We start from the raw sequence: 72,089 nt of genomic DNA on the forward strand, positions 1-72,089 counted from the left end.
CCCTGGTCCCTCCCTCCTCACACTCTCGACCCCCCGTCAACGCGATCCCTCTCCCTCACCCCAGATCCTTCCTTTTCTCTCTCTCTCTCCTTCTTGTCCCCCGAACCCACGTCGCTCCTCCCAGCGACCCCCGATCCCCGGCCACGCGATCCTTTCTCTCCCCCCCTCTTAACCCCTCCCTCACCCGATGTCCTCTTGTTTAGTCTAATTACGCGCCGGCGGAGTGAGGTGGACCCCCGTAACCTCCTCACCCTCCCCTCCCCCCTTTCGTTCTGCGACAAATCACTTTGATTGGCCGTCCCCGGCTCCTTCTTCTAACCCTCGCCAACCACTTTTATTCCATCCATCCACTCAATCGCTCACCCACTCCTCCAACTCTCTCTCTCTCTCTCTCGCTCGCTCTCATCCTCTCTCTCGTCTCCATCAGCCACCGCCGCCTCTCTCCCACCCTCCCATGGCATCCCCTCCTCAACGCTGTTGATACACTGCTGTCTCCTTCTCATGGAGTGGGACGCCGCCGCATACGACTCACCTTTTTTTGTCTAAGGCGTTAGCGAGACACGAGAGCGGTCCCTTTGGTCGCGGCCGATGATTGGAAATCACAAATTACCAGAATAGGGGGGGACGTGGGTCGGTGCTCTGGAAACGTCCCAAGAGGGACAGGGAGAGAAAATTTCGGACGATTTTACTCGTAATTCATGATGGTTCACCAATTTTTTTGATGAGGTAAAAGAGGAAAATATCTTAGTATCATTTCACGTCACTTTTTTTTACTAATGAGCAAGTACTTTGGACATTCCCATTCCCACAAAATTACTTCTCTTCCGTTGGCGTTTTACCTTTACCATGACAGCATGCGTCGAACCAAAATGTGGGATGCTTTAATTGTGAGCGATCTTTCAAACTTCTTGATGCCATTAATATATTACCTAAATCCTACAATTACCTAATTCTGCTCAAATTATTTCTCAAAATCAATGTCACATCTAATAGTTTTAATTTTTTACCTTTGTTTATCATTTGTTTTATTTTTTAGCAAATAGTTAAAAAGAAAAGTTGCACCGCTCAGAAACCTAGCCTTCCAAGAAAGAGGGTGAGCGTGGATGAAGGATTTTGGGTAACACATTTGGAAAAGAATGGAGAAAATAAGGTGGTAAGTGAGAGAAAGAAGAGCAAAAGAAGAAGATTTAGACCAGGGAAGTGATAAACTAGTCGGATAAATATGAATAGGGCAAAAAAGAAGGAAGGCGGAGATACGATGAAGATTGCCGTTGGAAGAACGGAGAAGAGGGTAAAATCTATGAGAAGCTAATAAATGTAAATTATTTTTAGCACAAAAGGTTTTAATGCTATATTCTATTCAAGTATAAGAGCCAATGGAGAATGCGAATACGAGTAAATAATTTAAGGGGTGGTCAGCGTGGAGATTCTGGACCATTTTTAATAATCAAAACCATATAAGTACTATGTTAGTTACGTAAGGATAGCTTTCAGGGGTAGCGGCATGATTCACCGACCCCACTGACTTGACCCGAAAAAGTACCAAATGAGGTGCGAGGTGGGGGTGGGATAGGAGACCTTTCCCTTGCATCCGCCCCTGGGTGACGGCGATGAGACGGCATCGGGACGTTTGCGAAAAGGCGTGCACTGCAGCCGGGAACAATCGGGTCCCTTTCATTCATCGCCCGGGCGTACCTATTTCTCGAAACACGGATGTTTAATGGGTGGCGGGGAGGTGGGGGGGGGGGCGATGGATGTCGTGGGCAGCGATGGGAGTGGAAGAGGGGGGGGGGAGGAATCAAGAGGAGTTAGTCTTTTTAGCCTTTGCTCAAGCGGAACAGTAGGGGACAAAAAAAGAGGTTTGCGATGACACAGCCCGGGATATCGGTCGTTCAGCCTCCCTTCCCTTCCTTGCCGGAAACCCTTACTGGCTCTTTCCATCCCTCGCTTATTTCGTTTTCCGTCCCTCTCTTCCCTTCACCTTTCCCGACCATCGTAATTGGTTTTATTTCACTTTTTAAAGTGTGGTGGTAACAGGAGACGGTCGTGTAGTCCTTTCTTTCCATAAAGACGTCCTGCGTAAGATGCGCACAACGCCCCCGCTCTCATCACTAACGGCCTCGAATGAATGACGTCCCATGCGTTCCTATTGGGACGAGTTCCCGAAATGACAGCCTTTAGACTAAGGCACTGCGCTGAAATAATATCACCATATAACAAATATTAAGATCTTTTATAATTTTGTCCCACAGATGTTTCTTGTGTATTTTCCCTATGTAGAATTAATGATGGTGTCATTGAAGTGACTGCCTTGATTCGCCATATTTAAATTTCCTTTTCCCAATTCTGTAAGTGCAAGTCATGTGATTCATTTTTCCAGAAGTGAATTACTGACTATTGTTTTAGATACATTTATCCCCGCTCGTTGAAGAGATAATATTATCGTGATTCCAAAAACAAGTATTATAATCTCATTTTGAAATTAAATGAAATTATTGACTTTATTATTCCACACACTTTATTTAAAACATAACCTAGGTTTTGACGTTGAACGTCATCATCAGGTAGTCCTCATAGAAGCCAACTTGGTGTGTAAACTTTCTGAGCGGGGGAGGAGGGGTTGGTTGAAGAGGGAGGGGAAGGGAGGGGTAAAAGGGTTACAATGTACATACTACCTTGATCAAAAAGTTCCCGGAATAACCACCGTGTGGCGCTCCCATCGTTCCGATTTGAGTTCTGTTTTTTTTGTTAAATTGGTACATCTGTTGTTGATATTCCCTTTAAATCTTAGTGTCATAACTCGACATTTGCAAAAGTTACGTAGCCAAGAGTACATCTATCTCTGTGTGTGTTGGCGATTTTTTACAATTTCAGAAATGGATTTAAATTTGCAACAACGAACTTGTATTAAATTTTGCGTAAAAAACGGATTTAGTGGCGCACGGACGTTGGAAATGTTGGAAAAGTGTTTCGGTAACGATTCTCTAAAAAAAACGGTCGTTTACCAGTGGCACGAGCGGTTCAGAAGTGGTCGTGAGTCAATCGAAGATGATGAACGCAGTGGCAGACCATCGACATCGAAAGTCGGTGAAAAAATTGATAAAGTAAAAGAAATGTTGGTCAATAACCGCAAATTAACCATCAGAGAAATAGCGGAGGACTTGAACATTGCCTATGGATCCGCCCAAGACATTGTGGTTAATGATTTGGGTTTCCGTCGTGTAGCAGCAAAGTTGGTGCCAAAAGACCTCAATTTCATGCAAAAAAGAGACCGTGTTGACGTCGCAAAAGACATGATTTGCGAGGCTGAATCCGATCCCACATTCATCAAAAGGATCATTACTGGAGACGAGACGTGGGTTTATGAGTACGACACGCAATCCAGACATCAGGCAAGTGAATGGCGTTCACCAAATGAGCCGAGACCAAAAAAACCACGTCGTTTTCAGTCAAAAAAGAAGGCAATGCTGACGGTTTTCATGGATTACAACGGTGTAGTGCATCATGAATTTTTGCCAGAAGGCCAGACAGTAAACAAAGAGTATTATTTGGGCGTTATGAGACGTTTGCGTGAAGCAATTCGCCGAAAGAGACCAGAAATATGGGCAGAAAACTCGTGGATTTTGCACCATGATAACGCACCGTCGCACAGTGCTATCATTATTCGTAATTTTTTGACGAAAAATGCAACAAATACCATCCAACAGCCACCGAATTCACCTGATTTGGCTCCCTGTGACTTCTTTCTGTTCAATCGAGTTAAAAAACCATTACGGGGAACGCGTTTTAGCAGCCGAGAGGAAGTAATGGAAAAATCGCAGGAAGCACTGATGGACATACCGAAAACCGAATATAAAAAATGTTTCGAGGATTGGATCAAGCGCTGGCATAAGTGTGTTGCAGTCGATGGGGATTACTTTGAAGGGGACAATATAGATTTAGATGAATAAACTTGTATTTTTAATTTTCTGAATAAATTCCGGGAAATTTTTGATCAAGGTAGTAGATGAGAGGGAAAGATAATTACAGCTTTCGGTGTCAATCGTCGACTTGAAAGAGAGGTAGGTCTAGGAGTGGGGTGTCGTTTATCAATCTCATTTGTTAGCTATATAAAATGCCCATTACGGCAAATGACCGCATCATAATCGCTAATTATATGGTCATTCGCTATCACCAACGATTAATCTAGTTTTACATAATATTTAAGGATTAGAACCTATCGCTGATCATCAGTGAAATACTAGCGGATAGTTTAGGCTTCCTTGGGACACGTCGGAGGCCAGTTTGACATCGCTGAAATCCCTTTCTCGTCGGTAACCACTTTTTGTACGAATCCAAGAAAAAGATTCCTCTGACCAAATTCACCATTTTGTTGTTGAGGGACGATGCTGCGGATGAGATGAAAGGGTGACCTCGAGGATTAGCGAAGGTTTTTTTCCACCTCGATTAATGACGAAACTACGAAGGAATTTGCGACGCACCAGGGCACGCACACGCATCGTCCAAGGAGGAGGAGGGAGAGATTTCATGGAGTTGGTCTCGTCACAAAGGGCGGAGGGAAAAAGCAACGTGGCGACTAAGGATGGTGTTGCAGTGTGGGATCGGGGGGAGGGAAGAGAGGGCGTTGCGTAATCCGCTGCTCATATAATTCCATTTACCATTCCGCCTCTAAATCTCGGTCCCGGAGAGACATTTTCAAGGAATGTAGGGAAGGGGGGGGGAGATGATTGAATTTCCGAGCGCGTAGGTGTGGAAAAATGTAGCTGTTGTTTCGACAAAAAATTCCGACGGGAAATGAATGAATCACTGATGCTAGTTTGAAATTCTTCCGACGTAGTATAGCATTCTCCTCCGTGGAGAATGGGCATTATTAAATGAAACGCGGCCTTCTCCCCCACCCCCCTGCTGGTTGTTATTTTGAAATTTTATGCTGCCTCATATTAGATGTTTACGTTCCACAGTGCAGGTGCTCGTGTTGAGTTTCCCCGTCCAAAAATCCCGATAGGTCGAATTGAAAGTGCGGATTATAGGCTAGGAAAGTGGGCTTCGGACTTCATAAGCGGGATGACCTTCGCTACGGACCACTCGGGAGGCCTCACCATGGCTAGATAACTTAAGATTGGCACCGGCTTTGAGATCGACGCGGAATGATATTCGGTGTTGGATACAACGTTTTCGGGGGTTGGGGGGATCTCGACCGTCCCCGGGAACCGCACAGCAGATTCGGGAAAATACACCTAAGAATGCAATTTGGAGCTCAAGATCTCGACAGGAGGGGTTCAGCTAAAGATCAATCAGGTGGGATCTCTGGGACTTACCACCTGCACTACTCTTAAAAATATGTAACACTAAGGAATTGAATTCAGGAATCGTTTCCGTGTGTGCTTTACGCGTGTACCTGAAATTCGAACGGCAAAAGTTTTACAAAGAATGGAAAGTGGATAGAACAATGGAATCGAGTCATTCAAAATATAAAGCTGCGACTTAAGAAAACGTTCAGTGAACAATGTAGCCCAATAACATTTTACTGAGGGAAATAAATTTACTTATTGCCGGTTTATACATTTGGTGCAGTGGATTGATTCCGAATTGTAGCGAGATGAGAATTTTAATTCCAAACAAGTCCTACTTTGTGATAGAGTATGGAAAAGCACAAAGGTGAAGATCAAATTGATGAAAAATGAAAGTACTAAAGGGACCACCCTATCTATATTACCTAAATAAATCAATCCTTAGCAACAATATTAAATCATTTGACATCGACATGCGAATATACAGAGAAATAAGGAAACTAACAGACAGTTGTTAGGCTACACTCATAAGATTACGATAAATTATGTAAGATTACTTCTGAATTTTCATAGCATGGAGATTTAAATTAAATATTAATAAAGACACTCGATACAGTATTTTTATGTTAGGAATGGGAAACACGGCACTGTATATAAAAATAAGGGATTGAATCGGATCCAATTATCATACTTCGAAGTCATTCCAAACCTCTAATCTTCCGTAGGGAACGCACGTGAGAAAAATATGCAATCTGACTACAAGCAAAGACTTACTCACTCATGCGATTAATGTAAAAGGGAGTTGTCAATTCGTCTTAGTTGGGATTCATTAAAAAAAAAACGTTTCAAGGATGTGTATTTCATCGGAGAAAGCGTTAAATTGGAATAGGGAGACAATTTTTAAAATCCAAGGTTTCTTCTAGGGCTACGTGTGCTTTATCTCTTCCAATTTACCAGTAACCGAATCGGGAAATTTCATATTTTGTATCATTACCCATTATTATTCCCGTTGAATTTTCACCGAGACGTAAACAAAGTTAGAGAAAATTGATGTTTGGGAATGAGGTGAATTCTCAAACTAAAATTCAGAACGCCGAAGAGGGCTACTTCGTGGCCGAAATACGCGTATTCGTATTCACCTCTTATTCGTAACTCACCTTTCTTATCCCTTTCCTTATTCACCCTTTACCCTATCCTTTGAGTAGTGGCGTAAGCCTACTAATCTCATTTGTACTTTGTTTTGAAAGGTAAACTGTTTACGGCTATTGGAGTTTTTTATTTATTCAATACCACAAGCCGTAAGAGCTCAATTCTATCAATATGAAGTTAATTCTGTTTGAAAAATAATGGATGAAATAAAAAGATACACTTAATCACGAATATTGCCTAAGCTAGGGAACGAAATGAAGTCACAGACTGCAAAACTCGTGTCATGGACATATGAAGGCCACGACGTACCACCCTATCCATCTCTAGAACCGTAAATTGAAGACCATGAGTTAAATAATGTTTAAATGCAAAGTATAAATAATGTGATATTACATGAAATCAACACGTACAATAATTTAGATTCGCCATCCAATAAAAAACTTGATACGCTCCACGTGATATCGCTTTCAAGAAAGTACCACTTGTGATTACAATGGTTTAGAAATATGGCGATGCAAAAAAAAGGAAACATACTATACATAGTATATATCTTTAGTTACATTGAAAGGTCATGAGAATTTAGGAAATATCTCAGAAAACATAGGTAAAGAATCAATCTAAGACTTGAACCGAGGAAAATGCCATGAGAGCAGCTCTATTCGTGAAAAACTCCATTGAAAGAACAGAGACCGTCGCAGAATTAGAGCAGGAAACCTTGGCATGGGAGCACTTGGATGTACCATATGTGGGCATATACTCCCTCTGGATTATTTACGCAGACGACACTGAATTCAAATAACTGCAAATGCATCAATCGTTTGAGTTTACTTGTGATACCGATGGAACAATCCAATCCCCCCTCCAAAATGGCAGTACAGACAATAATGACGGGATGAAGAGTTTATTTAAGGCGAATTCACTGGTTCTAGAAAGTTGACCACCTCGCGCTGTTCGCGATCGCAAAACGGAAAGGATCATTACATCATTCACTCTCCCTTTTTCAGATTTATTCCTCCTTCACCAATTTCAATGGTTGCTATCTCTACACCTCATTCGGCAGCCCGCTGGAAATTGCGAAGCTGATGTAGACGTACATATATCGCCGTGGCAGTCCAAACGCTGCTAATTTTCCCTCTCGACTCTGATGTGAGAGCACTCTCGCCTTCCGTGTCGAGTGCTCGCCGCCTTTGGGGGACGGCGTGCCTTGACCGAGCGGCCAATGGTTACCTACTATCCTAACAAGGGCACTGGAGCTGGCCAGTGTAATAGTTTCTTGCCGGAGCCCTATTATTTTTCAAACGTTTCGCTGCTCAGGCCCCGACTCCTGATATATTCGCGTCTTTTACGTTGAGGACGATTTTCCCTTAACTGGCGTCTCTCTCCTCACAGGAAGTGTGTTTGTTCAGTCCTACCTATCCCTAATCTTACCGTTACCATGATACCAAGGGGCCCATCATCTTAAGTTATCAGTCCGAGAGTTGGCTCTATAAGATGGCCAGTCACATGCCAATCTCTTTACTAGTTCTAGTTTCCAACTTAGAAGGTATCTATTGTCAACTCTTAATTTCATCCCTGTCTTTAGTTCTTAATTTCATCCCTTTTTTTATCCCTTTTAAGTTTTTCATCAAAAACTTAATTCCATCCCTCTTTACTTCTTCTACTCTCAGGTTCCTTCTGTTAAGGTCTTTGGTAAACTTCCACGCTTCAGGATAATCCAATTTTTTCCTTATCCTGTTATGGTATATTTAATGTCTTGTGTCATTTAAGCTGATAAATAAAATGAAAGGACTAATCTTCAGCCAGGAAGGAATAACTAATTGGGAATCTAATAATTGTTCTTAACTCTGTTACACAACGGCACACCATATAACTTCCCGGGACGATGGAACGAAATTCTGTATACGGCACCAAAACAAATGATCCTTCACGACAATGAACAGTGGTTCAATGTGGTATGCAGGAGCCACTTGTTTTTATGTCAGTAGATAACGTGAAAACAGAGTTAGGCTTCAGTGTGCTTTCATGCCAGCCCTTGGTTTATTGTCGGTGGCTTTTAGTTACCGGGACGGCGGTCAATTTCTTTCATTACGAATTCAAATGGAATCTGCTAAAACTTGATCGTTTGGCAATTACTCGGCTAGGAAATCACTTAGAGCCGAGCACCGAGACCCCGTCTCCGGCAACACCGTGCTCTCCCGACAACACGGCCCACGATTCAATGGTTACACGAAGGCAGTTGGTATAAGGCGGAAAGATCTATGAAAGTCTTTTTCCTCCTCCTTTGCAACGGGAGTGGGTCGCGCTAGTCCCGCTCGAACTACCCTTTCCCTCTCTCTCCCTCTCCTTGCCCCTTCTATGAGGCGACTCTACTTTCGTTCTCATCCCAGTAGGACGACCTTGAGACTATTTCATTCTGCTCCCCTCCTCGTCCCCCCCCCGGCACTCTTCCCCACCACTACCCCCCCCCCCCAACGCCCCACCACCACCACCCTCGTCCACCTCCTATATTTCATGCCTATTCTCACTGCTCGCCTAACCACCTCCTCCACACGTTGGCCTCATGCATGCGTGCTACGAGCGTACACGTAGGTATACCTTTTAAATTCTGCCCACAATTCCCTCCGCCCACCACTCCGGGGGCCTCCCTCTCTTCCTCCTTCCACCCCCTTTCCGACCTTCCACTTCCTCATTGGCTTTCCGTATGGGTGTGGGGGGAGATTCTCAATTAAATCGCCCGCTCCTCTCAACCTCCCCCCCCCCTCACAAGTGGGTTGAGAGGAGCGGGCCCCCCTCCGCGCAAGCAGTGGGGGGAGGGAGAGACCCGCTGATGGTGGTGGTAGTGGTTGTTGTTGACCGTGTTTTGTTTCTTCCGACATATTCCATCATTCCCGTGTTTTTCTCTCTCGCTATTTTCCTCCTCTCGGACGAGTGGTTTCGGGAGCTGCGAAAAGTGGCCTAGAGGAAAAACGAGGGGGAGGTTTTTCCGAATCCCCAAAGCTCTTCGTCCTTCCCTCGTCACGACTCCCCCCCCCCCGCACCCTCACGCAATATCCCCCCCCCCGACTCTCATCCCCCATGGGCGTCCGAGGAGGTGTCGGTCGCTTGGCGTACAGGTCTCGAGTTACGCGGCTCCGCGCTTTCGCCAGCGGGGACTTCCGCGTCGCAGGGCGGGCGGCCGAGGCGGTGACGGCGGCGTGGCGCGCGCGGGGAAGATGGCGGGACCCGCAGAAACCATTCCGCGAAATGTCCTCCTCGTAGAGAAAGAAATACGAGCACTTCACGGCACGCAGTGACCGTTGTTCGCATGGGCATTTCTCAAACTCTACCCGAAATTCGTGGATTTTTTGGAGGCTGCGACGTCCTGAACCCACGCGAAATTTAGTTACTTTCTTCGCTGTCAAGTCGGTCAGCGTCGGGGGAGAGAAATAAATCTCACGTCTTCGGTGACACGTGGCCACGGAAATCTTTCGCAAACGAAGGAATCGTGCACGAATCTCGTACAGTTTCGCAGATTTACCTTCAAATGACCGTGGTCTTACGTGGAGCGAGGTGAGCTACTAAATGGAATGAGCCGGAACCATGCCTGGTCGAAAATGTAACAACCTTTTAGCATTAAAATTTACACCGTGTTTACGTAAGCTCTATGGTAAGGGGCAAGATCTGGTGAAACGGTATCGTCTTTGAATGCTATAGGCATTGATACTGTGTTGAGACTACAGAATACTTCTATGACTTTGAGTTTATAGATACCAGACGTGGCGACTTGTTGCTATGTAATGAATAATTGGGCGGTACTACTTTTGCGTCGTTTTTAGAATGCTATATTTTCTTTAGGTTAGCGCTGCAGGCTCCGTCATAAATAGATAAAACTTCTGGAATCATTATCGCTAATCGAATGACCACTGCATGTGATTGGATTCACGGTCCAATTTCTGTTAGAACTATCATTTGATAAGACTTGTTGACTGAATAGTATCATCCATTTGGAATTTTCCATTCGCAGCTAACACAAAATTCATTTTTAAAACAGGAAAGAGGAAGCATTCGAAACTTAGCATATGATAAAGTTTCATGCATGTAATGATTACAATCGAACGTGGATAATAGTTATTCGAGATCTATTCTAGCGTCCATTTAATACGCATACAAATCAAAATTAGACCAACAATTGACAGGGAATACCTTCTGATCGAATATATGATGAATTATTCTCCGCTCTAAGAGAAAAATTGAGAGGAAGGAGTAACCCTTGCGCAATTTTGCCTAAGAGTTGACCAGTTACCGTTAATATATTTTTATGCCACTGAAACTATCACGCTGAATTCACGTGAACTGTGAATCACGTGTGACGAGAAAAAAATAATGAAAATTAAAAGCACATGAAAGGAACCGAAAAGTTTCGCAATCTCAAGAATGCATGGAGGAATGAGAATTGAAAATATAGTACCGTTCCAATCAACAAAATAGTGGTGTGGGTTGGATTTATCCTGCCAGTGGTCATCATTCTCTGAGCTTCCGTTCACTATTTACCGACTTGATGACGGATGGTTAGTAATACGCCAGCCGCCATCTCTTTGTCCCGCGATCACATCTCAAGTTTTAATTCCCACTATGGTCATCCTTTGACGATTGGACGTCCAGCCTTAACCGCGTTTCGTAGGTTTTTCCTCCGAGATTATCCTTGAAATATCTCATTTACTTTTCCGGTTATCGTAAATCCTTGCCACGTGTCCGAAAGACCCGAGAGTCTTCGTTGACCTCAAGCAAGTCGACTTCGTTGACCTTGTTTGGTGATGTAACGTCATCGCTTTAGTTTGGTCTGTTTCTTATAGCCTCACGACATTTGGCACGGATCTGAGGGCAGCTATGAGCTATGTGTCCTCTGGTTCCACGGCTTTGCACAAAAGAGTGGGGGAAAGCTGAAATACTAAGTCGTTAAATGATGAAAGAGAAACAAATTTACATTCGAAACGAGAAATAATATCTTTCACTGAGAATTTTTAATGTTCGAGAACGTCATGGATACCTCTTGAGACGAGAATTTTCCATTGAATGTTTTAGAATATAAACGCGAAAATATCTAAAAGATAATGAGTTTTCATCTATTGCCGTCTTTTTGAACAAGCCAAGGATTCCCTGTATAATTTCCCACTTATAAGGAAACCGTGAACGGCACAAGGATAGCGAGTTTCCAGAACTATTATTCTCTAGTGAAAATAATGGCCCTCAAAGATGGATGATATTACTGCAGGAGTAAATGTTGGCCATGGAATTTGAAATTTTTCCTTCCAATGTTAGTAAATTCTTGGGGAGAGTATCTTTTGGACGCGCTCAAGGATGCTCAGATTTCAAAATACAAGCATTTAGCAAAACGAAAGAATATTTTCTCATTTGAAAGTTCAACATCATCAACAAAAAAGCAGGTACTTGAAAAAAAACACCGGATGAAATTTTGAACGACAAGTAAGCATCAAACTTTGTATTATTTTATTCGCGAATTGTACTTTAAAACGATCCAATGTTATACTTATAAACAATCAATTTTGAAGTTATGCTGGAAGATAACCATACCGAGGATGTAATTGGCAGATATCATTTCATAAAGCCTCTGAAATTCTACATCTGATGAAGAAAAAATCCTCGCACCTCGCGTATGATGCATATGCGAGCTTATGTTTAGCTCTTGCAGTTTTCTTTAGCAAGAACCCCACACATTCTTTCAATTTCACAAAATAAGTTGCCACATTACACCAAACATCATATTCGGCAAATGAGGCTTATACCGAAACCTTCCAGGCACAACAGGAGATGGTAGTCAATAAATTTGAGATCTGTCCACCGATTTGAAATCTCATTTATCCAAGTTTTCAAAATGTCGCAACACCCGACGTCACGGACGGAGACGTAGGGAGCGCACTCGACGCCTCCATCTGTTACCCATACTCTTCGATTCCACCTCCGGGGTCGAAGAGAAACGCCACGGAAAGAATTACACGGGATTCCTTGCCTTCCAAGAAAGGAAGTGCGTTATTTATTTTTCCACAGATAGATGAAAGAACGTACTCCTTAAGCATTCCACGAGTGTCACTAATTGCAGTCCTAAGTCACCGAACGCCGAGCACGGAGCGTACGGTACTTGCAAGTTTCAACCCCGAAGAAAGAAAAACAAAACACGAAATATATAGATATTTTTTTTCAATTCGACGGGCGAAAGGACGGACGTACGTGTGCGGCACGATCCCGCGTTTCGTCGAGGCTATTGCGGTGGGGGATGGGCGGGGGGGCGGGTGGGAGGAGGGAGCATCTCAAGCGGCTCCTTCAAGACGCCACGGGTCGCGGAGGAAAGTATACGGTAATGCCGCTGCATTCAGGGGTGGGAGGTGGAGGAAAGAGGAGAGAGAGAGAGAGAGAGAGAGAAGGAATGGAGGAAACGCGATATACCATTGTATCTTTTTTCCCTCCCTCCTCCACACGCTCTCAAATCCGCATATTTTCGCTAGCGGATCCCGCGCTCGGCCACGCCACCGTCGAACGGCATCATCCACGCGTTCCGTCCGCGCACCGCCCGGCCCTCCCGCCGCGCAAGCGGACGGACGCCTGACGGCTTCCCCTATCGGCTAGGGAAGCTAGCGACGCCGGCCACAATTCGAGTCCCGCACTGCGGTCAGTCGAGCTCGGCGTTTGGGTGAAACGCTAACCCGTCGACACCGCACACTCCTCTCAAGGATGACTAGGTTTTGCGGGGACGTGGGGGAAATCTGAAAATCACTGGGCCCGAAGAGGGTAGTAGGTATCAGGATCAATCAGTCGGCGAATCGGAGGTGTCACCTACGTTTGCGTATACGCATATCTTTTTTTCGTTACGTCTATCGAATCCGCCAGACAAATCAGCGGCACGTTACCGTCGTGACCAGGGGGTGATGAATGTGTATGTCTCGGCGCAAGGTACACATATGCCATTGCGCTTGCGACTAAGGGTCCAGACCCTGAGGACCCTTTCACGTGCGCAAGGGTTTCTGAAGGGTGACGAAAAGAACGCCCTTGAACGAAGGACCCCAGTCGTTTAAGACCAGCTAAGGGAAGGAGAGCTTAGATGAAATCAAAACTTATCTACAATTGAGATTGTTTTAATTTTATTTTAACTAGATAGCATAAATATCATAATGGAAGGTTGAAAAATTTATGCCAGGCCCGTAGATGTAGATGCCGATGTGTAATGAGGAAATGAGTAGGTGCAGTGATTTCTGAATTTGATTTATACCAGGTCCACTTTCATTGCGACGTTGTCCCCAGATTTATGATATAATTAAGTTGTTTTCTTTATAAGCACTATTTCTTTTTTTCAGGATAATTTACTTTAGCTGAAGTAGTAAATTACAAATGGATGAAAATCTTCACTCAAACATGCTAAAGTTTTTTCGAGGATTCTACCATCTACTCGATGTCACTAAAATTATTGAAGAAATCAGGATGTTCATACTAACGCCGTATCACTCCACGGTTTTAGCAGGTTCATGTCTACACTTTACAATACGGAATACACTCATTCCATTCAATTCAACATGGAATATTAATTGATGTAGAACGTTATTAATTGAATCATACTATTATTACAGTCGAATATATTACATGGACATTGATTAATTCATTGCATAGACTACTATTGCATTACATAGCTACGTAGCTAAGGTTGAAAAAAATTCTAGCCCTCAAAATTGTTTACATTTTTCCGATGAATGCTAAAATAGACGAAATGCATTTACAAACTATTTGAAAATCAGGTGTTCAGAATAATTATTACAATGCATATTCCTTAAAACCCTGTATTATAATATCTGACAAAGTTACTGCGATGGAATATATTAAATGAAAATTCAAAATCAATTATTTATAGGTTAAAGTTTATTAGCATACACATCGTGTAAATAATAACAAATAAGAAAATCATAATTGTGCTTGTATATTACAGGCGATGGCTATAATTTCGCCTTAGAGTATATTCAGAACTACACATACACTATCAGTCAGCGAACCACATGATTGAGGGGGTTCCGAAGTGAATCAATTATCAGGTGAGGATCTCCTTGCAAAACAACAGGTAAAAGACCAAATCTTTTAAGAATAGAAACGAAATATTCCAAATGTAAGTCGAGGTTTGGTTAATTTTTCTTTCAATCTGAGAGATAAGAATATTCAAATAAATACTGGATGAATTTGAATGAAATTAGACCCTCAAAGAAATCCACCGATTATAATTACAAACACTCTGGATGATACTTGAAGACAACATTTAAATATCTACCTACCATTTTCCTGGGATGACGGCGGTCGCATTAGATCCAAAGTAAAAATACTATCAAGGAAAATGTTTCCATTGAGTAAAGACAAACAAAATTCGCAATAAAAAAATGGAATTATCTAAAGTTTTTCAACACTGCAAATTTGTGTAAATTTAGAATTTTCTCAACGCATATTTCTCGCAGAAAATTGTGTGGATTCGGATAGCAGTTAATTGATACATGAAATAATTATAATTTTGTAAATTTATCAATAAATTAATTAACTCGCAGCTGTTACATAGAATTTCTAGTAATTTTGACATGTAGCTGTGTTGCGAAGCAATAAAATTATGATAGATAATCTCAAATATGAGGCCACGTTTACCTATTTTTGAAATTAAACAACAAAATATTTGCCAATATGTGAATAGGTATAGTGATTTTCATTTTGACAAGAACTGTTGAAAAAATATGAGCATTTCCAATATCTCCGCGATTGGGGATATTTCATTCGATTTAACGCTCAAAATACAATTCCAACATTAGCAGTTTTTCGAGTATCCAACTCCCTTTTGCTCGTCAATACTCCCCGTTGAGATCCTTTTTCCTGAAACAATACAAATATTCGTAGTGGTTGTTTTCGTGTCATGTTTGCGTAAGAGTAGGTACATGTATATCAGCTTCTTTATGCGTTGAAAACGTTTGGATCCAGTTCCTTCCCAGTGCCGCCTATGGTTTCCTTGGAAGATCTGGTACCCAAAAAAATCACAAAGCTGTGGTAAAGTTAAGGGTACCCAGAGGCGTACCCGGAAATCGAACCCAAGCCATCCGCTCAATAGCCCAACGTTCTAACCAAAACCCTAAATGTCTCCTAAAACCTATAATTGAAGAAGTTACCGAGATATCGTGAGGCTAAGTACCCTTTTATGAACAAGAAAGTAATAATAGCGATAACTTCAATTTAGTGAAATTACAATCTAGGTGAAGTATATGTGATGATATATAACTAGCAACAGATAGAATAATGCTCTTTCCCTACTCTGTTCCAATTTCGCCTTCCCCTTTCCATTTTCATTGAAAATTCAAATGAACACTCCATGATACAATCCAAGTTATTTGTTTAGCATTCCTTATTATTTTCTGTGTTTATGATCCGCACAGAATATCTTAATGTTGCTCACTTCCCGTCCTCTACCCTGAGAGAGCCATGCTCGTTTGAGAATCACTTCATCTTGCGTAGGGTTGGATTTTACCTTTGCGGATGCCAACGCATTTAAAATCACCTAAGATGTGAATGAATTGGCTGCTGACTTGTCTTCAATCTAGAGTTTTGAGAGACTCTGATCAGCGAATGATTTTTATTGTCAAAGTAAGTGAAGTTTTTCGAGCTTTTCCGGAAGAAAAATACCTTCTGTTTCGTAGTGCATAAGGATGTTTCCATCCGAACCTTGTTTGCCAGATCAAAAATCAGTACTGCCTCTTTAGACTCACTGGCTAATACCTAGTGATAGATCATTACTCTAATGCCAACAATTCCTTTACTCAAGACTACTTGCCCTTGATGCTTCTTGGCAAAGCGTGGCCTACTCATGCGAAACTATTTGGTGTGAAAATTATTTTAAATACTTGATTAAATATGAAAAAACCTCAGCTTTGAAAAATAAAGTTTCATTTAGAAAATTTCATAGCTATGAAATTATATATATCTGCTAGGTTACATTTCTGAAATGGCATGGGCATGCTTAGTTTTTCCTGTGAAGGTTTGCAATACCTTTCTATGTCAACTTGTTCTGACGAAGCCTTATCGGCCCGCGCGAAAGGGTTAAAACCAAGTTCAAATAAGCGAAAAAAGAACACCAATCAGCGAGCTCTTGCAAATTATTCTTGACATGGATATACAATAATATTTGAATATATCCTAAAATAATAGCTTTTATTTACCGTTCACGTACTTAGTCATTCCATTTGAAAAATACGTCTTCCAAGTCTCCACTGCTGCCATTTATTTCTCCTCTCCTAGAAAAAATATCCTACCTGAACAGAAGGATCTCAAAACCCGTTAACTAATTGATAAGTAAAGTAGATGTTAAAATTTTTCGGTGACTCCTAAGCTGAACATTTCTCTCATTGATTTAAGATCATTACATGAAAGGACTCAAATAATGACGAACATTCCAATATCATCTCGAGTTCGTTATCTTCGACTAAGAGTCTTTGAGAAACATACAAGCATGCACGTTTTATTTAATTGCATTTGCATTTGTAATTCCTGGAGTAGCTAGCAGTTGATTGTGTAAGCAATCATCAGGAGACTAGGAATCGTTGGTTCATTACAGGATGTAAATATATGAACCGGTAATGGGAGGAGAGGAAGAAGAGGGAACTAACTTGCGGAGGTACATCGGATATATCGTACAGGCGCAGGATTTACTCTGTGGAAACACTGCATCATTTGAAAAGGAGCGGACAGAAGTTTTTAAAACTTACCATATCCACTAAGTCCACTGAAATATTTATTAACATCTAAAGACGACTTAAGGAGTCGGAATTCGGGTGGTATTAATGAAAATTTTAGTGGAAATTATAAGTTCTTTGTCTATTCCTTTTCCAAAATAAATTGTATATGAGCAGAGATAACCAAAGTGATCATTAAAAAATAGATATGGGGAACCTGATCGTTTCCTACTCACACTTGAAAGATCATCTTGGAAAAAAATTGTCTGCCAATAGTGGAGTGCTATCATTTCCTGCGAGGAACAGAAAAGATCAATCCAATGCCGGAAACTGTAATTACAAACGAGTGTCTCTCCTATTAAAATGAGTGTAAGCTTTCATTCCGCGCTCTTAATGGATTTTTAAGACTGGCGGGAAGTCCACACTGCTGGCACATGTCACTATTTATTCAGGAATGTGGTAAGAGAACACATGGGTGCGCGAGCAATGCCTAGAGTGCCGGCAAAAATATTAATCGATCTCGCGTAATGAAGGGCACTTAAGATATCGGAATATTTTAGAGAGAGAGAGAGAGAAATAAATAAATAAAAAAACCTCAGCATCAAAGAATATGCTAATAATTATCAAGCGTTGAGTAAAAGTAATTTATGGCCGCACCTATGTAATTTCATAAGTCCAGGAACTTTAGCTGGGATGAGTCGCCGAGTTATGCCATGAGTCGCACATTCCAATCGCGACCCTTTGCTCCTAGATGCCTTCCAATATAGGTAAGAGAATGGGCACCGAACGTTCGAACTATCCACGGCACGGTTCGCGGTGTGCTACTGGAACGCATTTGTTCAAATTAAAAAAGAAATACCGACATCCGTAATCACCCCCCCAAACAAAGTAGACAGATGTTCAAAACGTTCGTTTCTCCGGAGAACGAAACGCTTGCCCGCGTGAAAATTTGCCCGGGAGTGCGAGTGACGTGATTAAACTAAAAAACATTGCACGAGCTGCCGATTTTTAGCTTGCGAAGCGCTGAATAAAAAACGGGAACGCAACAAAAATCAGCGAGCATCGCATCCGCAGCTGCTTTTTCGGGGAACTGATACGTCAGTCGTTCTCGGGAAAATTATGACACAACAATCTGATCGCCGATCTCGGCGGTGACAGGATCGAGGGGTGCGGGGGGGGGGAGGATGGGTGTGAGGAGCGGGGACGGATATTGGAAATGAGACGGTCAAGACACATCGGATGGACTTCGACGCACTAAAGCCAGAGATTGATTCTGTTCCGAACCCAAAGCAGCGACCAAAAAACGACGCACACACGGGAGGGAAGTTATTGGGGGGAGGACCCGGAAATTGGCTGCAGCAACGTGGAAGTGACAGCCGGCCGACGAGGGAACGCGCTCGTAGAGGAGAGCTCCTACCCGTTTGGCAGATGCAGCAGAAAAACATTCATTTAAAATTTCGACGCCGGCGATATGCATATTCGAATCGCCTTCCCTGGCTATGTAGGTGACTTTTACGGGTACATCCACGAGAAATACAATGCTATTCGATCCAGTCGGCATCAATTCCCCCTGCCGTAAGGATGATATCGTGGAGCGGTCCAATTGAAAATAACCCTCATAAAATGATAAACATCAATGGTCAGCGCTATTTTACGTTTTTTTATTCAGTACAAACTACCAGTTTTGCATCTTGGCAGAAAGTCCCAACGTCCTGAATAGATGGAGACGTGGGATGATGTTGGTATATCTGACAACTCAAACATCTTAGCCGATCATTTGTTGGAATTCTAAAAACTATACACGTTCTGCAAATATGTGATAGGACGAGAAACAAAAAAATATCACCATTTTCAGACGAAATAGCTTTATTTTTAAGTGGGACTATATCTTTATCATTTCCGCAAAACTCGTAAAATGGTAAAATTTGAGACTTCAGAAAGATCAAATTTGCAGAAAAATTTCAATAAGGTTTAGATTTCAACGAGAGATAGAATTTCTATTATTTTTCGTATGCTGGTACAAATAATCACCGAATTAAATAGTAATTACTGTTGATATTGTTATTGCCTGCAACTACATTTTATCCAGAAAGCTACTAAAGAGTGGGAGATGGTGCCCGGACAAAAGGAAATTTAATGGAAATTTGACTGGTTCATTTCAGTTAGGCAACAAGATGAAGTTTAAGCAAGCATTTTGAAGCATGGCTGTCTCTTGCTTTATACTGCTATGATCGAAATGGCACTCGGGGTGACGGATTTCTGAATAAGTCTGCGCGATAGTCTCTTTACCTCAAACTTTCTAGGCGAACTCCCCAGACATAGACTTGCGGAGTTTAGAATTATTCCCTCGATTCTTATTTTTCTAAAAGATGATACCCCTCATGCGATCTGTACAGATTGCATTGGCCATATTATCTTTTCCAGAAATCATGTAAAGTTCGTCGACGGCATTTTTAACGGATAAAACAATTTTGATTCGAATTTTTTAAAATATAACAATTCGATCTTTCTTAGTTGGGTCCGAGCCTTTTCAGATATACTACAGATGAGGCCTAACCAACCCGAAATGAATTGATTTCGGGAATCCATTCTCCCTAGATAAGTGTTTTCTTCCAATATTTCTCCATTTCTCCTCAGAGAAAATTTCGTTTCTCATTCGCCTCACGTTACATTTAAAAGCCGTAATTTCCCACATACCTGTGCTGACTCCAATTGGATGTGTAAGCATTGCAACGACGGATTTAAGTGAACAAGTGAATGACGTTATAGTTCCATCTGCCTCGTTGATTGATTGTGATTCCAGGCTTTATTTGGTATGTTACATGGCAGTGTTTTTATCAATCAATACGTGCCTATACCCTTTTTGTTGCTACATTAATTAATTTTGCTTTCATTTGAATTTCAGTTACGTTTTAAAATAAGCTCCCTTCGATACCCTTCCAGCCCCTATTTTCTTTTTTGCCATGTTTATCAATGCAAACCAGTGTCATACTTACAGATTCAAATTCAAATTTCAACGCGTTGCCCAAAAACCATCCAGAGACCGTGCTTTGTGTCGCGTTCATTCAAGCTATTTGAAGGGAAGTTTTGGATGGGCCATACTGACTATTTACTTCTAATTATCATGAAAATTTCTTTTTCTTGTACCCTTTCTTTCTTAATACCCTCTTATCTACCTGCCTTCATGCTGACCAAAAAGCCATGCGTACTCTTCCTTCCTCCACCCCATTCAACCATCGTGCTCCCTTCTATCATAGCCTCCAACGTACCACTACCTGTCCATAATTTCTCCATTCACTTACTCTATCTTTTTTTGGATTTCCCCCAACAACTTACCTTCTTCATCCACCCTGTTTAAAACTTCCTTGTTCGTTTTCTTCTCGAACCAACTTGATTTCCCCATTTTTTGCCACACCAATATTTCAAAAACCTCCAATCTGCGCTCATTCACTTTTCTCAAATACCAGGTTTCACATCCATAAAGCTCTATATTAAAAATTTACTTATCTTGTCTTTAAATCTTTACTCTGCGTACCGTCATCAATGCATCCTGCATATGTAATATTCTTTGCTAATGTAGTTTTAATTCCTAATGCTCTCCACGACTCTGCCTCTTTTCCTATTATCATCTAAAATATTGCCCAAAATTATGGCTATAAACGCTGTTTTGTTTCATTGTTCTATCGTTTTATGAGAATTAAATCAGATGCCTTGGTGGGAACACAAGTAAAGGTCTCCTGAAGTGTGTGGAAGGGGATGATTCCACCCATTCGTGCGATATGTAAACGGTTAGGATTTGTAAGATAAATTGTACAACCACAAGACGAGTTTGGGTTACATAATTTAACATAATCGTAAATACATAAAGGAATCACAAAATTTATAATGATATAAATAAAAGTATAAAATGAAAACTATATCCATATATGTATATTGATATAAATTAGTATAAAATTAAAACTGAAATACAAAAAGCTTTGAACACACTTCAAGTAACTTAATTTAGTACTTATGTCATGTGGGACGAACTGTAGGCAGCTGTTGCAATATAAGAAAGACCCATGCATAAAAATATCTCCAAACTCGGATACTTATTGAAACTACGCGCGCACGTATCTTGTAGACTACTTAGATGAAAAATATATCTTATCTTTTGAAGAAGTATAACACTTTCAAACTTTTACGTACATCCATCCATATCTCGCGTCCGATTTCCGAATAGTAAATATATGTTTCCAATTTATGCTTTCATCGCAGTTTCCAAGAATCACACAAATCGACGTAATGGAGTGTGCGTAATATTCCCGAACAGCGACGCACGTGAGAGGCTGATGTCATCTGCGGCTTTTCCGAAACGTGAGGAATGGAAGTTGGAGAGAAATTAGGGAGGGAAGGTTGAGTATGGTAAAGAAAGGGAAGACAGAATTCTGGCCAACTCATAACGAAAGAAGCCATGGTAGGAGACATAATCTCACGTGGAGGACGGTGAAAAGCGCCAGGAGTACCTGCAGATTGGCAAATGGAACATGAATGCCACTTCGCTAAGATTCAAACCAAAGACGTCAAGATGAGTTAGCCATTCCTGTTACCATAAGTCACATTTCAAATGGCAATGAAATGGTATTTTTTGCAATCAATACGATTCGCGTTTGCGTCATTTTTCGATTCTCACATCGATCGTTCATGTCATTGTGAAAAAATCAGAGGAGATCTCCTTTGGCGTTATACATTTAATTTTCATAAGTTTATTTACCAAAATGTTTTTCACAGAGATCTTGCACGATAGTATATACCCGGCTATAGGAGAGATCTTGGTTACATAGAAACACTACGAACTTGTTAGTCCCTGACCAGTTGGCAACGCATACCTGAAAGTGTGTACTGAATAAAAACTTTTTAGGGATAGAAAGAAAATATGGAAATCGAAAGTGAACTGTATCCGCTCCAGATTATTTTAAAGAACTTTTATTCCACTGTTAATTTAATATTTGAAAAAAACACAGTAGTATGGCAGGGACACTTCGCATAGAAATTCATCACACTAGAAATCATGTGTTCGGTGAATCTCACCTCACGAATCTAATATCAGCGCGTATTATAAATGAGCAGGAAGGCACATAAATGATACATTTTGACCAATTGTCTTTAGCCGTGTGATAGGCAATAAATGGCAACAAATCAGTGACCCCATATGAGTGAAAGCAAGGAAAAGAGCAATGTAATATTTCAAAGTGCAAAAATCATTCACCTTGACCGGGATTCGAACCCAAATCATGGCCAAGGCGAATGATTATTGCACTTTTAAAATTTTTGCATTGCAATGCGCCTCAGCGGATAACTCCGTTGAAAGTTACAGCCGCGGAATCTCCCGTAGTTTCTTTGAATTTGACAAGGAAAATATTTTCTTGGACACTATTATTTTTATCGCGGTTGAATTTCAGAGAGAACCTAGAGAACAATTTCGGATAGGGTTTGTCATTATCAAGACATAGCCTATATTATTTTCACACGAAGCACTTTGCAATAATGATTTAGTCAATAGCCTTAAGTTTTCGTATCAGTCAGTAAATATTAGATAGATCTCACTATGAGAAAAACGTTTATCGAACGCATAATGTTGATAGATAGATGGTGTAATTACGCCATAAAGTAAATGTGAATCTGCAAATTAATGAGAATCTATAATACACTTTTTTACTGTTAAATTTCTCATTATATTTTCATGATACATATATCACATTAAGATTTTCAGTTTGGATTACCGCCGTAAAATGGCTGAATAAAATAAAAGTTAGCTTTTTTTTAACCACAATAAAAATATTCTTAGCATATATTTTCCCTTCAAATAAGAAATTCACTGAAGACTTAGCCAAGGTCGAACAAATATCCATTATTTTCCTTTCACAACGGTGAGAAAATGGTGAAAATGACTCGGCGAATAGATTTATTACCAGATTAAGACAATTGAGCATTACGCATTCTGTGCCGAGTTAAACCGGTGATTCAACTTCGTCATTAGGGTTAAGGAAGTCTAACAAAAGCTATGCGGATTTTCGCTTACTTACTTCACCCTGTCTCACATGTAAACAAGTAATCCTCAAATAAACACTCACGTTAATCTGCTGTGGTACAGTAAAACTTGCGTGCACTTTGCAGGAAATGCAGGACATTTATCCGTAGAGACGTTAATCCGTATCCGCTTCCCTTCCCAGAATACTTTGCGCAAAGAGGGATATCATAAAGACACCGAATGATGGTTTGCCCAACATAGGATAGCTGTATTATCACTGTAATCAATAATAAACGCTCCCAAAAGTCAAGCAGAAATATCATGCAGTTGGTATAGGAATATGACATGGAATGTTTAACTACAAGAGAGCCTCTTTTTCCACGGGGGCGCGTGATATCCAAGAGCAAACAGTTGACGCCAAAACAATTACCTATTCACAAATCCTTCGACTTATAAGGTTTCTCTCACGGTGTGCATTCCATACATTCAATTAAGGAAAACCTTAGAACAATGGGATTACTGATTAGGCAAAGCATTTATAAACTCACCCGGAGGTGAGAATTTTCGAGGTATCGTACACCCAAAATGATATTTGTACACGTGCTTCAGACGGATGAAGAAATTTAATCATTGTTTCCATCTCTTTCCTTATAAAATAAATTTACTCGATACTAAGTTTTATCGAAGCTATTGAAATAAGATGGCGAGCCGTTTTATTACGGAATGGGCCGAAGCGATACTCCAACTCGCCCAATAAATTATGAATGAAAACAACTGCCCGGACAACGACTGTGAGCACATGAGCACGCTCATGTGACACACACTCTCCTAGGTGATATCCTAAAATATTTGACCACCACCATATTAACATTATTGATATTTAATCATCACTAACGAAAAAAAAATGGCCAGGGTTGTTGAATGGAAAATAGGTCAAAAGCCGTGAGGTGAAATGATGACGCATGGAAAGAAGATCTAAAACCATCCGAAGTCAAAATATTCCCAGAGAATTTATAAGCCTCGAACGGAAAAATAATTGAGAAGAGGAAACACAACACGCAAACCTCTAAGTAACGCATGCAGCAACTAACTTATCCCTGGCGGAAGTGCAAGGAGGCACGCGCGCGGGCGCTCAGATCGAAAACCTTGAGCGCGGCTCGGTCAAAAAGATGGCGGCCGGCCTCTGCGGGTTGCCAACCTCCGAACATTTTCGGCGTGCCATGGCCGGAAAGAAAGGAAGAGGATGCCGTGTGATCGCGAGGACGCCACGGTACAATTGCATAAACAATTTTTCATATTTTTTACTGAAGTATGTAAGTATGTGTATATGTATGTGTATATATATTCGTATATATAAATAAATAAATAAATATCTATATGAATATGAATATATATATATACACACATACATACACACCCACATACATATACATTTATATATATATATATGTATATATATATATATATATATATATATATATATATATATATATATATATATATATATATATATCTCTTTCACCTCCTCTATGCTCGACGTGTCCTATTCTGGGGAGGGAGGGAAGGGTAAGAAAAGGGAGAGAGAAGAAAAACAGCAGCGTGAGCGCACGCACACACACGCATATCAACGCACCCGTTATATGTCCTCTAGGTACCATACGCGTTACGTCTCCCACCCCAGTCGAGCTCTCTCGGGTCGAAATAAAAAAAGTTGCTTGCCGGGAGGGTCTTGAGGAAAGGGTTCAAAGTGTGTGCAACGCACGAAACCTTATTTCTGTGAGCGCTATAGAGTGCGTTCGTGTGTGTATGTGTGTGAGTGTTGGTCTGTGAATCTAGCTTCCCTCCTCGCTGACCTGACAAAAAGGGAGGAGGAAGAAGGTTCCTGAAATTCTAAACGTACATTGTGTAGTATGTGCGCACTGCTATGTGTGTGCGTTTGTGCCTATGTGGTGGGAGATAGAAGAAGGAAGCGCGGTGGTGGGAGTTTTGAGGGAGAAGTTGGGAGAGGAGTTGTGGAGGAGGAGGGTGCTGTGGAGGGAGATGGGAGGATCACGGACAGTGGAGGGAAATAAGGAGTCGGTGGTTTTTATTGCAATGGCCGCCGCTGCACCCTGACTGACTGACTGCCAACATAGTCAAACCACCACCGCCAGGCGGCGTCATAGTTCGGCGGGACGCTGCCGGCGGCGGGGGGCAAAAACAACCACGACAACTGCGCCTGGGTCTATTTCTCGATGCGCGAGGGAGGGAAGGAGAAGAGGGAGCGGGGGTCCCCGTGTGTGAGGGCGTGCCCGTGAGGGAGGGGAAGGGGGGGCAGGAAAGGGGCGGAGGGGATAGAAAAAAGTTAATTGTGCCCGCGAAAAATCGATCGGCGACATTTAGAGCGTGGCATGAAAGGCGGGTGTCCCAAAACTTGCATTTTTTTTCGAGGGTGACTGTGAGCCAGCCTAGATAAGGGGGGGGGGACAAGGGGGGTGTGGGGAAGGGGACGGTGAGTGCAACACGGCATGCTACTGGGACGAGGCTCTCAGTCAAGAGGCACGAAAATGGCGAAGGAATACGCGCGCTGAAAAATTCAGGAATTGTAACCCCTCCCAGCAAGGCAACGATTTTCTAAGAGGTGTTACTTGTCGATATTTGCGGGACGTTTGGGAAATATCTTCCCCTCCGCACTAGCCTTGTGCATTCTGAGTTAATAAACCGCGCGTTACATATTAATGGCTTTGAGGGGAAACCAAGGGGGAAAAAATGTAGTGGAAATATGACGAACGATGTGCCCGCGCAGAGTCGGATTCGAATTCACGACCTCAGCATTCGGAAGCTGACACTCCACTTACCCTCATTTGAAATCAAGCGGGGGAACTTCTCCTCCATTGTGATGACTAAGTGCATGTTTACCGAAAGAGGCAGCCTTTTCAATGACTACGCACTTCGGAGGATCTTCTATGGATAAACAATTCTTCTTTTAGTTCGGAACACACAAAGAAGCACAGGAAAGTAAATAGGGGTAAGAATTGATATTGAATTAAATTTCTCTCGGTAACAAAAAATCTCAAAAACGGCACATAATGTGGCAAGATGAAATTTTCAAAATAAATTAATGATATAATCATTTTTATTGTCAGTTCATGAGTAGAAGAACCAAGAACCAACCGCACTAACTATAGCCGTTCAAACATTCCGATATAAAACAGCACTGTGTTAAAATGTTATTCAACATGAGTAAAATTACTAAACACTTTCCTGGGTGACAAGGAAATACAATAACTTTCAATCGGTGGTCCTACTTTTCTGCACCATAGCTATTTCGGAGTCGAAGATGGATCACATTCACTAGCTCAAACTTAGGTTTTGGAATAAGCAGCATTCAAATGCTCGGCGAAGGTATTATGCAGGATAAATAGAGAATTCGACCATAAACAGCATATTAAGATACAGCCGTTAACTCAGGTTTCAAGAAATGCACCATTTGGGGATTTTGCGGACGTTCAAGTTTTTGCGACTATATTCTTTGCAAATAACTCGAAGAGCAAGATGAAACAGTGAGATAATGGCTTTTTTTCCGGGAGAATTTGCTATTGCACAACTTATGATAACTAAGGGCATCATTTCAGTCAATGCTGGGTGCAAGGTGTTTTAGAATATACCATATAGTACATGCTGCCCCGTCTCTGTACCTCTGAAAGCCGGAAATGTACTATTTTTCCATTTCTACAACAATTACTACATTACATGAACTACATTTCATTTCCATGCGTGATTTTTACTCCTTATCATGGCATTGGTGCACTTTGTTTTAGAGACAAATCTGAAAATTCACAGGGGAGGGGGGTAATTGTCCTATCCTGCCCGCCCTCCTTGAATGATTCTCCTCTTATAATAATATCCGTCGATATGAAGTCACCGACTACAACCTCTGGCAAAGCAAACCAACCATTGAAATCATTCCAAATTTCTATGCCAGAAAACAACAGGCGGACGAACTTTTAGGCCGAACCGAGCGTCTTCCCGTCGAAACGAAGCAAACGTCCGCTCCTTACGCGATGGCAAACAAGAGTGCCGGTATCCGGGGCGACACGGATGTTGATAGTGTCAAAAGAGCGGGCGACCTCCCGCCTCTACCGACCCTCCTTCGCCTCCCGGACGATGCCAAATAGCCGTGCGCCGGTCGGGCAAAACGCGGAGCCAATAACGGCTCACTCGATAAAACCACTCCAGCAGCACGGGAGTGACTCGACGTGGGAAGGCAGAGAAAAAATAGTGCAGCATGGCGTGACCTCGATTCGATTTTTTTAAATCGTCAAGAAAAAGCCAAAGGGACAACCATTCTTCATGTTTGCTGGACTGATATGAGAATGTTTTTTTTACTGTTGCCAATTTTAATCTTTTTTAGTTTTTGTCCAACCGACACTGAAAAAAAAACGTCAAGCCATTACTACTGGTTAGGTTACGACTTAGTGCTATTACTTTATGGTGTGTTTCAGGTGGAATTTCGATCCATTAACTTGGAGTCTTAAGACTTAGAAAATTATAAAGGTGTGGATAGTCATGTTCACATTGAGGAATGAATTTTTTTCCGCGTAAATTCTGTGACCGGATATATCGATGGAATCCTTTCGGTGTGAAATAGGCAATTGTGACATTTTTCAATCTAATGCCACTTTCACAAGAAATTGTGGAGAGAGCACTCAAATAATGGGACACAAAATGTAAAGGCGCACTCTTTGGAGATAGATATTAGATTTTTTTCCTTGTGATTCATGGTAAACGCATGATAAGGGAATACCCCATCAAGAGTGAGGTTACGAACAAAATATTGGTATAACGATTACATTCGGTAAAACATTTCTTGAAAAAGCTCTTACTTCTCTTTCGGCTATTAAAATAAATCAAAACTGAAATATCGATTTGAAACTAATTCCATCCTTAGGAGAAAACAAAGAAAATCTTTATATGCGCAGACATATCCATGTTGAGCACCTAACTTTGTCACATTATTATCATGTTATATAACTTATTTTTGCCGGGTATCCCACAATGGAGTTTAAAAAAAAATCACAAAATTAACAGTAACTTTTATCACCGTGTATGATAAACGCTGGTAGTTAACATGTTACTTAGTTTCATCAAAATTTAAAAGGAAGATTCAACACAAGGTATAGTTAACCTGTTGCCTTCACTGGAGATATTGTGTTAAGTTGCAGGTGTTGAGGTGCATCCCAGCTGAACTAATTTCCGCGATTGCATGCAAATGATTGGTAAATAAAGGTATTTAGGAGGGGATGAATACATGACGAGACTTCTGAATGAAAACGATGAGTCAAGTGAAGAACTGGACTGTAGAGGAAACCTATACGTGAAGTAGGAAATCGGAAACGGAGAGGCACATTGGCAAGGTGGTGACAGGAGAGCTGAGGGAGTGCTGTACGACACGGAACATTTCATAGAACTTTACGCTTAACTTCCTTTGCTTGATTCCATTTGGTATTTTTGCGTCAAAAATAAATGTTGCCCATATTTTCTTAGATCCCCAAAAGTTACTCCGCTCCTCAAGGTATTAATCTAGAAAATGATGTTCATTAGAACTGCTTGGGATGTGAATGTGAATACAGTTTCCCTTTCATTCACGTAAATCTTACCAAAGTTAAAAATAATTCGCCCTTCACGTACTAGCGTACATACGACTGATCCGGCGAATATCCGTTGGTAAATAATTGCAGCCAACAAATTAATTTGCGAAGTAACCTGTCCAAAATCATTTGATTGCCCGTTGACTCAATCTACTGACGCTTGTGATACATGATTCACCATTTCTGCCACTGTTTACATAAGATAGTCCGCAAGACTTTTGGTAGCCAATTCGACGCTTAACATATGTTCTCATACATCTAAAACTACCACATGGAGAAAGATAATTATCCAATATTCCATATTTCTACCGTTTTCTTCTCCACGATTTGCTTCTCCGCACGCACATCGTGAAGGTTACCGCGAGGAAATGCAATGCTAGGCTATAATTTTCCATTCTCCACCCAATTTCATAAGCATAGTATCTTATTCGTTGCATTTAAAAATGATCTGGTTTAAATTAATGTTTTTTTGAAAACTTGCCCAGTAATATAAAAATTATCAGCAACACTCACGGAAAAAATGTACTCCCCAGGTTACTTTTGAAATGGAGTTAAGTATCGTCTCGGTTAACTCTGAATAATCCAATTCTGTTTCCAAAAAACGAGGGTAATAATTTCCGTTCTCAGCAAAAAAATTCAGTTTCCCATGAGGGGGGCAAGCACCCACACTTGTCTAAATTGAGCAACAAAATATTAATTTTTTAAGGCCGATTACGGTCTTCTGATTGGCATCCGGCGACAAGTGGACGCCGTCCACTTGCACAAGTAAAAGGGGGATACGCACGACAATATGAGCGTCTTGACGTTTGCATAAGAGCCCTGCAATCCTCCGCAGACGTTTGAAAAGGGAAGGTTTTCATAGCGTCTACTCGGTGAGGCGGAACCCTCCTCTGCTATTAAGCGGAAGAAATTGGGGGAAGGGGGAGAGGAGAACAAGGGGTAAGCACTGAAAGAGATAACTTCACGCCGTCCAAGGGAGTGGTTGAAAGAAAGGGTTAGTGGAGGGAACGGAGGGAATGCATGCGAGGGGGGAATTGGAGCTATTAAGTTCTCGTCGTGAAGAGAGTACACGAGTGTTAACTTCACCATCTACACGGAAGCAGCGCAGGGGAAACGGATACCTATTGGAGATTATTCTGCACAATTTCTCCGTATCATTCTTTGGCCGCTAGGTTTGCATATTCGCAGGGCATAATCATGCAAGGGCAATTAGAGAAGTGGATGCTAATTTTTGAAAGAATTTTCAAAAGAGCAGTTCGACGCATAAATATGTTGTAATATGACACTCTTCGTGTGAACAACACCAGGAGCACTAACAGTAAAACTGATTAGAGGGAACCAGTTAGTTCATCTTAAAAAAAAAAAGTATAATTTTTTTTCAACAAAAAAATTGTTGGAACATTAAAAGGCACGAATAAATAATGACTTACATTTCACAAACTGAGAATATAGGACATAAATACCTATGATTAACATGATAAAGAGTAGCTGCTTTACGAAGAAAACAAATGTATCAATACCCAATGTAGCCAAACAGCAGAAATAACCTGTGCCGTGACTGCTACAACAGCGAAAAATATTCTCCGTATTACATGCGGTGAATGAGAAGACACCTTATCTATTTCGACAAATGTACACCCACCCTCGCAATGAAATAACAGCATCATTCTCTCATACGCGGAAAGTACATAGAATTACTAGCTAGCGCCAAAAGCTAATATTAAGGAAAGGTAGGCTTCGTCAAAAGGGGCAGCAACTCTTCTCTCTTTATACAACTTATCTCAACTCTTCTCCCTGTATATGTCCAAGTCCCGCAAGCCTAGTGCGTTACAATATTTTAAAATGTATTCACCAAAGGGCTAAAAACTGGAAGAGGCAGTTTTAGTAATCATCTGGAGAAAATATGGTGATTAGAAATAGATTATTCATCTAGTTGCAGACACTGATTCATCATTAACAGTTTGCAATTTATTAGTACTTTCATTTTCAGGCAAACATTAATTTAAACACACTTTCAAGCAGTGTTTTTTTCCTCTCCGCATTCATAAGTATTTCTATACATCTATTATATCGACTAAATGCTATGTGAACTACATAAAAAGTATTTCTCGATCCTATTCTATCCGCTGCATGGATAATTATAGCCAATTTTTATTATTTCTATTCAACCGGTTAGGGTAGGATTTGGATGGGCACAGCCTAAAAAATTGTACAAAAGTACATTTACTAGTATCTACTAACACAAATCACACCTTATAATTTATCAATTAATGCTATCGTATACACACACACACACACACACATACATATATATATATATATATATATATATATATATATATATATATATATATATATATGTGTGTGTGTGTGTGTGTGTGTGTGTGTATATATATGAAGACGACAGCCGAGCTGTCGAAACGTCAAATAACATATTGTGAGTGTCCTTTCTTTGTGTCTCTGTATTCTACAAATCTACATCCGTGTTTTTATATATTTGTGCGTCGCCGAAGATCGTTCCATTTCGAAGATATTTTTACACACACACACACACACATATATATATATATATCCGTAAAAGTTATATATATATATAACAAACTTTGACAGCAACAAGCAATATAAGAACTTGCAAAAAATCATATACATACATATACATATTAGGTGTATCTTTATAGGTATTATTCAGGTATATTAGATATTATCGAACATAGATAATCACCATATCTATAATTTATTCTTTCACATCATAAATATTTAAGAAATATGGACAAACTGGAAAATGTAATATCAATCAGCCCGAAATACATGGTCCGACGTATTTATCCTTTCGACGAGCAGCATGCGTACAATGTTGGAAGAAGGATTCGATTAGAGTCATAATGGTTGGGAAATGCTTGCCCTAGGGTAAACCATATCCAATGGAAATCGACTCCGGACCCTCTCGACAAGTAAGGGCAGAGCCTCCATTGACTCCGGACCGCTTCCAATGGCGAGGTGCAAGATTATTGGACAGTACAAATTGTGAGCATTGGATGGGGGGCGCAGGGCCGAAGCGTTCCTCACGCTCCAACCCCTCGGCCGGGCCCACACAACGCTGGACGCCTCTTGTTTATGACCCCCGACGTGCCCAGGGGGAGAGCACATGGCCGTAACTCAACTTAGTCCACTACCGGAGGCGAGAGTCACACGCTTAAGAGTTTTGAAAGAAAAGCGGAGCCTATCCCTCGTCGGAATCCTTTACAAAACCTGATTCCAAGGGGATCAAGTAAATGGCACTTATTTAGAGAGCGTAACTCAGTCGTGAATATATATCTCCCAAGGACGCAGGTGAGTGTAGGCTAGAAAATCTGATGGGCACGAATTCGTTTTGTTCCGAAGGTCTAGTTCTTGGGAAGCGCGGTGAATAAAGCCTCATTGTTTCCGTTCCCATTGCGAAACACGGGGCGATGAGGTGCGGTGGAGTAGGGGGGGGCGGGCGGGAGGTGGAGGGAGATGGAAAATGGTTGATAATTAGCCTGCGGCAGCGGGACAATACGATTCGGACTATGTACACGGGCACCGTCCAGCACCCGCTCCCGGCGTGACGCCATCCTCGGCCATCCATAGTTTTAGACCAGCCCCGTTTTCTGAATCCTTCCTTCCCCTGGAGTACCTCCGATGTATCCAAGCCGCTGATGGCCGAGGAATGCATTTCCGCGTTATTATGCTTACGGCAAAGGTTTGGCGAAAAGGAGACTGATAAACAGACTTCCACTCGCGAATCGTGATTCGCAGTCCCAAAAAACATGCGAAAAGAAATATCATAAGAACTGTCGTTGTTGTGGAGACCCAAATCGGTTAGATAAGACGGACCCTTAACTTAAAAGTTATTAGTATTTTTTGCACCTGGAAAGCCTTTTTCTGCAACAAAACTTGCAAACAATCCTCATCAATTCCAGATTAATAAAAGAAATGACTACCGTTCTAGAAACGATTTTCACGACCAATGTTGTGAAGGCTCGCTGAATGTGAAGGGATGAAAACCTTGAAATCAAAATCGTCCGGCAAACCATGATAATAGCGTACAACTGCAACTGATTAAGAGCCTAATTCTTTCCGTTATCAGGGAGATTTCTTTTCAAAAAGTAAAAGTTGATCTAATACATCACGATATACGAGTTAATTCGTATAATTGGTTTAGAGAAGAGTGTATACAATATTCTCATCGAAATTTAACATTAGGTTAATGTTTTTATCTCTTTTTCAAGGCATCACCACCAAAATGTTTTTGGTACGAGTACTCAATATCAACGCTTTCATTTATCGTAGACATTCCATTAAAATTGTTCGAGATATTCAAGAGCACATGTGTTCTTAACGTGACTTGGATGTGATTGCTAATCTCGAAAAATATTTTGTAGATTGCTTTTCAAGCGTCAAGGCCTCTGTTTAGGATTTTGCTGCGTAGGACATAGATTACTTGAGGCAGCCAATAAGAGAGACCTGTCCCCCGCCGGTCTTTACTTGGGTACGCAAATCTGAAAAGCGTCCTTAAGCTGGACATTTTCCGCGGAGCTGATCGGACATGCAAATGATCCGACGCTAAAAAATCACGAACAAACACAAAAGCCCTGGCGGAGGAGTTTCCGATCGGGATTCGGGCCCAGTTAACGGGGTAATGTTCCCGCAGGTATGGTGGGCAGAGGTGTGCACAAAACTCGACAAAAGCTCGGGATGGACGACGCCAAGATCGCGGGCGGGAAAGCGGGCGCTAAGGGGCGAGAGAGCTCAGGGGTGTTGCCCTCGACGTTAAGGGCACCACTCCCTTACGCACCATTTCGGATGGAACAACTGTTCGAAAATGAAAAAATATATTACTTCAAATATCATGTCGCCACTACCATTTAATGGTGTGAAGGAGGTTGAAAATGAAAACGTGAAACTCCTACCCCACTCACTTATCGACAAAATTTAGTCATCGACATCAGGCTCAATTAAAACACAAGTGCCATCACCACCGAGGATCATCACCATTACCGGACGTGGTCCTCTCAGGTTCACTAACCCCTCCAGCGAACGGAAGAGAGTTTTCGGTGAACGACTTCTAAGGATAGGCCAAGTAGGAAGAGAATCGTGGGAATGGGGGAGGGGAAGACGAGGGAAGCAGGAAGGGCGTGGCATGAAAGGAAGTGAGAGAGAGAGTGAGAGCCAAAGGTAAGCAAGCGGGCTAGTCAAGAGAGGAAGGCGTATGATGAAACTCATAGGAGAAGGAAGCATTACCATAATCAATAAAAGGATAGAGTCACACACCAGATCTTGGAAGCACCAAGGAACAAGGCATCATTGCGATTAAATCCTCAAAAAGAAAAATGATCCCTTCCGATGTAACATTCTGAATATGTTTTCCTTGACCCTTGTGTATCACGGATGAATGCCATTTAATTTTTAGCATGGTTGGCAAATATATGAATGCATATGTATATGCATTCATGTATAATATATATATATGCGTGTGACCTGAAGAAGGTTTGAGCGATCATTTATTTCTTAAATGTGAGCGTCTTTTCACGTGTTTTCTATTTATATTTTTATGCTCCATTGTGTCATCCAAGTGTTATATAGCTCTCGTGAGTGCTTCTATATCATCATCGACATTCTTTTGCGCTTGTGATCTGCATCCTTCAGCCTTCATCACTAATCCTGTGTTTTCTTCCTATGTGTGTTCCTATTCCTTTTCCTTATGCTTATAACCATGTGAATGAATAAGTGATCGCCAATTGGCTTCGTTTTTAATATATATATTATATATATATATATATATATATATATATATATATATATATATATATATATATATATAATATAGTATATATTAAAAACGAAGCAAAATGGCGATCACATATTCATTAACATGGATATTGATATAAGAAAAAGGGATAGGATTACACATAAAATACATACACAGGATTAATGGGAAAGGCATACACACACATACACCTGTATTTGTAATGATTGTTAGCGTAATTTTGACTTGACTTATAACTAAGGACCAGTTATTTAGATAACTCCCTTGGTTCAAGGAAAGGAGTAGGAGCCTGGTTGGAATAGAAACTTACTGCCGCGTGATATGCGAAATGTATTCCACCCAAAGTGAAAAGCAGACGGAATTCAGAGCTTCCGTCTAAGAACTGTCGTAGGGATCTACAAAATAATACTCGTAATAATATGACACCATAATTTGAAGAGGTACGTAAAATTCTGTGCAGAATGCTATGGATCCTATGACAAATAGCTTGTTGTCATGAAATGTAAATAAGATCTAATGGTTTTTATACTCTCTTATAAACTACTCTCATCAACCCCACTGGTGAGTTTGGTAGGTGATAGTAGAGTTCACTAATTGTTAAGACATAAGAGTAAGGAGTAAATTCCTTTTCCTATGTTACCCGCGGTTTATGGAAAGTTCTGATGTCCAGATAACCTGACAGATGGGGTCTAGCTGAGGTCGCTCAGGAGTATCATCAGAAATGGAACTCGGAATCATGTGGAAAGCAGTCAAGTGCTCATTTCTTAACCAATAAGGTCCAAGATGATTCATTAATTTTTGCGACACTTCACTAACAAAAGGTAGGCAAAAAACGAAAATATAAAGGCCCTCCATACCAGGTAAGTGAACCCTCCATATCAGATTTTGTGTGAAACGGTACACTTCTTTTCAATTCTGCACCTCCTGAGTATACCGATGTGAAATGATGCCAGAAATAAGCCCTACAAGCAAAGACCGGAAGGGAGGGATGGGCCGAAGAACTGAATTCGCTCAATGTTGTTTTATCCTCGTGGTGTACGACGCAAAAAAATTCCAGCTGGTCGTCGCTCGTTGACATTCGTGATGGGGCGGTGGACGTTGAGAAGGCACGTTTCGAGGAAATGCGGAAGGTAAAGGAAGTCGAAGAAAAAGAAGAATATGATGGAGAGTGCTGAATACTTAGTAGTGGTTGTTATGGTTACATGAGAGTATTGACTATTGAGTGTATCCTGCCAATGCCATCATTTCGATAGAATGTTTGCGAGAAAAAACACAGTAAATTAAGCTACTATAAAGGACCTATTGAGAGAAGTATCTCCATGCCAAAATGACAGTGGAGAGATTGTTATTTGTAATGACTAGCCAGTCATTTTGGACTTTGATTTCACCAGAACTTGGCATCCCTGTCATACCTGCATTAACTCAATCGTCACGCTATTCCTTAGTTGTTATTTTACTTTATTAATAGTTCTTCGAAAGAGTTAATGATTCTAGCATCACAGGTACCACAAAAAATGGAAGGATAGCGTATATTTAGCTGGTGCACGTAGTTCCGGTGACAAGAGAATATTTACAACTCACTCACCGTGACCACAGAGTGTCATTACCACGACGGTCTGCCTGCCAGGCGGAAGACGAGAAATTTAACTTTACGAGTGAGGCTCATAACTTTATGATATCTCAATGTTGTTAACAGAGATGAGAAAAAGAACGGAGGGGGAGGCGGAGTATGTTAGTCTCCTGGAGGGTCAGACGGACGCAAAGAAATAGAAGCGGGACGGTGGGAAGTGTGTGTTTAGCGGGAGGGGAGAAAAACAAGCGGGGACAAGAGGACTGTGAGAGAAGGAGCAAGAGAGATAGATACGGAGGGAGGAGGGATGGGAGTGAAAGAAAGATAGCGAGACTGGGAGTGGGGTTGGGGAGAAGAAGAGAGAGAGAATGAGGATCCGCAGGTGCTCTCAACCGGGGGGGGGGGAGAGGAGGGGGATAGCGGTGTAGGGTAGCTGCGCTATCAGCTGTGGGAAGCAATTCGCGGGGTCGGCGGCGACGGTGGGCGACCGCCGCTGCCATCGCCGTCGAGCGCGGCATCCGTCCCCGGGCCCTTCGCTCCCGCAAAAGTGGGTGGGGTGTGTGTGTGGGGGGGGGGGGGGGGGGCGTGGATTTACCCTCACTGCGCTCGCACGCCACGCAAAATGGGGCGACGGTGGAGGAGGAGGAGCGGAGATCCCTTGCGGCGGAAGCCGGGCGATCTGCCGCTCGCGTCGGGAGAAAATGAGAGAGCCTTGTTGAAACCGACCGACTGCTCCCCGCGCCGTGAACAATTTCGGTTGCTATTTTGGTGAACATGAGTTTCCTGAGGCCACCTATTTTGGTAATAATAGGTGCTTCAATGCACTGCAGCTCAGGTAAATCCGTGAGATTAACAGAAAACGTTTTCCAGGCATCATTATCCCTTGCGACGCCACGAAGATCAGCCACTAATATTAAGAAGAGTACGGAGTTCAAATAATTTTCCATCTGCAAAATATTGAGTAATGCGTGAGTTGATTTAAAAGGTAAAGTCAATGGGATAGAAAAAGTTACCGAGGGCGATGATTAGAGCTGAGATGAAAACACCATTTCCCTCAATTCAGCACCGTTTTTGCGTTACAGTGGAATTAAAACTTTCAGGCACTCACCTGAAAACGTATTCATATAGGAACAAATGTATACGGTATATACGTTATTTTCATACACATATATACTGAATTAAATAAGTATCATTGTATGGATAACAAAAACACAGTAATTCCTCAATTAATATTTATTGACGACCACGGTTCGCCACTTTGTGATATCATCTGTGTTATAGTTAAGCCTCAATAAGTTGTAAGAGTTGCACACTTAGTCTGGGTTTAGCATTGTGGGATTAGGATCGTGACTGGATTTAAAAGGTTTTCCGACGGCGGAGATCACACTGTAACGTAAACCCCACGAAATAAAATTCATCACCTCAAAAAATAGCACCCACATCATGCTCGAACCTCAAATAATGTAATCAACCTGTAACAATTGCTGTACTTTCCGAAGAAATTTTTTAAAATAAACAAATCCTGAGATATTTATCTACTACCTCTACTGACCTATTCTCTGATGGTTCCAAGGTACTTAATACAGTTTTAGTCACGGATAGTTTGGTATACTGATTCTCATTTCATTCTTAACTATAGAAATATAATATGAGTAAACCCAGGATAAATGTTGTATAATGAAGAAACTGAACACATTATAAATCAATAGATTAGTGAGGAACGGAGTTGATGCACACATCGAATGGATATTGAGGAAAGAGATAACCAAAGAAGATGTGGGAAAGAAGCAATGGAGTGAGTTACTAGAATGACAAGGCATTGCCTCAGAGTACTTATGAATGAAGGGCCCTAGTATTAAGCCTTTCTAGCCTTTGGAAACTTATGATGACAATTATCCGGTAAAATGGACGTCTCCGTAGTACCTTATGATCAATTTCCGTAACTTATTTTGGGTAGTATAGCTTTTAACAACTTTCATACATTTCTTTTACGAGCCAAGCCTTTTCTTTTAACTTCATCAGATTTTGGATTTTCCTCCAGGAAATTATATTGTTTTATGTTTACACTATGTACTCACAGCAAGAAAGTACCACAAACGGGGATGCAAATACTCGTAAAAACCATATACATCATATCTCTGTCTCTCATTTTTATCAAATTTTCTGGTTCCCGTTCACCCGTGGCTCTATCTTGAATTCAGCATATTTATTCACCCTTTGGTGACACCGTGACGGCTGATAATATTAAACAATATGACGTAAAAGAATTCCAATTTCATACGCTCTAATAACAAACCAGAAATACCTTTAGTCATAACATTTTGACCCGCTACTCTCCTTAAGAAGATATCTTATCATGCTAAAATATGTTATATTGAATGCGCAACTTTCAAATAATTGGTTTATTAATCGGGATTCGATAAAGTAAATTATTGGGCAACAGAAAGGGTAATAAAAACAACCAAAGATACTAAGGAGACGATCTCAGTTCGGATGGTAGACGGAAAAGTAGAGAAATTCATCACAGCAATATTCGTGTAAAAACATCTCCGAAGTTCTTCGTTCTGGTGTTAAAACTATGCCTTGAAACATCTCTATAAAATTACATCCTCTACAAAAATCGTACAGGTGCAATTTTGTATCAAATGTCCCTGTCTATTGAAAGTACCTGACGATAAACTTCACGTACTCAAATTCCCTGCAGTTCGGCAGTAGGTGTCTAGACAGTATTCAGAAAATTGAGGCTAAATCAAACCATCAAGTGGTTCGATCTCACTCTCCAAAGATATGTCTACGCGATTTACCGTGAGTCTCAAGAAGTCTTTCAATAACTAACACATTTTTTTGTGAAAAAGGGAGGAAGCCGTCAGGCTACCTGAAATGAATGAGGTATGACCTGGCTGCAGCGTGAATAAAATAAGGTAATGAACCTGAGATACTATTGACTTTTTACTGATGGATTTATGTTTTAATCGGAGCAGTGAATAAGTTTACTTGAAATTAAAAATAAGGGGAAACTTCTCGTATTGTTTGAGTAATAGTTCAGTGCAGAGAACTGAGGGAGGGACAGGATACTTGCCCTCAAAGCGGGAATACCAGCGTTTTATTCCGTTACATTTCTTTTTCATGCAATGGCGGCAGTCAGTTCCTGTTCAATTCAGAACCATAAGTCATATATTAAATTATTTCGACAGTTAAAGTAAAAAATAATCGGCTGCATGAACACGTAGGGAAAGACGCACGTTCTTCCAGCCAGAACATCCCGTCAATGCTCGGGTCGGCTAAGTTCTAGTACAAATAAGGGACATCTGGTCTGCCTGTGTGCGTATGTTGTTTTCGCTTTACCAACATAATTCCTATATCTGCCTTGGCTGTAATATTAATAAATACATTTCAGCGTAACACAATATCATTAAAAACATTCCGCAATTACTATGCAATCAACGAATGGTAAAGAGTTCCCTTTACTGGTTATATAATAGCATGCGTTGAACTAAAATTGTTATAACCTTAAATGTAGGTTAACATGACAGCCAGTGTTTTAACCAAAATCGCATTCAATCCATGTCAGCTTTTACCAATGTACTTAGGTTGAATAACTAAGGGTTTGGTTAACTAAAATGCTCAATAAACTGTAAGAAAACTCAAAGTATGTGTTCATTGAAAACGTATTAGTACAAGTTTGCATAGAATTCAAGCCTAGTTAAAAATTATAGCTTCATATCGTTCACACAACTGAGAATTAACCAAGACATTATTCGGCTTTTTCCAATCACATAAAAAAATAAGATTCTCCAAAATTGATTTGAATTTTGAAATCACAGTATTGACAACGAGGACTTGTAAATATGACTCTTTATGTAGAATTAATTTTATTGAGAGAATACGCAACGAAATGTCAAAGCTGACATACACTCATGAAATAATGTAAATAATGGTTCCATCAATCGCGATAAGATGTATGGATATACATATACAATTGCATACAAACAAAAGCCTGGTTTTAGGTTAAGAAAGGAAGCTTTTTCTCTTACACTTATTTCTTACATACTCCTTGCCCTTGCATACTTTTTCCGCCTCTGTTGCAATCGTACATGCTCTTATGTCTGTAAGGTGTCTAATACTCATCCCCCTATGACAATATCTTTATTGTTTCAATGATTCAGGTTGATATATTTTGGTCGTTTACTTGAATAAAAATTTTAATGCATGACTTCTCAATTACAGACTCTACAAAGTACAACAGACAATGCGCTGTATTCCTAAACTGGGAGCCGAGAAACTTGCACGAGACTTTTAATTTCGTGGAAATTCACTTTCTTATCTGCGCAAACAATGAAAGTGTAAAAAGATCCCCTTCAAGCATCTTCTTCCACTTTTCGCAGCGTCATCAACGTGGTCTTGCCGAAATCACCGCGTGGAACAGCATCTCTCCAGGCTTTGTCTTAAGTGATGTCACCTTAGACACAGTTTTGACACTAACCTCGGCTATATGCTAATGAGACCGTAAGCTATGGCTTCCTTGTGAGTACCTCTACGTATTATCTGTTGATTCTGCTGGTAAGCACATTATTTGCGTGAAATGCCTGTGTACATAGTGCGTGGATATTGTCTGAGCGAGCATCGCCTGGAAGCGAAAACGCTGCCAACCCCTACGCTATGTGCTAATTTGAAAATCAGCTACTGGGCAACAGAATTCTGAGATAATGCTATACCTGAAGCTACCGCCCTTGCACCATACGCCCTCATTAAATGAATAGTCGCAGCTCCAGTGATTTTTGCAAAGTACATTTTGCAGTCAAATATTCCTTAGGTTTTACAGGCACCAGTGGATCGCTTGGCATTGCATTGCTTAGAGTCGGAGTCCCACTGGAAACTGTTTGGCTTGAATTGATATTTCTGTGAAAGAATATTATTACATGATGATATATATTAAAATGAGCTACATAATGTATAACATCAGGGGTTTTCAAAGGCTATCAATCGCATGAGAGGAACTGAAATGAAATGCATGGTAAATGGTAAATTTTATTTTCTCATCTGTATTTTACCTATGTTGGCAGTGATTAACTTTTATTTAGAATTATGAATTTAGAATGATTAAGATATAACTGACTGAACCGAGAAGTAATATTTACGGGCGCAATTCACGTGAGAGTTTGACTAAAAGTAATACGCTTATATTTTACTTCAGATGACTCCAATCACGTGAACTCAGAATTTAATTAATATGGTGATAAAAACTTATAATAGCTCATTTTATTGACGGTAAAATAATAACTTATAAAACATGCACACACACATTATATCGTAAAACATACATATAATCACCAGGGATTTGGTCAAAAGATTTTATTTGAGAAAATAAACAATTTACGGTCAATTCTTCTCCAGAATGAATCTTGGAATGCATTACTAAAGAACCGAAAATAATATTGAAAAAGGTGTGATTGTAGGTAAAGGAATAAAAAATTTTATTGAAAAGAATTAAATTTAATTACAGGTAAGTAACTATTAAGGAATACAAGTACAGATTTTATACCAGGGATGAATTTTTAATATCAGTATATTATATTAAGTAGAGTACTACGGCTACAATGGAAGGACTTTTTCCACGGATCCATCCGAACCTTCAAAATTTCGTATGCAATTATTTATTTATGCTTGATGATTAACATTATCGTAATTTTTTGGAGATCCCTTTGAAAATCGTTAAAAAATGAAGCGTTACTACCGATTTCTGATATAAAATAATAACTATAACTAGTCTACCGATTCCAAAAAACTCACCATTTACGGAATAATGGCATCAAAATAAGAACAGAATTAACAACTTTATATCGTTACTCATTTCGCTTTCTAAAAAATAGCTGCTAACTGAAAAAATGAAATATAAATATACTATAAAAAACCAAAAACACAGTAATCAACCCGAAGGTTGGTGTGGTAGGTGATGGTAGAGACCATCCAGTAGTAAGCCCGACGGCGTGTGAAATTCACACATCAGGGTAGGGGGGCCAGTGCCTATCCCTGTGCCGGTTATGGTTTCCCTGGAAGACCTTGTACCCGAAAAATCACATAGCTTGGGTGGGGCTGCAGGTGCCCAGAGAAGCTTGCCCAGGAATCGAACAGGGGCTCTAGCCCAAAGCTCTACCCTGGACTACCGCGACCCACATACCATAGACATATGTATCTATTTATATATATATATATATATATATATATATATATATATATATATATATATATATATATATGGGTCGCGGTAGTCCAGTGGGTAGAGTGTTGGACTGCTGATTGGAGGGTTCCAGGTTCGATTCGAGGGCATGGCACCCTGGGCACATGCAGCTCCACCCAAGCTAAAGTGATTTTTCGGGTACCAGGTCTTCCTGGGAAACCATAACCGGCACAGGGAAAGGAACTGGCCCCCCTACCCTGATGTGTGAATTTTCACACGCCGTATAGGGCTTAGTACTGGGTGATCTCTACCATCACCTACTAAACCGACCTTCGGGTTGATTACTGTGTTTATGGCTTTTTATATATACATATAAATATATATATATATATTAATATATAAAAATACACACACATATTTATGTGGGTCGCGGTAGTCCAGGGGGTAGAGCGTTGGACTGATAACCGGAGGGGCCCGGGTTCGATTCCCGGGCAAGGGAATGATGGGGAAGGTGGAATCGAGCAGATCACAAGTATAAAAAAGTTTCCTTGAACCGACTTACCGGGCCGATGCTCTTAATCACTTGAGCTATCGAGGAAACGTACATTGCACTGAAATCTGCGGGGGATTTATGGAACCCACTGCCCCAATTCTTTAGCCAGGAGATGGCGTTAGGGAGCTATTTCACCCACCAAAGAAGAAGTGGACAAGAACACCAGGTAAAAGGATAGTAGGGAAAACAATCACGAGGCGTTATAAAGATGTGTTTTTTATACAAGGTTTGCATAACAAGTATTGGGAAAAATGTTTCACTGAAGTGACTATTTGTCGTAGCGCGCTCGCACCACGCAGGCTCGGTGATGGGGGGGCTGACCTTCAACACACGCCAAGCGGCAATCGCCTGCGGGCGTTTTTTTAGGCTAGATCATGTCTTTACTGGACCCCTGTCAAGTGACTCGGTGGAAGTACAAAATGCAACGAACGATTGAACAGTGGTACGCCATTAAAGTTTGTGCTGGACAAGGAGAATCGGGTATGGGGACGCTGGGAATGATTTTCAATGTGTTCAAGGATTAGAGCATGCCGCAAACTTCAGTTTTTAATTGGCGCAAGCTCTTCAAAGATGGCTGAGAGAATGTAGAGGACGAACCCCGCACTGGACGGCCGTCGACGTCAAGAACCGACGACAACGTGCAACGTGTGCGTGAAGTGCTGAATTCAAACCGTCAGTTAAGTGTGCGCATGATCGGAGATTGTATTGGAATTGATAAAATGACAGTGCATACCATTATCACTGAAAATTTGGCGATGGGAAAAATGTGCGCTAAACTCTTCACGAGGGTCTTGAGCGTTTGAGGCTCTAAGGTAAACCGATTACCTGACAAAAGACGACATTGCGATAATTCTCCAATCCCCACACAGTCCCAACTTGGCACCAGCAGACTATTTCCCAATCCCAAAAGTGAAATCCTCCCTCTAAGGGCACCATCATGGGACCCTGAGTACCTGAGGAAGCTTGCACGCGTGTCCTTAAGGACATCCCGGAATTCGCCTCCCAGGGAGCCTTAGAGTCGTGAAAAAGCCGATGGCAAAAGTGTCTCGACGCTCAAGGGATGTACGAAGTGAAAAATCTTAAGGCATTATAACAATAAAATTTGTTGTCACTGAAATAAATCCATATTCTCGAAACTTTTCCCGATACTTTTCATACAATCCTTGTATGTATTCATATCCCTTTTCCTTACATGTACATATATATATATATATATATATATATATATATATATATATATATATATATATATATATATATATATATATATATGTATGTGTGTGTGTGTGTGTGTGTGTGCGCGCGCGCGCGTATGAGTGAATATGTGTTCACCATTTTGGCGGTTTTTCGTGTTTGAATGTGTGTTTACGCATATACATATATAAGCACACGGAAAAACTACTACTTACTAACCATTTTCAACTAGGTTATAATATGGGAAAGCTAAGGTAAATTAATAAGACGCAAAACAAAGTTCGGGGAGAAACATATTCTTCTTAAATGGTATATAGGGCGCAAATAAAATTTACTTTTAACCTTGATAATGATGTACAATATTAAAACCGATCGGAAGTAATTAATGAAGTTCACTTCTAAAATTACTAATGGTTTTATTCAATTTTATTCGTAGTGATATGCTATCATTAAACCAGTCAAATTCATTTTTTACGAAAAAATAATTAAACACTAATGTTAATAACTCTTCCTTTTGACAGCATCTAAGAGCCTAGAATCAGCCCGTTTGACCATAGACGTGGAACGCACTGCTGGTACATGACCATAGTAATCACATGAATTTTCCCTCATAACATTTATACGAGGGTCACTCATCCGCTTGAGGATCCATGCAAACGCGCGGCAAGCCTCTGAGACAATACTCTATCTGCTCACAATCCGTCAATTTATTTCCTTCATGATACAGATTGTTTTCCTTCGGTTTGCAGCCGAATCTCTCCGTCTTTATTTAGTTCGCTTCTTTCCTCCGAACCTATTTAATATTCTCCTATCTGTCGCGTGCATCGCTTGATATCCAGTGGGCACCACGAAACAGCAACTCTCCGCCCTAAAGGAAGGACTCGCCATCACCGCGGACTACGTCGCAGGCCCATTACAATTTCATTGGCATCTTTATGCTACGGGAGATAGGGCCGCCTCAAATGCTATCCATTCCGAAACATAGATCGTTTCCCTAATTGGAATCCCATCCCTAAAATAGCATTACCGTAATTGAATTCCTACCCCGCTAATCGATGGAGGATGCTTTTGTTCGTCCTGTGTCGGCCTCTTCTTCCGGCGTCGCATTACGTCACTCCCGATATATAAAGCGAGTTTCACTCTCAAGCATTCGGTGTTGATCTGATACTGAGCACAGTACCATCGATGCGGATGAAAATGCGAAAACGAATTAATGAAATTAAACCGGAAAGGGGGAATCAAACACCACTCTGGATTTTGGACAAACGAATGGAATAATCATGATCTCAGGATCCCCATATCCCTATATAAAATATTATTCACAAGCAAAAAGGTAATTTATACAGGGGATATGGTTGCGGAAAAGTATTTTTAAAGAAGGAATAGAATGTTTTGCAAGGGTAAGGATGTTCTTCGTGAGCACACTTGTTTACCTTGTTTCTACAATGGTAAGGAGGTTGGAGAAATGACACGAAGAGATATTATTTCCCTATGAGAAACCTCACCCGATTCAGATATTATTGAGTCACATTTCGGAAGGTGTTCAAAACACTCTACAGGAAATGAAGCACGTGTTCATAGAGAATTTTTACGTGAGGGAATTTTAAATAGCGTGACTCAGGCACATAAGATAGATAGAAATGCTATCAGGAAGAAATAAAAAAGAACGGCTGGTATACGAGAATGTACACAGAATGGTTGACTATCAATACCTATTATTACATAGAAAATCACCCTCATGTACCATTTAACTGTGCATATTGCGCACAGTTTTGATTAAAACTTAAATTTTATCAACAAATACACAATAAAAAGATAAAGACACATAAAAATAAATAATTGCAATTCATATTGTGACATTAATGGCTTTCCTCATTTTTTCAAAAAGGGAGCACAGTTATCATAAGCTGTAGTAACATCTAAACGGGGACTATGGTGACTTAAAACAATTATTTCACATGAGTTTAGCGTAAAAACTACTGAAATGTGTGTCTATAAGTGTTATTAGAAATCGATAGATGATAATGGCTGGGTGCGCAAATTACTTACCCATGTTGTATCCTGTCGTCTAGTCCCGGTATTCTCGTAGAATGAAATAATATGAATAAAATGCGCGTTTTTGAAACATACCACCTTGATCAAAAAGTTCCCGGAATAACCACCGTGTGGCGCTCCCATCGTTCCGATTTGAGTTCTGTTTTTTTTGTTAAATTGGTACATCTGTTGTTGATATTCCCTTTAAATCTTAGTGTCATAACTTGACATTTGCAAAAGTTACGTAGCCAAGAGTACATCTATCTCTGTGTGTGTTGGCGATTTTTTACAATTGCAGAAATGGATTTAAATTTGCAACAACGAACTTGTATTAAATTTTGCGTAAAAAACGGATTTAGTGGCGCACGGACGTTGGAAATGTTGGAAAAGTGTTTCGGCAACGATTCTCTAAAAAAAACGGTCGTTTACCAGTGGCACGAGCGGTTCAGAAGTGGTCGTGAGTCAATCGAAGATGATGAACGCAGTGGCAGACCATCGACATCGAAAGTCGGTGAAAAAATTGATAAAGTAAAAGAAATGTTGGTCAATAACCGCAAATTAACCATCAGAGAAATAGCGGAGGACTTGAACATTGCCTATGGATCCGCCCAAGACATTGTGGTTAATGATTTGGGTTTCCGTCGTGTAGCAGCAAAGTTCCTCAATTTCATGCAAAAAAGAGACCGTGTTGACGTCGCAAAAGACATGATTTGCGAGGCTGAATCCGATCTCACATTCATCAAAAGGATCATTACTGGAGACGAGACGTGGGTTTATGAGTACGACACGCAATCCAGACATCAGGCAAGTGAATGGCGTTCACCAAATGAGCCGAGACCAAAAAAACCACGTCGTTTTCAGTCAAAAAAGAAGGCAATGCTGACGGTTTTCATGGATTACAACGGTGTAGTGCATCATGAATTTTTGCCAGAAGGCCAGACAGTAAACAAAGAGTATTATTTGGGCGTTATGAGACGTTTGCGTGAAGCAATTCGCCGAAAGAGACCAGAAATGTGGGCAGAAAACTCGTGGATTTTGCACCATGATAACGCACCGTCGCACAGTGCTATCATTATTCGTAATTTTTTGACGAAAAATGCAACAAATACCATCCAACAGCCACCGAATTCACCTGATTTGGCTCCCTGTGACTTCTTTCTGTTCAATCGAGTTAAAAAACCATTACGGGGAACGCGTTTTAGCAGCCGAGAGGAAGTAATGGAAAAATCGCAGGAAGCACTGATGGACATACCGAAAACCGAATATAAAAAATGTTTCGAGGATTGGATCAAGCGCTGGCATAAGTGTGTTGCAGTCGATGGGGATTACTTTGAAGGGGACAATATAGATTTAGATGAATAAACTTGTATTTTTAATTTTCTGAATAAATTCCGGGAAATTTTTGATCAAGGTAGTATAACTGCGACGGCATGCGAATACATTTAAAATGAAAGAGAATTAAGAAAATGCAACTCATTTATTAACCGCATAAACTTCATGTATCGTAAATATCATGCGATTTTTTCTATGAGTCAAATTTTCCGATACAAACGATTTCCACAGCTCCAAAGAACATCATATTGAAAAGAGACAAATTTGATTTTGCGACAGGTAATTTACAACTGGCATTGGCATCTCGCCGAGATGAGATGATTAACGAGAAAAATTGAAATCCCTAGCTCCCATGAAATTCGTTTTAAAACTTTCACTGCGGCAGAGAATCAATAAAGCCTTGAAATTTGTGAGTTAGGCATCAATAAATGCTCAGAAAATAAATATTTGCAGCAGATTTAAAGGGTAAATTGACTGTGGGAAAATCCTGTTCAGGTGAACAATATTTTCACAAAAGATACATAATTCAACAATAGCAGTGGAGTACGTACATGTATACATTCTATCATGCAGTTTAGAAAAAAACAGGGAATATTATTTCTTTCGCAAAACTCACTTATGTTTCTTTATTATTGATAATTATCAGTTTGGAAGGCCTTTTGGATAGTATTCATTAAAAATTTTCCATTACTACAGTCAAATTTATTGTTATTTTAAAGATGGAGCAGAACATGAATTAGATGCTACATAATAAGTCTGAGAGGGTAGGAAATTCCGTTACAAAAAATATCCAGGAAAGTAACTGTTCCTAGAATAATTTAGGTAATGTCTGAAGCACGAGAATTAATTCACAAAACTGAAAGGGTTTCTCTCTTTTAAATATAATGGTAAATAATTTAAAGGCGTCTTTGTTGACGAATAATGACCTTATACCTTTAGATGAAATTAAGAGCACAAGTTTTATCCTAATAAATTGGAAGTGTTTCGAAAAGCGAAGAACTGCAAGGAACAATGGCATTAAGAGAAGAACTGTGAGCACATTTCCCGAAATTTTTCGTCGAAAGCCAAGAACGAACTAAACCAATAAACAGATGCAGCAACTTCAATATGCAATGCGTGCATTTGCGATATCATATCAGAATTCTCAGGCGCAAGGAAAACGATATAAATATGGGATGCGCGGTTTTTCATTTTCAACATCGGCCATCCAAGAAATCATACGAAATTTGTTAGAATATATTGGGCGGCGTATTAGTTGAGTAGATAAAAGACCCGGCTATTTATCGGCCCCGGGTTCAACACCCAGGTGATGCCTATGGACATTTCCATTAGAAATCCCAGATATACCATTTTTGACATGGTAACCGCTCAGAGATAGGAATTACCCTCTTAGCCTAAATTTGTGAATTTCAGAAGACTTAGGGATTGGTTATTTGAGTTATATTCGTCAACAAAACCGACCATAGTTTTGATCACTATGATGATGATAAGGGAATATAGCGGAGTTATAGCGAGTCGCTTCAATATAATGAATATCCTACATCGATACTTATGAAGTGGTGTTAAATCTGTTATCCGAATGCCATTGCTTTAATTTATATCGCAACCTAGATGCACCGAAATTGTCACGACCTCCAAATTACACCAAATGGTATTCTTTTCTAAATCAAGGGACGTTCTTTGTCACGTCTTGAGAATCGGTTAAAAAAATGGCTTCGGGTACTGAAACCTATCGTGCGACCAGGACTGAAACGGTCGTCCGCTTTGCCGACGGGCATCATGTGGTGACTGGCGAGAAACGCAAAAATTCCAACTCTCCGCAGTCTCCCCATCGCGGTGGCCCCCTTAGCCTGCGCACAGAGAGCATTTAAGCCATTCCACGACGAACATAAGACTAGAGGCTCTTTCGTAAGTTAACCGCCACCGCCCATTTGGTTTGGTCGCTAGCCTCTTTTCACGCCTGCACCTCAAGGACTCGACTCTCTCGACACTTCTGTTTGGTTTTCGCTAATGAAAAGCCGGCGGAGATCTAGAGAGATAGAGAGAGCAGGAGTGTGAGTGAGAGAGAGAGAGAGACGGGGAGAGATAGAGGGAAAAGACGGGGGATTTTGCAGTTTCGCGGAGCTAGCGCCACGGCGACCCTCCTAGGCGGCCACTGCCGTAAAAGGAGATGCTTGGTGCCGGACCGGGCAGCTACGATGCTGCCCGAAGGGGGAAAAGGTGGCGAGGGAGGAAGAGGGCAGATCTAAAAGCAAGTGTGACCGCGATTCGGCTCGTCTTCGTTCCTTTTGGTCAGGCCTACTAGAAAGGGAGAAACGGGCCACTTGCCCCGTAAATGCAGTTGGGGAGGAAACCTGAGTCACCGGGCCGACTTGTATGTCTCCGCTGAAGTAGGTCTAGGTGGCCAGTATAGGCGAGATCGCTTTGGTGAAGTATTTCTCTCTCGTTCCTGACGGATGGTAATTGCGCATAACGGTTGATTCCGTGGCTACTTCTTCTAAAATGAATGCAACAGTCAAATCCGACCTGTGGACGATAATTGACGCCACCTGAGATCATTGCTACTGCCACGACAATAACGGCAGTTTACTTGACTTGACTTGAGAGAGACTTTTCTTGATCTCATGTCTCGCGGTGGCCCACATATTTATCAGCATCAATAAGGAAAAACAAGAAATGCACGTGACCTCGTAACAAATAGCGTATCTTGTGAATTTTCTGGCAAGTTTTCACTACAATTGCGTTTCTAAGTGCACCGATTCTTAGATAAGATTCATCCGCGCAAAACTGCAATTCTGTTTATCGACTAAATCGACCTCGTCTTTGTTTCCGAACATTGTCAGCATATATCTGTGAACTGACAAAATAACTCAAGACGAACTCTTAAATTCATGGATGTCCTGCTAACCTGATAATTACCTGAAAATTTGAAACGGAAAAATTCAGCGGTTCATAAGATTTTCTAGCCAGCACCAATGTCAGAAAAATCATAAATGAGAACTTAATTTTCCTCGGAAACGACATTTTGCAAATACTGAAGTTTTGTATTCTAGTGGGACAAAAACTTGAAATTCATCTGTTAGTGACCTCACATTACTTCGAACAACATTTCAAATAGAAGAAAATGGATTCACCCTAATGTATTTTGGAAAAAATTAGCGAAAAGCCGTCTTCATCTAATTACATCGTACGCCGCCATGCCATCTAATCATTACGTATCTATTACACTATATAATAAATTTTGGTACGGCTACAACTTTGTTAAAATGTCATTTCAATATAATCTTTTGGAGATAAAAGGCATATTATATTCGTTTAAACCTTCATATGATCTGATGTGTGCAACAATTAGATTGGACGGACTTCGTCAAAACGTCATTGCAGAGCTTTTAACATTTCAGCTCGACATAAAACCCGAATGCCCTCCAGCGCAAAGAAATATTCAGAATCATTGTGCTTCGAAACTTTTTCGGTTTCCAATAGTTATTGGAGTTTACTCCAATTTAAAGTTTTAAATCTGGAAATAATACACAGGACGATATTAAAACTCCAATTGAAACACGAAAGAAACGATAAAAAATGAGAAACTCCATTATTGAGGTAATAAAAAGGTTGCAGTCACTTCCTTTTCGAAATGACGATTTAAGATTATGCATTAAGAGAATTCAAATAGAGTCTGCGGATGTTAGCGAAAGAAAGAAAAAAGGAAGTAGGAGATTAAACTTGCCATGACACACTTTTGGGAAATAGTGCAAACGAATTGATACGGATTAAATCGTAGCAGACGAAGGTTAGAATTCCGGCTTGATGTCCAAGGGTGTAAATTATTCACTTTCGTACCCAGGCTACCTTTTCTCTTCTCCGTGAACAATTAAATTATCTCCTGGCTCAATAAAAATTACACAGGAAGCCATCAGACGCACTGACTCATTGAATCAAAAGATTCAGGCTCCATGGCTCCGTCATGAATATGTTATAAAGCAGTCTTCATGCGGTGGCGACGAATAGCTGTAGAATTTCAATATGAAATGAATACATGATTGAGAACACGACGCAAATATCCTCTCACTTTAAAATCAATATAGAACAACACGATATCCATAGGCTTGTCACCAGGGGCACGAACCGAATCATTTGTTTTCTTTTTACGGTGAATATGACTACCAGACTAAGCAGGCAAGACGATAGTGAAGAGATGGTTTGAGTCTCATGCACTACACATCCATCATACATGAATCTCCTCCCGGGATTTACCCACTGGGGGGCTATGATTCCTGCAAAGTGAGAAAAACTCAGACAAATACCCTATCTGAAAAACTGTGGGGGTTTTGAATCCATTGCTAAGTCAGTGTTACATTTCATGACGTTATGGCCTCGCCAAGGCTGTTATTTCCAAAAGAAGCGATTCATCAATCTGTTAATCATTTAATTACAGTATGGACTGGCAGACTGTTACCAAAAATAAGCCTCACGACAAGGAATATATGAACAATTCTGTATCAGTCAACTTAAAAAAATAATAGTGTAATGCTAAATATTGTAATGTAAATAATGTTGTCGTCGGTAAGTAAAGTTAGTATTGTAGTACTTATTTAATACCGTGTAAGAAAAGAAAGGTATAAAAATATTGAAATCAATGAGTTGCTAAAAATATGGACGTTTTTAGGCGAGGGCAAATCATTGTGGTTCAACACGATAAAATGTGCAAGACGTTTTCGACGATTTTCCATGAGTTTTTCTCATTCAACCTGAAATGGGTACATTTCTCTAATTCCAGAATTCCATCATGTCAGTACAGATATAATTCAAGAATTACCATCTTTTGGAGCATCCAGGACATATCTGCAATATTTTCGCAAATCCATAATTACGAAAGTGTGCCAACGACATTTAGTTCATGCATTATTGAATACTTAATAACTGTCAAAATCGTCTGACGAAAAATATTCAATTAGAGCTTCGTCAATCTGACTTTCTATTATGCATGATAATTTCTAAAATATCAGTAAAAATATTCCAAGTTCATAATAAATTCCGGAAAGTTTCCCATGGGCCTATTTTCTCAAGAAGGGTGTCACAACGTGTTCAATGGCCGGCAAGTTCAGCAGGCTCCGTTGATTTATAAAAAATATCCCCTGAAGTTTACCCTTCATGGATTTTGAATTTTATATTTCTTCTTTTTCCTTGTCAGTTTAGCTAACATTGCTTTTCAAGTGAAGGGTTGCAGGAAAAATATTAATATCTTTTTAAATGGAAACTAAAATGATTTCAACAACTTTTCGTGCACTCAAAACAGTATCTCAGTGCCGTCAAGCGTCGACTTCAGCTATGAAATCACAATAGTAAAGATTTATTACTTCTTTTTGCCTTCAGGAAATGTAAGCTCAGAAATATGCTTCTGGAGAATACGCCTTCTCATTCACAGAGCCCTCTCTTTGATAAATGCAATGTTTCCCGAGAAGTGTTTGATAAAACTACCAACATATACTTGAACAGAATGAAAAAATTTCTCGAATTATCAAGAGGTCACTCCTTACAATTTCAAAAAGAGGATTGGCGACCAAAAGAGAACACAAGAAGAAATATTAAAACATCAGCGGGCTTGTCAGAGAGATTATATGTCAAATTCCCATGAATTTATTCGAACAGAAAAGAAAACGTCTTCGTCAATTTTTAGGAAGGGATTGAGGATGGAAGAATTTTCCATGTAGTGCAGCACGCAATATTTCTCAACAAAAGACTGAATTCGACGAATTTAAAAAACATTTAAAGAAGGACGGATCACTTCATTGGAGAATCTATCAATTCAGAATCCTCATAAGATTGTGCGAATTCCAGGAATATGATATGGGGAAAGACAAATATTTCAGCTTGATGAGTTCTTCGAGTGTCCGGCGTCCGTGCACCAGGAAAACGTCAGCGGCCAGGCGGAAAGACTCGGGTGAAAGGCGAAGACGATAATATCGAAGATCGTCATGCAAGTTCTTCATCGACGAAATGCAATTTGTTCCGGCAATTTTCACAATATGAGGCCTCGGAATGGCGAGAAATCTAAAAAAAATGCCTTCGAAGCATTTTAAATCATATGGTTAGGGGTAAGTTGTAGGAGTGACTTCTCGGTCTTCATTTTCCTCTACAAAATAAAGATAATTATCTCCCTACTCCAACTTTCCGATACTGCACTGCATTCTCCAACTATCTATTGTGAGAGACAACAGTCTCGCTGGGCCCTAACGAAAGATCCACGAAAGCTAAAACTGTAATAATTTAGATGACGACTAAAAAATATTTTTAAGATAGCCTACATTTTCATCAAACACATTTTACAATGTAGATGTTGCTATTCAAAATATATTGGAAAACGTAAGCATAGGTCCGATGTTTTGCTGGCATAGCATTATTTAAAAAATAAAAATATATCATTTATTAGCTTCATAGATTTTGGGAAGTCATTCGACAGAGTTCAATTGGCAATATTAATGAGCATTCTGCAAAAGATAGGACTACACTGGTAGCATAAGCGGATCCAGAAACTTGTGAGAGTACACTTCACAAACTACACCAATGCGAATATCACATCAATTATCGGGATGCACAGTGATAAGCAGGGAGACAAGATAAGAGCTATCCGTATTACTACCCGTAGTTTTTAACTCATACGCGGGAAAAAAATGGTAAGAAACATGGGAAGGACTGGTGTTAGGAATACGTGTGGAAGTTATTGAGTCAGATATAGCATGATCAAGTTTGAGTCATTCTGTCAGCAAAGGAGTTACAATCATTGCTGAAAGCATAACAGAGTCAATATGAGAGGCATTGGATGAGAATAAATCATAGCAAGACGCAAGGTAATGATGTTATCGAGAATTTTCGTGCTAAGTTGAACATTAATGTTTGTGAGCATAGATTATACCCGGTAGAATATTTCACTTAGGTATTTAGGGAAGGCGTAATATGGAAATGGAAAATATATTAAGAACGTTAAAAGAGTTAAATAAGCTTTTATTATGATGAGAATGTTGGCGACAAGCATCTTAATATAAAGAAGATTTTATTGCTCGGGAGTGGACCCTTGGAGCATGTACGTGAATTTCAGCCAACCATGCATTTAACCAGCAATTCGGAATAAGCAAAACATCTTAAGTAAAGATGTTAAGGAAAATTTGATAAAACTCTAATACGGAAAGTAGTTTGGAATGGCTCTGAAACTTGGTTGTCGAAGCAAGAGAATGAGATTAGATTGGGGGATTTCATAAGAGGGTGCGTCAAAAAAATAGAAAAACAAAAATGGACAAAAAGGAAGAAAATGAATAAGTCCTAGGTATGGTAGGTGATTGGAAGGGATCCAAAAAAGGCAGGAAAAGTGAATGGAAGGCGATGGAATGCTGCAGACCTTGACAGAAGGGGTGGAAATTTGGACAAGCAAAGAGAGAAGAAATTGATGTTAACGGAATATACACCACACAGGTAAGGGAATGCACTAATATTTCCGTAGCCCGGTGAAAATTTTCACTGTCGAAAAGGAAGAGATTTCCTCACTGAAATAAGTCACGTGGGGATCGAAATAGTTGTTCTTGGGTGGTCTCTTGACTAAAGTAACTTCGGAGGATTTTTCATTGATATCTTTCCCGGATGAAAAGCATGTTGAATGGAATGAAGGAAGGTAGAATGTATGAGGAGTTATGAATTGTTTGCTATAGTGTATTGTTTTGAGGTATTTGGCCTCGTGTTAGGTGGAACTTATAGACGTAACAGGGCTTAGCTACGGAGTAAATTAAAAGCCTACTTGTAGACTTCCGCTGCTGAAAAATCTGTTTCATAATTCAAAGGGGCAAATATCAAATGTGCCTATTCATGCATGATGCTAATGTAGCAGAATTTGGAGTGTCAAGTTCAGATGAGGCTTTATACTTTGGCTTATAATTACAACGGTATTATTTAGGCATGGCTAAACCGTTTTATCTTGACAAAAAACTAGAGACGAAATTGATATCTTTTACTAAATATGAAAAAAAACATTTTTAACCGGGATGATGCCTCGTGGTATCATAATATTGGCGATTACATTTTAATAATCTTCTGGAATTTTTCGTATTACTGGCATGAAAATGTATCCCACCCTTTGGGATAATTTTACCGTAGCAACCATAACTGATCACTATATCTGTAAAGCGAGAAGAAAAAAACCCCGAACAAATTTTCATTTCCTCAATCTCACTTGACCTAAAAGTAATTTGTAGCCTCTCAAGGAACTGATTCCCATTTTAATTGCAGCCCGCGTGGAGTGGATATGATCCTCAGGTGAGGAGGCCGCGGGATGCCAGATGCTGGGACCTCATCGGCATTAAGAAGGCTTACTGCAAACACTATCAATGAGGGATACCCTGGTGAGACGTCTGGCGCAAATCCTGGACGGGGCGCCGGCGAGGCAGCGGGGGAGCAGCTGGCGCTGGATGGAGGGCCGCGGAGGTATAACCGTTCACTCTGGGTAATGGAAAAACGGAATCCTTACGATTTCGCATAATGTAAAATTAAACTTTTCTTAAATTTAATGCGGTAGGGACATGATAATTGCAATTTTCGGGTTCAACAAAAGCTAGAAACTACGCTTCATGCCAAGGGATACTTCTGATATTCTCCAACTTGAATTCTCACTAACTTGTTCACATAGCACCCAGAATGACTTCGAGCGAGGGTTTACTGGTGATCAGGTGAGGGAGATCAACAGAAAAATGTATCATACTCGGTTTCTTAAAATGGTTAAATCGGTTCACATGAGTTTTGTTCGGGTTTTCACGTCCGGATTTGATGCGACGAAGTACGCTAGAGACTTTTCAGTCTCTGACTAGAAAAACAATAAGGCGAAAGGAAGCTGAGTATTTACTCAAAAAGGTCATTAGCATGAACTTTACTGATATAGTAGGTATTATTTACATAAGCAATATAAATGATAAGAACTGAGAAGTAACTTATTTTTGTCAAGACATAGACTAACATTGGGTGGCTATGCAAATTTTCTTAATATTCAAGCTTTGTGAAGTTGGTATAGTTTGCCTATATATTTGAAATCAATCCACAGTAATCAGATTGAAAAGGAGAGGAGCAGATTACGGGAAAACGTAACGGTTGCTGTAGTATTTACTGCTTGAGGTGAGCACATGATTGTTTGGCTGCATTTTACTCTTATATTCTTCTATACTCACTCTTCTTGGCGTAGTTAAGTGCATAAGTTTTCAACGAATTACCAACGAAGGCTCATATAATTTGGAGAAAGACAACAAATATTCAGTATGCAGTGGTTCTAAAAGTTTCATCGGCCAATTGATCAAGATTTTGTAATTATCATTCTGCTGTGACAAGGCGCCTCCAATCACAGTTGCCGATTTAACTTAAGCAGAGTGAAGGGTAAATTACCAAACCTGAGATCACTTCATCACCTGAAACACACATTCATTCCACTCACCGCAAACCTCTCAAAATTATGTAAATAACCATTGTATTACCATAATCACAAATTGAGTATAACTCATGGTAAATGATTCATGGCTCGTGAGTCTCTTCCCAAAGAGAATTAACCACATGAAAACGCTCCATGTCCTCGCGCACATGTGGTTTGCAGACAAATTTCCGCGTCTTTCAGAGTGTGAGTTTGCCTCCTTGTGGCTCGGTACAAAAACGGAGTTTTTGATCATTACTATGATTTTTAATAAGGCTGAACAAAATTAAGCAATACAACTGATATGTATTTTTCATTATACACAATTAGCCATTCCCCTTTCCTTTTACTATCGTCCTATGGTATTAGAACCCAAGTTTTTGTCATCGCTGCAATGTTTCCTGCCTCCAAACTCAATATCCATCAGTCAAAGGAAATTCTGTTAAAATGCACTTAGATACTTCCAATGTGTTCTCTCTATTCGGACCATGAATAGTGAATGAAAAAGAAATAAATATTGCTTCTAAATTCACATAATATCGGTTACATAAAACATTGATAGCCCTTTAATCCACTGAGAACAGAAGAAAAGATACTAAACGGAATTGTTGCGTTCCACTAATGGTAAAACATATATTTTGTCATAATCTGAGGCTTAAAAAAGTAGCAAACCCAATTTTAATCAAATAGGCATTATATATTGTCATAGGAAACTTTTACGAGATTGAAGCGGGGAAACAGGATGAAGTATAATTTTTGGTGTGGCATAACAACATTAAAATCAAACTTACCCGTCCACGACATGTAAATGGGACATGCATGAGATGAAAAAACAATAAGAATACGGGAGTGAGAAGATTCTCAAAAGTAAGAAAGAGAAGTGTGAAAAAATCAAATTATGATGGCATGAATGAGAGCAGGTGGAAGAATACCCGTATCTAATGAGTATTTGTCGAGTAAATAGGGATAGAAATAAAGTCATTGGGAGAAAAATCGCGTCGGATGAAACGAAAGGTGTGATGACCGGGCTCTGGACTAAAGTTATTGAGAAATCTTCATTGAATGCTTTGATATGTACCACTGGGTTTAATGCCTCTGCTTGAACTTGGTATTCGAGGAAATGGACAGGTGTGGGTAGAAGGCATCAGAGATGTGACCATTGGGCATGACAGAGAAAGGAAGCTGGACGGAAAGGAAGATAAAAAGCATAAGTCGGCAACTTGCGAACCTCCCTCGCGCAATTCTTGTACCCATTAAAACAAAGGTTGAATTTCAATAAAAAAACGTTGATTCCACCGATTATAACTTTGATTAGCATTTCAAATGTCCGTGCAATCACAAAATAGAGGCCTAACACTTCCTTCCACGTACAAGTTGAATAATTTTTATTTGGTATTTAGCTACAATAAGGTTTCCGCCGTGCTAAACTTTCTAAGGTGATTTAAAAAAATTAATCGCATTAGTAATCAATAGGGTAGCAACTGGGATGGAGGCTACTGCATGATCCTCTTTCCGCCCTCCTGACGAGGAGTCAAGAGTTTTTTCCATTTATAAAAATACAAGTAAAGAAGGCCAGGAAATTAAGGATTTATAGAGGAAGATACTTGTTTTCAGATTTGGGTTCAAAGTTTTTAAGTAAAGAACCTGGAAGTTTGGGGAGAGATCAATTGTTTTCAATTAGTTTCAAATGTGATCTGACTCTGGAGTAAATTGTAGGCGAGTTCAAACAATTCAATTGCTGACTTCCGTTTTTGACGGTTGGAGTAACACCCAATCATATATCGCTCCATGAGGCTAATTATTTTTCGCTATTATACAGGGTGCGGCAACATAACTTCCTTTGGTAAAGGAGTTTTGCTTATAAGGGGGGCATCGCTTTGCAGAGCAAATTTTAGCAGTTCCACAGGAAATTAGGAAACAAAAGGAATGAAAGCTAGGTTTAGAAAGAATGGGAGTTTAGCTCTGTTAGAATATTCTTTTGGTCAATTTTCATCTCCATCCCGATAAGAGTAAAGTGGCAGCATTTGAAATCTATAGGGTCAACAGTACAATTTCACGAACGATAGCACGGGAGAGCATTTGTTGTAAATCAAGGTGGGCGGAAAGTTGGTGTCAGGTTTGCAGGCAACAAATCAATAATTATTCTGAGAGCCAAGGTATTACATTTTTTTCGATAGCTTAACTAGCGGAATGGAATGATGATTAACCACAAGAAAACAAAAGTGATGAAATTCTTGAGAAGTAGGAAGACTAAAGTAAACACATAAAAATGTAATGAACTACGAGGGTCATCCGGAAAGTAGTACCCGTTCGTGCCGCATGAAGTGCTGACGACGCGAGTAGCCGCTGGACGAGGTCAGATAGCTTCAGTGGCTTGTCTGCCTTCTCTGAGCCAAGTTGCGTGACGCTAGCATTGCCTGTGTTGTTTCTGTGATTGTTTACAATGTTTAAAAAAATTGAGAACGCCGCCAGTTGTGAAGTGAGGGCAGTGATTAAATTCCTCAATGCAAGAAACGTTCGCCCATGTGATATTCATCGCCAATTAAAGGAGGTGTATGGAGACAATGTAATGGACGAGTCGTCTGTTCGGCGGTGGTGTCGCAACTTCAACATGGGGAGGGGGAACACACACGACGATGAGCGTTCGGAGAGACCGTCTGTCATTACAGACCAACTGGTGAGCTCAGTTGACGAATTCGTGAGGAACGATCGGCGCGTCACAATTGATGACATCTGTGAGCATTTTCCCAATGTTTCTCGAACAATTGTTCATGAAATTGTTAAACACCATCTGCATTATGCAAAAATTTGTGCAAGATGGGTCCCTCGCGTATCTCAATGAGCTGGCGGCGAAGGACTATGCAGCAGGAATACAGAAACTTGTCACACGTTATGACAAATGCCTTAATTTGCTTGGAGATTATGTTGAGAAGGAGTTTAAAGTATCCTCTTTCAAATAAAATTTTTTATGTTTGTTAATATTTACTTTTGTGTCTTTATTTCACGAACGGGTACTACTTTCCGGATGACCCTCGTAGAATGAGTGAGTACGTGCTAGCTTTGTAAGGAAATGGGCATAAAAGTTCGGATATTAGAAGAAGAATTCTCGAAGAGAACTAAATTGATATCAGAGTCATACGAAGACGTAAAGAAAACTTAGTCAAGACTTCAGTGTGGACCATAAAGGTTTTTGAGGTATGAGTATGGAGAAGAATTGGGAAAATAATTTGAGCTGAAAGGAAGAATAACGTCGAATTTTTAAACACGATATAAGAAGAGAGGATACTGCTATGGTGATTTCGAAGACGGCTGAAAAAATAGTCAGAGGAGAGATTGAGAGATAAAGTCATCTAGAGGTGATTCTGAAAGTAGAGAAAGAATTTTAGAGTAATACGAGAAGTCGGCGGGAGAAAAGAAAGGAAGATAATGAATTTTAGGATGTCATGAATTCAGAGAGAAGGTATTAAGAATTGAAGAAGCAGATAATCTAGGGCAAACATGAAAAGGTCAAAACGGTACCTGTGTGAATAGATGTTGGGAAACGACAAAAGCCTACCTATCATAGGCAGATGAGTTACGATAATACAGCACTGCCATTGGCAATGACACTTCACTCAAATACTCGTATGTGCACATAAGCAGTCTTTTATCAAGAAATAAATTATCAACATCCGATTTTGAATCACTATGAATTATTTTTTAATTTTGCTTGGATAATAACGAAGCGTTCAATATATTCCACTTCTTGCTCCGCGCCGTTATGCTACACAATGAGGAAGAGCTTCAACAAAATGAGGCCTTTCTTTCCCCCGACTGTAAATGGCATCAGGAGCTGGCTAAAACCTTTGCGGCATATTTTGACCTTTATATACGCTACGCTGATATGGCCTTAAGCACTATCAGATCTAATCGTCAGCTTTCTAAATTGACCGATCTTTCTTATTGACCGTTCTCACAAGAATCCCTATTAAAACTGGACGGGAACTTCACGATCTCAATGACTACTCAGATCAGGCGTGGAGTCTCTATTTTTCTTAAAACTGTTTCTCATCGATGAATACCTTAAATAAAGTTAAAATACATGCTGCTTCCTTCGATTGTAATACTCCTTAGGCATAAGGAAACATCCGGAATAATTTGGTGAATGTTTTTTGGTTTGTTATTCAATTTGAGACGGAGGTAAAAATAATGGTTGTCACTCGAGACCCCTTCGGCAGACGACTGGAGACAAATCTCAAATCGGCCGTTAACCACGCTTTGAATATAATGATCAACCCTCTAATACGAAATAGCCATTGCAGGATCGCGACCAAACTGCTGAATCCTTGCCTCTTACACTGGAGAGCCTCTCGTCACTTTATTTTTCGAACATAAACTCCTCCTTTGTCTCAACTACGGACTAATCACTCAATTAGGCAAGCATGTTTTGCCAACTACGCGTGCACAAGTAATGTTTTAATTAGCCTGCACGCAAGCCCCTGTTTCCTCCTGCCATTATGCGCTAGTCTCCTAAGGGCACAGATGGAATCTACAATGAGCCAGCGCCGGGGATCGAACTGACGTTGGAGCAAGCCATTTGCGGATATAGTAACGGGGTGAGGGTGGGGGAGGAGATATTGCCTGGAGAGGGGATTGGCCATATTCATGCTTAGCTGTATAGAATGGGCTCTAGGTATCCGAAGACAAAGAGAAATGGCGGAGGAGAGGGACATATTATATCCCTTGAGCAGTATGCGGGAATGCATTAAGGAAGGAAGGGATCCTAAAACGGGGCGGAAACGGAAAGCAAACCGGATGATGTTGAATTAACATAGGATTCTGCAAAACTACAATACGATACTAGACTCATCAAGCACCTGCGTGACCCTCTCTTCAGAGTTCCATTTGAGAGCGCAATTTTCCGTCATTCAACTTTTCGTTTTTACATTAGAGTGCATTAATCTTTCATTTAATTAGTTTTTCGATCGGAAGATTAATAATTTCAGGGCTTCATTATTCCTTATCCCCTCCCACCCCAAGAGGTGGCTCTCTTCCACTCCCTAGTCCACTCCTTTTAATCCCCCAATGATGGCTCCCCGCTTCATCATCAAAGATAAGCAATCCCAGGATTGGATGTGGCAGCACTCCAAGATGTCCCCGTTCCTTCCCTGCTGCTAATTAGAGTTACTTGCATTGATATCTTCATAAACTTGAATCTCGCAATTTTTCTAGGTCTTCCTCAGTAGCAATTCCTTTCTATGGTTCCTTCCATTACAGCGTTCAATAAGCTATTGTGCCTCAGAATGAAACCGATTGGCTTTCCTTCTCTTCTCGGCCGGGTGTTCAAAGGACCTCTATCTTCTCCGAACCTAAGGAGGACTTCTCCGGTGGCCATTCAATCATATTCCTTTCATTTTATCTGTGCCATCCTTAGGTACAAGCTTCTGATATCATTTCATTCTTAACTCCTTCAGTGCATGTTTCGAAACTGGAAAAGTAAACTCCCAAACGAATCAAGGGTTTTTTTATGAATTGTTCTCTAATATTTACCGACGATCTAATTTTCCAACTACTATCTTCATTTCTTCGACTACATACCACGATCGTTGTAATGTATCGTGTAGTAATTTTTAATCCCCAATTTCCAAACAGTTAAGATCATCCAGCCTCGTCAAACCTTCTTTATCTTGTGAAATTAAACACCGTCCATAAACCGAAGAATAATTATTCTTTCAACGAACACCCGTATATTGACCGCCTTTATCTTTTCCTTTATTGTCACTTTCTCGATTATAGCGGCAAAGGTGATGGGAAGTATTAAGAATCATTCATTACTGCTTTCTCTGTCTTAGCTTCTCTACTTTCGCCAATTTTCATCACTGCCATATTCTTTAAAGAATATTAAATTTTATGCCGTAGCGGTGAATTACAAATTTTTCAGAATATCATCCAAACCACGCCGTTAAATGATTTCTCCTGGTCCACGAGGGTGATAAAAATCAGTCGATTCTTTTGTATTCGTCTCCCAATGATGACTCCTAAAGCAAACAAGACCCCAATAATTAATCTGCTGCAAATAAAACTAAGGAAATCTTCGTTTAAGCGAACGTTCGTTTTCCTATCTATTGTTGAACGGATTACTGTGATTACTGTGATGGATGGACCAAGGCTAATGGTTTGAATCTTTACATATAGACTCCTTATTTCATAAGAGGAATGATTAGGTACTCCTTCAGGGAGGAGAAATTTTGTGTAAAATCGACTCTTGGCTCGTTGAAAAATTAATGTTCACCAAAAGCTCTAGCCCATTCCTTTTAATGTGAACTCCACTCAACTCAAACTGATATTTCAAATTGTAAGAGGTACTTAATTGAAGACTAAAACATAACTCAATTCCCAGAGGAGTTTAAGAGGTGCTTAAACTTAATTCTATGGCAAAGCTTTTGAATGCAAACGGAAGTAAATGAAAACCTATGTAAGTGCATGAACACTATATATGCATAAAAATATATTTAATGAAGTTTTAATTTAGAATGCATAAATGATATGTTTTGACGTTGAAATGTTCAGTTTGTAAAATAATTAACACTTAAGCATGCTCAGTTTAATTGAATTACTGCAAAAATTAATACCATCAACGAAATACGTGGCTTCAAATAATTTCGTGCATTTTCAGAATAAACTGACTTTGAAAATGAGATTCATTCATCCCAGTACTTTATAACACAAGGGACAAGTTATATTTTCATATTTTATTGAACTCCCTATCGCTAGTGAACTTATCTAATTTTTTAAGTGCCAAATTCCCCTTTGTTACTGCTATCTCAAAGCTGTATCTGTTTGAAGTAAAGCCAACACACTGAATTCTATATGCCAAATTGTGCTTGTCAGCGTATTTCTTTGAATGCACTCGTATCGACGTTGAAAAGGCAAAATAATTGAATTTTGAAACGAACGATAGCAAAAAACTAAGAAAAATGCCAATTATTTAATTCTCACAAATATTTTGACTTCAATTCTAGCTGGAACTTATTTTTTTTAATGTGTGGTCCAAACTCAATAACAAAAATATTTGAAACATTAGAATGCATACGAATATGATGCAAAAATTGAGGAGTTATGGATTTATATGAACTTCATAAAAAAAAAATCCAGATGAAAAGACTTATGCATCACTAATTTTGGGGTCTTTGCTCTGATCACGAACTGTTCGAGAGAAAGTCGTGTACCTATTTACCTCTTTAGCATGGTTTATGTGTATCCTATATTATCCCATATATCCTATATTATCCCATGTTTATCCTATATTATCCCTTGTTTATCCTATATTTCATTCCTGCTGTGAAGTCAGTGTGTGAAGTCTTAATAATTCCTATCGTGTCATAGGTGAACCAGAGTGTCTTACAACATTTTTTTTAAGCCTTAACCTCGCTTGCCATTTCCGTCTGACAGTGGTTCAAACTAATTCTCTTAACTCCTAACTTCCTAACTTCACTAATTATCCTGTAATGCTTATCTTCTTCTTTTGACAACTTTTGAAAACCTTGTGGATCTTATTTTTAACTTACTCGAATACGCTAATTACTGCTTTTCCATGAGTCCCAGATACTTATTGCATATTTTAAATGTGGTCGAACAAACATGAAGCAAAACTTTCCGTTACTTCTCCATCACACGAATTAACATCCGTTTGAAAGAGCCAATTTTCCCTAGGGTGGGCCCTGATAGCCTTACATATAGCCTGTATGCGTAGAGATACCAGACTTGTGCAGAAGGGTGCTCCTATTAATAAAACTGCGTAATTTTACATTGACGGTGAAAGTAATATGGACGCGCTGGAGAAATGTTAATTGATAACTTAGACGAAAATTAAATAAGATCCTTTGAGTTACTAGCGCAACGGGATTTTTGGAGAACTGGATTCACTCCAATCACTAAGATGGTAATGCAGAGTAAAATATTTTATAAGAAAGCAGTGGAGTTCACTTGTGATACCCAGGGAAATATTATGACCACTTAAAGAAGTTAAACCGCTCAAATAAACCACGGTAAACACGCAGCACTGAAAGATTTCAATGCTCGTTTTAATCTTGAACATTCTGCGATCACCGAAAAAGCGAAGTTATACGCACCAAAAACTTTCCATTGGGTGATTTTCTTGCCACCTACCTTTCTTTTTGCGCATACTTCATAAATTGATTCATTTACATACGAAACTGTGTCCTAACACTCCCAGGGACAAACCCTCAGTTTCGGCTTTGGGATATTTACTACGCCTAGGATTAAAGAAACAATAGGTTAAGAACAAAGAAGAGTTGTAGCGAGATGGATTTTAGACGATTGACATGCCGAGTATACGTTGAGTGACTAAATGACGTTATCCCCCACGGCGGCCGCTCTCAACGGAGGATTAGAAACACGGAAGGAGAGAGAAAAAGGAGGCGGAGGAGGGAAAGAGATGGGGGAATCACAGGCGGTGTGGAAAGAGGCTAACAAGGAAAGGAGAAAGACGAGGTTGAGGGGATGAGGGAGAAAGGGATGAGAGAACCTCAGGAGGAGCATATGGTGAGGGGGTAAGCGCAGCTGAAGAAAAAGTGACACTAAGGAACTGATGAAAAGATGCGTAGGAATGCAGCCGACATTTTTGCCATTGTCCAAGACTTTTCGCATCCTCTTCTCCGCATATCTTCATAAACCACGAAAAAAAGAGAAAAATTACCATTCCCGTCCCGTCTCCTCCCACTTTCCGCAACTTCGACCGATTCGGGGACTTGCATGACCCCTGGAATGCGTTCCCAAGACGCGCGCGTGTCCCCCCTCAGCGTTCCTCTTTCCCTCCAACGGACATCTCTCCGCGGAGTCCTCCTAACCGTCCTGTTTCTCGCTGACCCCGGCCTCCGGCCTCCCTTGCCCTCGAGCCATCAACTCCATCCATTCTCAACACGTCCCCTTTGCCACCCTGCCCGGCAACTCCCTTCCTATCGTTACCTTTGCATGTACCTATTCTTTAGCCTTCTTAAAGTTTCAACTTTTCTTTCCTCCTCGTATCCCACACCGGGGAGCTTCTGATCGAATCCCGAGCGGTGCACGAGTCCTCCCCGACCGTGGGAGCCGCTCGAGTCTGGACTTTTCTAAGCACGTAAATGCGCATGGGGAACTCTCTTCCATAACAAAGTTTAGTGATTCAGAGCTGAATGAAAAACCTAGTTTCAGCAGGTGAGAAAATAATCGGATGGAAAAGTAAAGAAGAGACCGTATTGCACAGTGATTTTGTTGCTCCTGACGTAGTTTTCTAGTTTTGATCCGTTCGGAAGGTCACAAGTAAAGCATCTTGAAACACAGGGAAAATACAAATCGTAACAGTGCAAACGCTGAGAAAATAATCTAAATGCAAACCATACGGTTGAGTGAGATAACAGTGAATAGTTAGAGAAATAGTCTTTTGAACCATTCGATCGGGAGAAAGTTTTTCCCACACAATTCGATATCACAGGAATATACATATCTTACTATTTATGTTAAAACATGACAAAAAGACAGAGATGATGAAGGGTAAATAAAAAAATATATATAATTTTCTAAAACTATTAATTAGATATTATGTGCTTCACATTAATTTGCTCATTGTATTTCCCATAACTTATATTTTTACGTTCAATTATTAATTCCCTTCCAGACATACATCACGAACAAAACTCTTTTCTCTTTACCATCATAGTTTCACATAGAACTTGAAATTTTAGTGGTAATGGTGGGCCTTGCTCAACGGATCAGTGGCATGAGCGTCAACACGTCAATGAAGTTAAAACTATTTTACAACTAGAGAGCTAAACTAACACACTGTAGTCTATATTCACCATAAAATCACAAAATTCCCTCTTCCTCTGGTGTAATAACGATATCTACCATACTCTGCCGTGGTGCCTTGGAAGGTATGCAAATGTACATGGGTATGAGGGAGCTTTTCCTCGCACTCTTACACCAACATCGCCTGTGAGTCACAGTGACAAGCTACATCTCTAGTCTCTTTCCTCTTATTTGGCTCATACTTCATTGTGGCAAGAATAATGTTCATGTACTTTCCTGTCTTGATTAGCACTCAGTTTCTCCCCAAAATATTTTAAGTAGCTCCTTAAATTTATTTGTTTAACGTTTTTGTAATCAGAGCCGGGTTAAATAAACTGATAAAGTAACCAAACGTCAAAGCCTCGACGATAATTTAACTCACTCTTAGAGTGATGACACTAACCCCTAGTAAGAGTGATGTATACATTTTGAAATGAAGAAATAATTAGCGGATGAGTGGCTTCTGTAGCGTTATTTCAGTATCCAATTTTGGGTTGTTGGCAAATGAATGCGAGTGGCAAATACGTATACCGTACGGAAAATATAATGCATATGAAAAAGAAGTTTAACGGGTAGTAAACTATGGTAAAGCCAAATTACTAAGGAGAACGAAATGACAGTAAATCAAAGTATTCTACCAGTAAAAACTTAACTAATGCAACCTCAATGAACTACAAAGTTAAATGCAACATGAAGTTTCATAACAAATTTGAAAGTGAAACAAGGTGGGTGTGATGGAATTGGCACAGATCAAAAACCGAACATTTATAGATGCCCTTTCATATTTAGAGGAATCCCACACATTATCACGCCAGAATTCTATTCACTCTCCACCAACCTTCCCCTAATCCCCTCCTACCATTTATTTTCCTTCTCTAATAAATCACTTTTCACTTTCCTACGCTGGAAACATGTACAATGAAGTCCTCTGCACAAATGAAACGGCTCAATATCATTCGTATGCCACATCCTTTTTTGTCAACCTAATCTCCTCGAACATCTCGCCGAGCTCACAGTCCGGATCCTCCCTTTTTAAAGGAACCCACGCATCAGGCTACGTACCCGCGAGGAGTTTACTCGTGTCTCCCCGTGGTGCATCAATCGTGAATTTCGTGCCTTCGTGCGGTATATAAACCTATTTCAGGGAAAAAACCTTGGCATTTGAGTTTTCCAGCTCATTAATGATCACCCACATTCCAATCTAGTCAAGAAATAATTTGCAATACGCAAGGAGTCGAATGAAAACGCCTGACTAATGTAAATTGATTCACAAGTAGAAATGCAATGTGGATTTAAATAAAAAAATATTAAGTAGACGTGTAAAAAAAATAAAATGCCACGCACCTCAGGTAAATTTCAACTTCCGCGATTACACACTGAAAAAGAGTTAGAAATAAATGAGGAATCAGGCCTAAACTAATTATCATACCAAAAGTTAAATGCTTCATAGAATTTACGTACATATAGGACACGTTTAAACGATTTTTTTACAATTCTCTCTCTTTGAGTACTCGTGTATGGCCGACGTTACATGAGCGTGAATTGCGATCCATGGTGAGAATGGCATACCCAACATTGACGGCGTGACGATTCACGATGTCACGATGCAAAGTTGCTTCGCAAAGCCATTAGGTTGCTGCAAAAATTCACCCACCGAAGGGAATTTTCTTCTCATTTATTTTATTTCTAACCAGGTTCTAGGAAAAAAATAAAAGACTTCGATAATACCGAATGATATTCTTTGAATGGTTTAGAAGTAATTCAATTTACCCTCTTTCCCCATTAACTTGACCGAGGGAATGCTGAAAAAAATAGCGAAACAATAATCATGGTTCAAGTCATTTCAACCATTATCGCTTTAAATAAACCACAAATAAGTGTAGAATATTTTAATAGGCATGTCCAGCGCGAGATTGTGACCAGGTCAACATTAATTGTGAACTAAACTGCTGTTGTAAAAAAGTTTGATTCCATCGGTTGAGTTCGTCCTAGGCCAGTTCCTGTAACAATGGTGTCTAAGACAAATTCATATATTTTTGTACATCTTTAAACAATGTTGAGATGGAAGAATAGTGGGAGTGAATCGAGTACTAGATCACTTTCCTACGAACGCAACAATAAACAGAGTTATTGAAGGAAGAGTATGACTGATGATGCCAACCTCCATTGCAGTCTAGAGTGTACGCAGAGAAAGAGGCATATAGTATAAGAGAAGAAAGAGGGTGGAGATAAATCTTGAGTCGGCTTTGAAAATTTTTATTTGCAAGTTCAGAGACTTCTTATCTCGCCATAAAAAGTAGTCATTGATGGCATGAGGTCGAAATCGGGGGAAATAACATCCGGCGTGCCACAAGGAAATATGATAGGGCCATTGTATTTCTTTTAAATGTTACGTATTTTTCGGCACAAGGACCGTATAAGCATCCACATAACTTTTTGCCGACGACACAAGGTAAAGAAAAATAAGAAACTATCGTGTTAAACAAAAGGTGGAAGAAAAGAATCTGGCAATAAACAGGTTAGTTAGAGAAGAGAAATTAGAATTAAATCTTAGGAATACCACATTAAAGAACGTATGAAGTGACAGATATTAGAAGTAAGATAATTCATTTAAAACAGACCAAATGAATTAAGCAACTCGAAAAAATTCAAGTGCTTTGGAATCACTAGCACCATGAATTGAAGGACACAGACTAAGATAAAATGTAGATCCGTCTAACTCTTACTTGCCTTCATTCCCTAGATTATAGTTAAATGATGTGGGAGAGGACATTTCTTATTTAAAATTAACTTAGCCCCATTTGAAGGATAAAATTAAGTAAATAATTAAAAGTAAAATAGGTGAAGTTAAATGAACCTTTATTTTACTACTTATTCAGATATTTTGACGAGAGTAAAATAATTAAGTGACTGGATTACTGGAGACCGTCACGAGGAGAGTTAGCCAGACGAAAATAATATTTTTAGAACTGTACTAATTTAACTACTCTAAGAAAATTAGACAAATGGACAACAGTCCTGATAAATGTATTCTGGATGAGTTTTTCTGAGCTTCGAAGAATTTAGTTCATTTCCTCACCGGAAACGATGAACAGAAAAGTCAACGCCATTAAAATCAAACTTCTCAGGTTAAAAGCGTACTCTGACTCCGTGATCTCCAAATTTATCTTCATTAGTGGTTGCTAATCGGATAGACCGGTTCGACAGCACCTCTGGTGAGTTGACCAGATTTTTACAAATGGTATGAATGGAAATTATTCGTTATTACGACTGTTTCAATTCTCCAAAGGATACATCGCCATCTTCTACTTCCTTACTAGCTACCACTTGCTCTCTAAAATTCTTAGTACTATTTATCTTTTCTCCTGTCTTCTATAAAGATTTATTCCCTTGAATAAGCACACCTACCTTCATCCCAAGAGCACCTTTCACAAAGTTAGCCTGCTAGAAAATTTCACATTTTCTTCCGGTCAATTCATTTCATTTGAGAATTTTAAGTCCCAGCTAAGTATGCTAATACGTTCCCTTTCATCATACAACTACATGTACCTGATTGATGATATATTCTCATGTATTTCGCAGTGATTAAGTCATCCACCTACCGAAAAATGCTAGTACAATGGTTAATTGACGATGGAGAACCAATGCACTTGTTCCAGCTGAATCATCAAAAGGACCTCGACTTTACCTTTCGACAAAAGCAACCGAAACTTGGTCCGGTTTTGCAATTGAGTATAGACTACTACTAGAAAAAGGTCTTTATAATCAAAAGTATGCCTAATTCACATTAATATTATAGAGTTGATTCAGTCGAGGAACGTGATGAGGCAACTAAGGGGATATTACTGCTTTTTGTTTGTGCCTGGAAATATACACCTGTAATACAGATGCTTTAATCACTCAACATTAATCTGAGATGAAACGGAGAGCAATAAAAAATGGAATGAAGATAGGCGATTGAATATTTGTTCCGTAAATTGTCGGCTAAACGTATAAATGATACAATTCTGTATATTGGAATGTTAATTTGATAACAACGTACTCATTACTCGAATATCGGAGGGATTTGAGAACCATCCTAGCACTCCGAAATACTAGAAGCATCCGTTCGAACCATCCGTATACTAGGATATTCGGAATCTTAAAACCGAAAAATGCTAGCAGCAGTCAAGGCAATAGAATATTTGGGGACCTGTTCGAATGCATACGAGATTCGAATAATATTTACAACTGCAATCGAAACTACGGAGTTGATCTTGTACAATTAGACGCTTGATTATGTGTGTGACAGATGGAACACGCGGGCCTCAATTTCGACCTCAAAACAATGTTCTTCCTCTCTCCGTCCTCCCCCGTCTTCCCGCCCGCGCTCTCCCATTTCCGCCTCCCGTCACCCCCTTCCTTCCAAGGACCAAGCCGCTCCAGCCTCACATCCCATTGCACTCCAGAAATTAATTTTTATCTCCAACGCACTCCCTCCCTCATTACCCTACCATCCCACCCTCCCATCCCGCCCGCCCTTATCTAATTCTTTCCCTTCCTCCTTATCTCTCAGGAGTCCCCTCTTCTTCCCCCATCTCCCGCCCCTCCCTAATCCCCCTTTGACCTCCTATTCCTCCCACGTCCCGCGCCCCCCTCCCCACCGCCCGCTCCATACGGACGCGGCCGCGATCGGCGTGGCGGCGGCTGCAGTTACTCACCGCCCCTCCACCACCCTCTTCTCTCCCTGCACCACCCCCTCCTCCACCACCACTTTTGGGGAGTGAGGAGGGAGGGTCCGTAGGGACAGAGTGGACGCTGAAGGAGGAAGAGTTGATGGTGGTGGGACTTTAAAGGGAGCGGGGAGGGGGTTGGAAGAAGCATGGGGGAGCGGGTCCATGTCACGTGATACGCCCGAGAGAGGCGGGGGTGGAGTGGGAGGGGAGGTGGAGGGTGCTTGCGCGTGGTGAGGGACGCGGGACATGTGAGAGCGTGTGAGAAAGAGTGGGGAGGATGCGAGGGAGGTGGGGGTGGTCAGGAAGCCCGCGAACCCCTTCTCCCATCCCGGATCCGCGCGGCCCCTTCGTGGATCGCGAAGTCGCAACCCGGCACCCCTCCGCTCCCCCTCTCCCTCACTCCCCGTGCCGTACCAACCCGCCGTACGTCCATCCATCATCCTCCTTGGCCATCTTGCCCTACTCTATTCCCGGGTTTTCTTCCTCTCCTGCCCTTTTCCGAGGGTCTTTGGCACGATTTTTAGTTTTGACATCCGCCATATTCAACCACTTGAAGGTCATTTCGATGGTTGAGATCAGATTTAACCTTATCAAGCCTACCGGGACGTGAAATCATGCGTTTTGGCCAAGCGAGGATAAACCATTTCCCTG

This window comes from Hetaerina americana, unplaced genomic scaffold (assembly GCF_022747635.1).
Source record: "Hetaerina americana unplaced genomic scaffold, ioHetAmer1.1.p SCAF_32, whole genome shotgun sequence".
Classification (NCBI taxonomy): domain Eukaryota; kingdom Metazoa; phylum Arthropoda; class Insecta; order Odonata; family Calopterygidae; genus Hetaerina; species Hetaerina americana.